Raw genomic sequence first — 62870 nt, forward strand, 5'->3', positions numbered from 1 at the left:
CTTAGGCTCAGGATCAAGCTGGGCTACAAACTTTAGGCCTGCGAACTCAGGAGACCCTCATCTCCAAAACAAAGAGGGGCAGGGCTGGAGTGGTTACGAGTGCTTGCTGCATTTTCGGACTTCCAGGGTTTGGCTCTTAGCACACACATGGCTTTTCAGACTTGTCTGTAACTCCAGTTTCAGGGGATCTGACATTTTTTTCTGACCTCCATGGATACTAGGTGGTCACATGGGACACAGACATATTTGAAAGCAAAACACTCATGTATGTATAGAATAAGATAAAGTTGAGGGAACCCTCCACCTCCTCCCCCCCCCAAAAAAAAACCCCAGCTTTTTGTGAAACAACAACAACAACAACAACAGGATCTAAAAGGCTTCTTGAGCATCTTTGTTTCCTTGTCTGTTCTTTGTATGGGTGTGTGCCTATGTGCCTCTGTGCATACTACTTTCATGCAGATGTCCTCAGCAGTCAGTCAGATCCTCTGGCAATGGAGTGACAGGTAGTTGAGAATCACCTACAGGATGTGGTGCTGGGAACCAACCTCTAGTCCTCTGCGAGAACAGCTCTTAATCTGTTAGCCACCGAGTGTCCTCTCTAGCCACTATCTACCCACCTACCCATCTACCTTTCTTTCTTCCTCTCGTTCATTCGTTCGTTTTTTAAGACAGGGTTTCTCTGTGGAGCTTTAGCTGTCCTGTCCTGGACTCTCTTTATAGACCAGGCTGGCCTTGAACTCACAGAGATCTGCCTGCCTCTGCCTCTGCCTCTCTGAGTGCTGGGATTACAGGCGTGCACCACCGCAGCGGTTAGGAAGTCTTCTCTGAAACATGACTTAGTAACCGAAGACTGGAGGAGGTAAAGGAGGTAACTGCCGTGTTGAGGAACCTTACAGGGAGCGAGTGTAGACAGCGCAGGAGGCAGGGTGCGTGCAGAGGTTGAGGTCCTGCCTGAAGCAAAAAGCGCCCCCTCCCCCACGCATTTGTATGCCTGTAGAAAGATTTTGGTTTCCATCCTTAGTGAAAAGGTCCCATTGGAGGGTCTCCAGGACGTAGCGCTGAGGCAGGAGAAAACTTAACATTCCAGCAGAGAGCAGTTTCTAGGTAGCGAGAGGGGGGAGCTAGCCGGGCGGGGGCGGCGCGCGCCTGTGATCCCAGCACTCAGGAGGCAGCGGCGGGCGGATCTCTGGGTTCGAGCCCAGCCTGATCTACACAGTAAGCTCCAGCGAAGCCCTGTCTGGAAGAATCAAAAGCAAACAAAAAGGGTTTTGCTGTCCCTCGTCACTCGGGCACTGCCTTCCTGGAGAGAGGAGCGGGGCGGCTTGCCTCTGCTGGTCAGTGGAGGGCCTGTGCGCGGACTCGGCTTCTCTACCCCGCACCGCCTCGGAGGTGTGTGGACTTCACTGACGGCGGGCCGGGAGGTCGCCGCGGGGCAGCCTGGTCTCGGGCGGCGGAGTTCAACGGCAACCGCGGCCTCTGAGGACATCCGGGCTCCCTCCGAGGATCCGCTGCATCCACTCGCGACGACCCCGCGGGCCCCGACCGGGCGCCCCCGGCAGCAGCCGCTCCCCGGCCCCGGGGCGGGGCTTCGGAGCCGGCCCCCGTCACGTGACGGGCCCATCATGGCGGCGGCCACGAGCCAGCCCGGCTCCCGGAAGCAGGCTGCGAGGGGCGGGCGCGCTGCTGGAACCCGAACGGAGCCGGAGCCAGTGCGGGGAGGGCGGCCCGGCGGCCTGGAGCCGGACGTGTCCGGAGCGTCCCCGCAGACCGGGGCAGCAGGTGAGACGGGGGCCGGGCGGGACGCGGGCGGGTGAGGGGACGCCGCGCTGGGGCTAGGGGGCGCAGGGGGTCACTCGTGACCCGGAGTCCAGGGAGCCTGCGGTGCACGCGCGTGACCGCGAAGCAATTGGAGAGGCCGGCGCGGGCGGAAGGGGATGCTCCAGAGAGCTGTGGAGGCGCCGAGCTCCGAAACTGGCTCGTCGGTGGGGAAGCCTGCGGAGGCTGTCGTTGGAGAAGGGGAGCAGCCCCTTTAGAACCCGCGGGGCCGGGATCACTGAAACAGTCCCCCTGGCTGGATCAGGCAAGGCTGGGGCGAGTGCTCTGGCCTCTCCCCCCCTCCCCCTGCCCTGCCCCACGGAGCCCTCGGAGACGGCCACTCCTCCCACCCACCCAACTGGTCCCTCCAGTCTCAGCTCCGGGGGAGAGAGGAATTGACAGTGGAGTTGGGTGGAGCTGCCTTCTGCTTAGACACCCAACCCCTCCTCGACTGTGCTACCCGGGTTATGGATGTGACTGTGAGCGCCGTTCTCTCCCCAGGTCGTCCGGGGGCCCACCATGCTGGTGACTGCCTATTTGTCTTTTGTGGGCCTCCTGGCCTCCTGCCTGGGCCTGGAGCTGTCGAGATGCAGAGCCAAGCCCCCTGGAAGGCCTTGCAGCAATCCCTCCTTCCTCCAGTTTCAACTAGACTTCTATCAAGTCTACTTTCTGGCACTGGCAGCGGACTGGCTCCAAGCCCCCTACCTCTATAAACTTTATCAGCATTACCACTTCCTGGAGGGTCAGATTGCCATTCTCTACGTTTGTGGCCTGGCCTCCACAGTCCTCTTTGGCCTCGTGGCCTCCTCCCTCGTGGACCGGCTGGGCCGTAAGAAGTCCTGTGTCCTCTTCTCCCTCACTTACTCTCTCTGTTGCATAACCAAGCTCTCTCAGGGCTACTTTGTGCTGCTGGCGGGCCGGGCGCTTGGTGGACTGTCCACGGCTCTCCTCTTCTCAGCCTTCGAGGCCTGGTACATCCACGAGCACGTGGAGCGGCATGACTTCCCCACCGAGTGGATCCCGGCCACCTTTGCCCGAGCTGCCTTCTGGAACCACGTGCTGGCAGTGGCAGCAGGCGTGGCAGCGGAGGCTGTGGCCAGTTGGATGGGGCTGGGACCTGTCGCACCCTTTGTGACCGCCATCCCTCTCCTGGCCCTGGCTGGGGCCTTGGCCCTTCGGAACTGGGGAGAGAATTATGACCGTCAGCGTGCCTTCTCCAAGACCTGTGCTGGAGGCCTGCGCTGCCTCCTGTCGGACCGCCGCGTGCTGCTGCTGGGCGTCATACAGGCCCTGTTTGAGAGTGTCATCTTCATCTTTGTCTTCCTCTGGACGCCCGTGCTGGACCCACACGGGGCCCCCCTGGGCATCGTCTTCTCCGGCTTCATGGCCGCCAGCCTGCTGGGCTCCTCCCTGTTCCGCATTGCTACCTCCAAGAGGTACCACCTTCAGCCCATGCACCTGCTGTGCCTGGCCGTTCTCATCGTCGTCTTCTCTCTCTTCATGCTGACTTTCTCAACCAGCCCAGGCCAAGAAAGTCCTGTGGAGTCCTTCATCGCCTTCCTGCTTATCGAGCTGGCCTGTGGCCTCTACTTTCCCAGCATGAGTTTCCTGCGAAGAAAAGTGATCCCCGAGACCGAGCAGGCCGGTGTCCTTAACTGGTTCCGAGTGCCCCTGCACTTACTGGCCTGTCTGGGGCTCCTGGTCCTCCACGACAGTGACCGAAAAACGGGCACTAGGAACATGTTCAGCATCTGCTCTGCCGTCATGGTGCTGGCCCTGCTGGCCGTGGTGGGGCTCTTCACTGTGGTGAGGCATGACGCCGAGTTGCGGGTGCCCTCACCCTCCGGGGAGCCCTATGCCCCTGAGCTTTGATTGTCCAGGACAAGGGGTCTGGGATGGACTCTTGAATCCCAGCTGCCCACCTGTGTGACACTTTGTGACTCTGTCCTGTGGCCCCGCTTGCCAGTGCTTTGTATTGGGAAGGACATGGGGGTATGGACTGGAAAAGTGCCAAAAGTTGACTGTGTTATTCCTTTCCCCTTGCCTTGTAAAAATAAACACTTTTAATGGATGGTTCATTTGATTTACTTATCTTCACCTAGACATACCTCAATTCCGGGTGGGGGACAACTGGAGATTTTTGAGGTAGAGGTGGTATTGCCAACAAATGCTTTCTGTTTCTAATGTCTTCAAGTCTGTCTCCAGGCCAACTGAGAGCTGTGAAATGCCTCTTGGCAGAACTGAGTAGAAAGATATGGAGACTCCGAAATCCTCCTTCCTCTTGACTGGGACAAGGGCCCTCCCCAGCTGTCGAGCGGAACCCTCAGTCTGCATGCCCAGGTGCTAAGGTTACAGGCATGTGCAGGACGCGTGTTGCATGTTCTGAGCCCTGACGCCTCGTGCTCGGGCTTCAGCAGCAGGTGTTTTCGGCCACTGAGCCAGCTCTCTGGCTCCAAAGGGGAAGATGGTCTTTGAGCATGTGGCCAGTGCCAATACACCAGGCCATGAACAAAGACTCCAGGGGTTTGGGCTGTTGCAGCGACTGCCCTATTAGGGCAAACTGAGGTCTTTCCGTAAGAATAAGAATGCTGTTCTCAACATGCATGCTTGCTTGCCTTCTGCCTTTTTGGCTACAAATGCCCTATTTGTCCAGGGTCATCTGGAGCCGATTAGGTCCTGTGTCCCTTTAGGAAGCATAAGCAAAAGCTGAGGGACTGGGACATCATGTCTGTACCTGATTCTTCTCCACCCAGCCTGGGTGAAGGCTGGCGAGTCATCAGGGCAGGAAATCGTACCAGTGGGAACACCAGTTTTGCGGGCCCCTCCCTGCCTTGCCTCTGATTGTATCTGTCTTTCCTCCTCCCAGCAGAACCTGGGCTTCTCAGGGGAATCAGAGCTTTGAGGGTGGGGATGGAGAGTGCCACCAGGGTGTGTCCTGGAATGTGCTGGACATGGGCTGGTGGGGACCCACCTGTTCTGAAAGGAGTTAACTGCCTTTCTTTAGGTCTCAGAAATCAGGAGGCTCCCAGTCCTGTGAGTCCCAGCCTGTATGGAGACTTTCTGCAGCAGGGGCCTGGGGAAATGGAGCATAGTCCCAAGCGCGCACTCAGCAGAGGAAGGCACTGTCTCCCCACCCCGGCTGTGGACGTTGAGGATAAGCACAAAAACAGGTATCCTTTCCTCCCACCAGCCCAGGCTAAAGAAAGGCTGTTGCAATGACTTCCCTTCCTCTTTCTGCCACGTTGAGCCAGGCTGAGATGTATTTTATAGCTGTCTGTAAGCATTCTGTCTTTTCCTGTCACACAATCTCTTGAGGGCAGGAGGAAACAGTCTCCTTCACTCGAGCTGCCCCATATGTACACACAAGTAGGTGCTTTGCCCATGGCTGTGCTAGTGCGTGTCTGGAGAAGAGACAGCCTACCCCGTCTACCTCCTCAAGAATCACCCAAGCAGAAGCCTATGAGAATCGATGGGAATCTGGAGACCAGTTAGTGATTTGGCTTTTTTGTTGTTAGTTTCTGGGTGTTGTGTTTTAGTTTGCTTTTGGGACAGGGTCTCTGCAGTCTTGGCTGCCCTGTAACTGACTTTATAGACCAGGCTGGCCACGAAGGCCCAGAGGCCTGCCTGCCTTGCCTCCTGAGTGCCAGAATTATACAAGTCAGTAGTAGGACTGCTGGGGCTATGACAGGGATGGGGCTCAGATTTTTAAAAGATAAGGAAGTAGGGGGAAGGAGACTTAGGAAGTTCCTTTAATTTTGTCTCAAAGGGTCAGATAAGAGTAGGGTGTGCTCTTTCCTGTGAGACTCAGTGGGAGGCTCTGGAAGCAGTGTAAGGGTGTCTCTCTCACTGTAAACATGTTTTTAAACTGAGTACCTACTATGTGCTGTGCATTGTATTGCTGTTTGTGTGTGTGTGTGTTTAAGCCTTAGAGGAAACCATGTAAAGGGAGCAACTCGGCTTAAAATCGTGAAGCAAGTGAGTGGTAAGCAGACTAACCCTGCCTCTCGTCGCCAGCCCACGGACCCTTCATGACACACAGTCTTACATGCTACCGGTTTCCATCCACTCACATTTTAGTCTCATTCTTGGTCCTCCATCCCAAGCTCCGCCCCTGGAGACAGACCAGGTCAGATGCTCTGCAGCCTGGTCCATCTAACAGTCCAGGTAACAGCTGAGAAGGTTCAGACGAGGTGATGGTTGCCCACGCTGGCACTGTGAACAAGGCCAACTGAGACTTTGTTTGCATGGGCATTCATGCCTATATTCCCAGCACTTGGGAGGCTGAGCTTAGGACCAAGGCCAGCCTTGGCTACATAGCAAGACCCTTACACACACACACACACACACACACACACACACACACACACACACACAAGCCTGAAATCCTAACACTTGAGGTGTGAGCAGGAGGGTCAGGAGTCACAGCCATCTTTAGGTGTGAAGCAAGCTTGGGCTACATGAAACCCTCTCTCTCTCAAAAAAAGAAAAGAAAAAAAAAAGGCTGGAGAGTGGTGGCATGTGTCTTTAATCCCAGCACTCAGGAGGCAGAGGCAGGAAGATCTCTGAGTTCAGGGCCAGCCTGTCTACAGAGTGAGTTACGCCACAGCTAGGGCTACACAGAGAAACCCTGTCAGGGGCAAGGGGGGGAGGAAGGAAGAAACATCATAGTATCCAGACCCATGTGCCTGGTTCATATCTGCTTCCTCCACTTTCCACCTCAGTTTTCTTATCTGTGAAATGGGAAGGACAGCATGGTTCCATCCTATAGGGCTCTTAGGAAGATTAAAGTCCTCAGAATAGTCCTTGGCCCACATTTTAAGTACTACATAAGTGTTTATCTTTTTCCAAGCCGGGGACTGAACCCAGAGTTTCACACCCCCTGACCCCCTGAGCAAGTGCTCTGCTGCTGAACCGCCTCCTCAGCTGCACCCCAACCTCAGTTCTTCTCATAAGACTGAGTTCATCAGACTTTAGGGATGAGAGTGAGTGGATGGGGCTGTAGGGGTGCAGAGCCTTCCAGTGTCCCAGTGGCTGGGGGATTCCCAGCAGTGTTTATTCTTGGTCCTAGCCCAGATGGAAGAGTCAGGCTATCCAAGTGAGCTCCGCTTTGGGTGTGTGTCTGATGAATTGCAGTGTATTCCACTTGAACTCCTGTCCTCTTCCTCAAGTGGGAAGGTCAGGATGGGGTGAGGCGTGTACAGACTTCCCTCAAGAGCGCCTGGTCATTTCCATCCTGATACACAGTGCTTTTCTGTGGCTTTTAAATGGTCCTGGGGAGAGAGCGTCCTGCAGAACCCAATGGACAGAGACAGAAGAGGTGTGGAAAGAGCCAGCACCCCGCTTGGAGGGCAGCCTTCCTGGGTAGCATATTCCACTCCCCACCGCTCTTCTCCTGGCCCAGTCTTAACTCCATCTCCCTCCCTCTCTCTCCCTCTCCTTTTCTCTCTCCCTCCCCTTCTTTCCATCTCCCACCCTCCCTTTTTTTCTCCTTCCTTCCCCCTCTCTCTCTCCTTCCTCTTTTGTCTGTTTGCTTTGTTGTTGTTTGGGACTGGGTCTCAAAGTCACATAGCTACACCTGTGTCTGCCTCCCAGGTGCTAGAGTTAAAAGCAAGCATCTGCCTTTAATCCCAGCACTCAGTAGGCTGAGGCAGGTGGATCTCTGAGTTCAAGGCTAGCCTGGTCTACAGAGTAAGTTCCAGGACAGCCAGGGCTACACAGAGGAACCCTGTTTTGAAAAGCCAAACAAAAAAAGTTGGTTATATTTTATTTATGTGTGTGTATGTGATATGTGTGTGACAGGGTGGGGTTGCCAAGGCATGCGTGGGCAGGTCAGAGGACAGTTCTCTCCTTCCATCATGGGGGTCATGGAAATCAAACTCAGTTTGTCAGTTTTGGCAGCATATACCTGTCTATCTGTGGAGCCATCTTACTGACCTGACCATAAACTCCTGATTATCCTGCTTCTGCCTTCCACGTACTGAGATCACAGGTGTGGACTACCACATTTAGCTTCCTGGGGTCTTTTTGTTTTTGTTTTTTGTTTATTGAGGCAGGGCTTCTCTGTGTAGCCCTGGCTACTCACTCTGTAGATCAGCCTGGCCTCGAACTCAGAGATCTGCCTGCCTCTGCCTCCAGAGTGCTGGGATTAAAGACACATGCCACCACTCTCCAGCCTTCCTTTTCTTTTCCAGAGTGCTTGTACCCCCACTACCTAGCTAATATGTGTTATTTGATCAGACACATTCTGAGTGAGTTGTGTTAGCCTATCTTATTGTTGTGTGACTATCATAGAGTTACCTACAAAAGTGAGATGGGCGTAATGTCACTAGTTGAGAACTCTCTGACTCCTGTCATATCTGTGGTCTGTCACTAAACAGAAAGTTAGACAGTGCCTGGCCAAAGTGTAAAACAGTCAGATTTCATTAATCCCCAACACCAGTCTCCTGGTCCACCAGATCACATTATTTAAAAAATAATAATAATAATTAAAGATGTATCTAAGAAACTGGAGAGCCAGCTCAGTGGTTAAGAACACTGGCTTCTCTTCCAGAGAACCAGGGTTCAATTCCCAGCACCCACATGGCAGCTCACAACTGTCTGTAATCCCAGTTCCAGGGTTAAAGACATATATGCAGGCAAAACACCAATGCACATGAATAATTTTTTTTAAATGTATTTATTTTTATGTACATTTGACATACATATATATTTATGTGAGGGAATCAGATCCACTGGAATTTGACTTACAGACCAGACAGTTGTGAGCCGCCATGTGGGTGCTGGGAATTGAACCACGGTCCTCTGGAAGAGCAGCCAGCGCTCTTAACCACTGAGTCATTTCTCCAGCCCTCCTAAATCATTTTTAAAAGATGCATTTAAAATTTTGTAATTATTTTTATGTGTATGAGTATTTGCTAGCATAATTGCCTAGTGCCCTACTCTGTCAAAAGAGGTCATCAGGTCTTCTGGAACTGGACCTGCTCATGGCTGTGAGCCACCATGTGGGTGCTAGGATCCTGAACTCAGAACTTCTGGAAGAGCAGCAAGTGCTCTTAACTGCTGAGCCATCTCTCCAGCCCCACTAATTATTATTATTTTATTATTACATCATTTTCTCCTTCCCCTATTTTTTTATTATTTTTTAAAGACAAGGTATTTCTATGTACCCCTAACTGACTAACTTACTATGTGGACCAGGCTAGCTTCAAACTCAGAAATCTGTTTGCCTCTGCCTCCCAAGTGCTGTGATTGTGTGTGCCACCACGCAGTGACAGTTATTCATTTTAATTAATCAATTAATTACTTGAGACAGGATCTCATTGTGTGGCTCTGACTGTCCTGGAACTTGCTTTGTAGACCAGGCTGGCCTTGAACTCTATCTGCTTCTGCCTCCTGAGTGCTGGACCCAGCAATCTTTTAAAAAGAAAAGCCGGATTATACTAGAGAGAGAGCTCAGTAGTCAAGAATACACTCTGCTCTTCCAGAGACCCAAGTTCAGTCCGCAGTACCCATCTACAGAGGCTCACAACCACCCAGCTTCAGGGAATCTAGCTTCTGCAGGCTCCTGGACACATGTACGCATACCAACACACAGACATGTAATTTAAAATAATAAAACTAAAATAAGTCTATCATACTATTCGTGGTTTTCTGCAGTGTGTGTGTGTGTGTGTGTGTGTGTGTGTGTGTGTATGTGTGTGTGGTGGTGCTGGGGATTGAACTCAGGGCTTTTCACATGCTAAGAAAGCGTTCTCCCGCTTTGCTGCCTTGATATGCTTTTAAAAGAATAGCTTGTTTTCCAACAGGACATTGTGGCGCATGCCTGTAATCCCAGCCCTCAGGGAGGCTGAGGCAGGTCGATCTCTATGAGTTCGAGGCCAGCCTGTCTAGGAATTGAGTTCAGAACAGCCAGGGCTACACAGAGAAACCCTGACTCGGTGGGGTAGGGGGGCCAAAAAACCCTCGCAGTGAGCATCTGTCCTGAGTGCTGGGTGTCTGTGCCCTTTCTTCAGAGGCGGAACAAATGAAGCTGGGAAGAGAATCCGGCTCCACTGCCCAGGCTTGGGTTCAAAGCTCTTTCCGCATCTGACTTAGGGCTGGTGAGATGGCTCAGAAGTTGAAGGCCAGTTACACCAAGCCTGGTGACCAATTGCCAGAAGCCACGTGGTCGTGTGAGAAGAGGCTCCTAGAAGCTGGGAGCTGACCCTGACCTCCCCGTGCACACCCACATTTTCCTGTGAGTACACACACAGTAGGTTACATGTGTATCAGGCACATTTTGTTGTGTTTTGAGCTAAGGTCTATGTGGGCCTGGCTGACCTGGAACTTGATATGGAGCTCAGGCAGGCGCTCAGTAACAGTGTCCCTTCCTCTCTGACTCCAGGGTGCTGGGCAGGGCTTCAGGTAGCACAGGCTGGCCTTGAACTTGATATGCAGCTGCATGCGACTTTGAATTCCATCGATCTTGTGGATCACATGTTACAGGCTTGCGCTGGGCCCAGCTTTCAGTGAGGGACAGACAGGTGAGCACCATGCTAAGGGGGAGGCAAGTTAGCACTGAGACAACTGTAGCCTCCTTTCTCCTGGATCCCTTCCCCTACCGGGACTATCCAGGAAATGTCTGTGCTCATTCCTGACTGGGTGACTCTGGTACTGATGATCAGGAGGTAGGGCCGTGTGTGTGCCTTGACCTCTGAGCTACGACCCCAGCTGCTTTTCACTTTGATCTTTATTATTTAAAATTATTTATTTTTATGTACATCTTGGTGTTTGGCGCACATATATGTCTGTGGGAGGGAGTCGGATCCTCTGGATTTTGAGTTACAGAACACAGTTGTGAGCTGCCACGTGGGTACTGGGAATTGAACCACTGTCCTCTGGAGTCAGGAATGGACATATAATCCCTTCTTTTTTTTTTTTTTGAGACAGGGTCTCCCTGTGTAGCCTTGGCTGTCCTAGACTCACTTTGTAGAACAGGCTGGCCTTGAAGTCACAGAGATCCGCCTGCCTCTGCCTCCCTGCATGCTGGGATTACAGGCGCATGCCACCGAGCCTGGCTTGTTTTTGATTTTTTGAGACAAGGTCTCACTGTAGCCCAGGCTGGCTTTGAACTCCAAGCAGTTTTCCTTTCTCTGCCTCCTTCCTGAGGAGTCCTTACCCTCTGGTGCTGGGTGATGTCTGGTCCCAGCCCTGGCCAGTGCATGTGAGAGACCTGGAGGACAGAAGCCTTGACAGGCCGACTGACAAAGAGATGGGCTACAGCAAGGTAATAAAGGCCTCAACTTTCCAAGATGTCTGTTTCTTCCTTAACCCCCCCCTGACTTGACACAAAAGCCTGGCATCTGTAGTGCGTGTATTCAATATCACCATTTCCACGCTGAAATTTTCTTGTGGGAGAGATGTAATTTTTCTCTTTATTCCCTCCTTTCCTCCTTCGCTCTCTTTCTTTTATTTTTTTTCCCTCCTTCTCCTTTTCTCCCCATCTTAAATTATCTTTGCCCCCCGAATCTTAGCCCTTAAGAGCTCCGTTAGGGGCTGGAGAGATGGCTCAGCAGTTAAGGGCACTGACTGCTCTTCCTAGAGGACCCAGATTCAAATCCCAGCACCCACATGGCAGCTCACAACTGTGTGTAACCCCAAGATCTGACACTCTCACGCAGACATATGTGCTGGCAAACACCAATGCATATAAAACAAAGGTAAAAAAAAAAATGGGCGCACGTTGGTGAAGAAGTGTCAGTTATACAGGTCACTGTTAGCTGAAGACCAGTTTTGAACTGAATTTTTTTGTTGGTGGAAATAAAAAGAGTCAAATGAGCCTGTGTGTTTCCGGTAGTGGCTGGAACACATCATTGAAGACCGGGAAAGCTCTCAATGAGGTTCAGCCCTTCCTTAATCATCCACCGAGCCAGCTGTGACCTTTCTCACACAGCCTGGGGTCCGCACTTGGGGAGGGAGGAGGATTGGAGGTTGCTGTGGCTCTCATTTCAGCGTCCCACTTCACCACAGAGGCATAGTTTTAAAGAATCCCAAAGACCAGGTGTGGTGGTGCGCACCTAATCCCAGCACGAGCAAGGCAGAGGCAGGCGGACTGTTAGAGGACATCCGGTCTATGGAGCAAGTTCTAGGTCGGCCAGGACGACGTAGTAAGACGCAGTTTCAAAAACAAAAACAAACACCCCCCAAACCTGTCAAACTACCCTTTTCCTCCCTAGAAACACAAACTATGAGGGTTGAAATTTAAAATGTATTCTAATTCTCTTGAAGTTTAAAATCCTGCCTGAAGCTGGGCGTGGTGGTGCACACCGTTCGCCCCTGCGCTCGGGAGGCAGAGGCAGGTGGGCTGTGAGTTCGAGGCCAGCCTGGTTTATAAAAATGAGTCCAGGACATTTTATAATGAGGGCTGCACAGAGGAACGCTGTCTCGAAAAGCCAAAACAAAAAACAAACCCCAAAACAAACAAAAAAAAATCCTGCCTGAGCTCAGAAGATAAAGGACCATCCCGACAGCGAAGTGACTGTAACTGAGTGCAATTTGAAGAATTCGGCCTTGACTTAACGAGAGCGGAAGAAAAATGAATCAGCTCAGAGGTTAAGGGCATCGCTCTTCCAGAGGTCCTGGGTTCAATTCCCAGCAACCACATGGTGGCTCACGGCCATCTATAGTGAGATCTGCTGCCCTCTTTTGGCCTGCAGGCACACAAGCAGGCAGAACGCTGTCATCATAAATAAATAAATCTTAAAAAAAAGAAGTAGCTGGCGCTCCGTAGCCCTTCCGGTGCAGAGCGGTACCCCGCCCCGCTAGCGTCCACGTGACAAGCAGTGCGGCATTTGAACTACAACTCCCAGAGGGCCACGCGGCCGGCCTGCGTCACGCGTTCTCGCTGATTGGCCGCTGGGGATTTTTGAAAGGAGGAGCTGGCGCGGAAAAGGAAGGTTCCCCGAGGTGTTTGGTGGAGCTTCGGAGCGAGCGGAGCCCTAGGTCTGCGGAGGACGGCGGCTGAGAGGCGCGGAGGGACTCGAGCGACCGTGCTCACGCCGGTAAGTGACGGTCCCCTTGCTGACCTGGGGACCCCGGGTGGCGAGGCGGGACAGCGAGGACCGGGGCGGCCTGCGGGGAGGGAGGGCTCTCGGGGGAGTCCCTGCCTGCCTCAGCCTCAGGGTCCGACCGCCTTCAGTCCCTCCTCTCCTCCAGGGTCATTCCGAATCTTGGACAGTCCATTTCTTTTTCTCTAGCCTTTTGCCATGAGGAACTTCAAAGGCGTCAACTTCGCGGCTCTGCTCTGCAGCAAGGAGGGGGCCCAGGACCTGTTGCCTGACTTGAAGGTGGGGTGCTTTCTGGCTCAGGACAACCTAGTTTTCTGAGATCACCCGTGGTTTCTCTTTCTTTTTCTTAATTTGGTTTGTTTGTTTCTTGTACTGGGGATTGAACCCAGGATCTCAGGCATACAGGAGACCCATATCTGTATATTTTCACTTTAAAAATTATTATTTTGCCAGGCGTGGCTTACACCTTTGATCCCAGCACTGGGGAGGCAGAGGCAGGTGGATCTCTGAGTTGGAGGCCAGCCTGGTCTACAGAATGAATCCAGGATAGCCAGGGTTCCATTACACAGAGGAATCCTGTCTCAAAAAACAAAACAATAATAACAATTTTTGATTTTTTTTCCTTACATTTATTTATTTTTATTTCATGGGTGTTTTGCCTGCATCTATCATCTGTGTGAGAGTGTCAGGTCCCCAGGAATTGGGGTTACATGGTGTGAGCCACCACATGGGTGCTGGGAACTGAACCCAGGTCCTCTGGAAGAACAGCCAATGCTGTGGTGGTGTGGGCCATCTCTCCAGCCCTTCTTAAAGTTTTTTGAGACAGGGTTTCCTTATATAACCCTGGCAGTACTGGAAGTCGTTCTGTACACCAGGCTGGCCTTGAGCTCAGAGAGATCCTCCTGACTCTTGCCTAAGTGCTGGGATTAAAGGCCCACACCACCACTGCCTGGCCTGTTTCCCGTTTTTTATTTTGAGATAGCGTCTCACTAAGTTTCTCCAGCTGGCCTTGAACTCACTCAAGCCCAAGAAGGTCTTGAACTTTCAGTCTTTTAGCCTTAACAGAGGCCTGAGCAACCATGCTTGTGTTTTGCCTTAGCTTGGAGAGAGATGTAGGAATCTGCGGAACTCTTTCTAGTTCTTTTGCTTTCTCTACCTCTTTCTGTACATCCTGCTTTAGCTCGCTCTTTCTCTTCCTAGGAGTTCCTGTCCAAATCTCGACCTGATCTTCCCAGCAACAGATCTGACGCTGAGAGAAGACAAGTCTGTGACGCTGTCCTGAGGGCTTGCAACCAGCAGCTGACTGCCAAGCTTGAGTGCCCTGGGCACCTGAGGAGTGTTCTGGACCTGGCAGAGCTGGCCTGTGAGGGTTATTTGCTGTCCACTCCGCAGCGCCCGCCTCTCTATCTGGAGCGCATTCTTTTCATCTTACTCCGGAATGGCTTGGCTCAGGGAAGCCCAGACACCGTGCTGTGCCTTGCCCAGCCTCTCCACGCCTGCTTGGTACAGAGCTGTCCAGAGGCCGCCCCTCAGGACTATGTACTCGTGACACGGGGCAGTTTCTCTCTGCTTTGGAAGGGGGCGGAGGCCGTGTCAGAGCGGCGAGCCGCTCTCCTGACCCGGCTGAAGGCCCTGAGTTTCTTGGTGCTCCTGGAGGATGATAGTGCTCCCTGTGAGGTGCCTCACTTTGCTTCACCAACAGCCTGCCGGGTGGTGGCTGCCTATCATATGTTTGATGCTGACGGACGTGGGCTAGATGAAGCCGACGCTGACTTCCTATATGACTTGCTCTCTAGGCATGTGATCAGAGTCTTAGTCGGTGGGGCTGGTAGCTCTCTGGGTTCTCTTTCTCCTCAGAGGGCCCTCTGCCTCTTGGAGCTCACCTTGGAACACTGCCGTCGGCTCTGCTGGAGCCACCACCTCCACAAGGCGACCAGAGCGGTGGAGAAGGCTCAAGGTCACCTGCAGAGCAGCAGCGTAGCTCCGGGCCTCCAACTGTGTCAGGTGGCAGTCGAGCTGCTGGACGCTGCCGAGAAATGCCCCGGGGCAGCGGCCCAGCTCCTGAAGAAGGCGGCAGCCATTCTGAACAACAGCATGGCAGCTCCGGTGCCCCCACTCCGGGCGTTGTATGACAGCTGTCAGTTTTTCCTCTCGGTCCTGGAGAGAGGCACCAAGAGGCACTGTGGGCTCCACGGCACCCTGAGCCTCTTTGCTTTCCTTGGGGGATACTGCTCCCTTGTCCGGCAGCTGCGAGATGTGAGTCAAGGACCTGGCATCGGGTGGGGGTGGAGCCCTGTAAGCCGCTGCCTGGGCTGGGCCTAGAGGGGCGCCCTGCTGTATTTGGAGAGGGCCTAGAGGGGCACCCTGCTGTATTTGGAGAGGGCACGGGCGCCTCCCTGGTCTGCGCCAGCCTTCAGGGACTGCAGGCCAGCTACCCCTTCCTTCCTCTTCCAGGTCTCTGACGCGCCCTCCAAGCAGCAGCAGTGTCTGCTCCAGGCATATTTCCAGGCTCTTCACCTCCTCACTGGGATGGTTTATGACTTTGCCCAAGGCTGCCAGGTACCATCTGGGAATCAAGAAATAGGAACAGTCTCGGGTCTGGGGTCTGAGGTTGCTTCTTAGAAGAGCTTTGGGCAAACTGTGTGGTGGTGCACGCCTTTAATCCTAGCACTTGGGAGGCAGGCCAGCCTGGTCTACAGAGTGAGTGCCAGGGCAGTCAGAGCTATGTAAAGAGACCACAGAGAGGGAACAGCTTTGGGGTTGCTTTGGTTTCGGGCGTGGGCAAGGTGGGGGTCCCAGAGGACCCCACATGACTCTTGTCACCCTCAAACCTTGTTCCTCAGGCAGCCGAGCTGGCCCAGTTAGTGGACGGTTGCAGATCTGCTGTTGTCTGGATGCTGGAGGCCTTAGAGGGCCTGACAGGCGGAGAGCTGGCTGAGTACCTGGGCATGACTGGTTAGTACTGGGGGGGGGGAGGTGTTCCGATGCATTGTTCTCGGGGAGGGCCATGCCTTGTCAGCCTGGCGGGGAGTGCTTCTGTATGCTTCCGGCCACTGAGTGCCAAAGGCTTGAGGAGGTGCTGACAGATAAGTACCTAAGGGTCAGTTACTCTGCTGTTGCTCGGGGGGCATGATGAGGGCAGAGGGTTCTTTTTTGTTATTTTCTTATATTTTGCATTTTGATTTGTTATTTGTTTTATGAAAATGTTTATGCCTAAAATGCAACATTATAGCCTTAATATTTGTTAGTTTTCCTTTTTAGACCAGGCTGGCCTTGAACTCACAGAGATCCACTGCCTCTGCCTCCCAAGTACTAGGATTAATGGCATGTGCCGCCGCTGCCCACCTCCCTGGCACATACATGCAGGCAAAACATTCATGCACAATCCAGGTGTAGCAGCGCACGCCTGTGATCCCAGGGCTCAGGGAGGTGGGCACTGTCTCAAAACAAAAGTGAGGCTCAGGCAGATAGTGCAGCCAGCACAGCCGGCGCTGCCAAGGCTGAGGACCTGCGTTTGATCCCTGGGATCAGCATGACGGAACGTTCCCTTCAGGTTGCACATGCAGCCTGTGAGCACGATGAATACAGGTTTTTAACAAGTGCTGAAATATGGGAGAGGAGTAGACTAGGATTAGAAAGGGAGGCCAGGGCGGCTGGAAGGAGCATGAAGAGCATCGGCTGATGGCTGAGAGGACCTGGGTTCAACTTCCAGCACCCTTGTGGTAGTTCACAGCTCAGTGTCTGTTCTGGGGACTCATGTCCTGACCCTTGTAGATACCACACAGGTAAAGTAAGGATGAATAAGTCAGCTGGATGTGATGGTGCACGCCTTAATCCCAGCACTCAGTTCAGGCAGGTGGATTTCTGAGTTCGAGGGCAGCCTGGGCTACAGAATGAGTTCTAGGACAACCAGGGCTACACAGAGAAACCCTGTTGTGAAACACCAAAAAAAAAAAAAAAAAAAGGAAGGGTGAGAAGTATAAGTACCATTTTGAATTAAGTGTTTCAGAGTCCAACGCATGGACGTATGACGTGAACAAAGACTTGGAAGATGTTAGCCATGATGGTGTCTAGGAAGGAACATGTTTGGCATGCAAGCAGCCAGTGCTGAATCTTGTAGGCTGGAGAGGGTCCAATAGGTTCAGGAACACGAAAGGGACTTCACTGTCATGGGGAAGGAAGAGGCATGAGAGGTCGGTGTGACTCAGGCTGGTTTAGTTTCCTCACAGTGGCCACAGCTGGCGTGGGGCCAGAGGAGAGTGTGCCTGCCCTCGTTCTCCCTATGGTCTGATTTGACAGTGTTCTCAGCCAGAGGCTGAGGAGCTGACCCCAGGGTGAGTGACTTCAGGACAGGGAGATGGCGCCACTCTGACTCAGTTGTCCTTTCTCTCCCTGCAGCCTCTTACTCGAGCAACCTGGCCTACAGCTTCTTTAGTCACAAGCTCTATAGTGAGGCTTGTGCCATCTCGGAGCCAGTCTGTCAGCACTTGGGCCTGGCAAAGTCAGGTGCTTGCCCTGAGGTGCCTCCTGAGAAGGTAGGAGGGAGAGCAAGGGCTGAAGAGGGGGGTGAGTTGGAGCAATGTGAAAGGGCCAGGCTTGATGCCTGCAGTGCAGGGGGCGGGCAACGGGCCTAGGGCAGTGCTCCCTCATGACCTTGCCTGCCCTGGTTGTTTCCTCCCCCTTTTCCTGATACAGTGTCTCACTGTGTCACTCCAGCTGTCCTGGAATTTGCTACATAGACCAGTCTGGCCTTGAACTCACAGAGATCCACCTGCCTCCACCTCACACCTGGCTTCTTTCTTTACAATGGCTGTTTTACCTGTGGCTTCCTGCCTGTTCCAGGCTAGCTCACATCAGGGACATCCTATTTTAATACTCACCTCACGTTAATAACATCCCATCCTTGCCCTCAGCTCAGGTGACTGCTTACGTTAGGGTCCCCCCACCCCCGGGGGGTCCTTTGCACAACCAGAGTGAAAACCAGTCTGGCAAATGACATGGGCAGTGCAGGTCCCTGAGTTATGCCTCCAATAAGGGATGAGTAGCTGAAGGGTGTGAATGGAGCCATGGTATCAGGTTGCTGTTTGACTTGCTTTGCCATCACTGTGGGAAACACTGAAGGCCAGAAGCCTGGGTCGTAGGGCTGCTCTGACAGCCTGGGCAGGAAATGGTGCCATAGAAAAAGTGGGTGGTGTAAGAAATCAAGGCCTGTTGGTGTTTAACCGGCTAGGAAGGAGGTAGAGAGAAGGAAAACAAGAGTGACACTGCATTTCAGTAACAACGAGACAGCCTGCTGAGGAGCGAGACATGGGAGCTTGTGGGTGTTGGCTGGAGGGTACCGGGAGGCAGAGTTCTCTGGCCCTGGAGAGGCAGGAGGCTTCGCGCCTTCCCCTTCCTGTACTGAGTGTGTGTGCCACCATGTTCCAGCTCTGTCCTGTCTTTGGTCAGCTGCATAGGTGCTTCCGGCTGCATGTGGAGAGTCTGAAGAAACTGGGTAGACAGGCCCAGGGCTGCGAGACGGTGACCTTATGGCTGGCAGCTCTGCAACCCTACAGCCTGGAACACATGGCCGAGCCAGTCACTTTCTGGGTTCGCGTCAAAATGGATGCAGCCAGGGCAGGAAACAAGGAGCTGCAGCTGAGGTGAGTTGGAGGGAGCCGGACACTCGTATCTGCCCATGGATAGGACGTGGCTCTAGTCTGACATGCTCTCTCTATAGTCCTAGCACTTGCTGTGTAGACCAGGCTAGCCTTGAACTTCCTTCCTAGTGCTGGAATTAAAGGCGGTGGCCACTGCTCAGCCCCCTCCATCCATACTCTTGAAAGGCAGTGGTTCCTCCATCCGTCAGCTACGGGATGACTGCCTGAGTCTGGGTGTGGTGCGCATAGTGGTAAGAGGCTGTTCTTTTGTTCATGGACAGATGTGACTGAATACGTGTATGTATTTCTCATGAAGACAGGTGATGCGTGACCTGTTAAAAGCGGGGAACTTTATGAGGGTTATTTAAGCATGTCTTTTTTGGAGAAGTATATGTAATACCTGAAGATGTAGAGAGATCCGTCATCGGACCCCTTGGAGTAAAGAGCCAACCACAGAACATAGAGAGGCAAGGGGTCAGGAATCAGCTTGGGAAAGGGAACTGGCTGGAGAAAGCCAGCGTGAGGAAGGAGGAGGGACGAGGTGTGGCTTGCTGAGTGAGTTGCTCAGAAGCCAGACTGCACAGGGCTGCAGGCTTAGATGTGATCCCTCGTGGAACCCCTGTGTCAGGAGCCTTTGACCTGATTGGAGCTTTAAAGGCACAGCAAACGCCAGGCCGAGGCTGGGTCTCGCCAGCAAGGGTCCTCACGCTGGTGCTCGTCTGCCTTCAGGACTCTGCGAGACAGCCTAAGTGCCTGGGCCCCGGAGATGCAGGTCTTGCTGCTGAGGGAGGAGCTGCAGGCCTACAAAGCGGTGCGGGCTGACACTGGACAGGAACGCTTCAACGTCATCTGCGACCTGCTGGAGCTCAGCCCTGAAGAGACAGCGGCTGGAGCCTGGGCACGGGCCACCCACTTGTTGGAGCTGGCCCAAGTGCTGTGCTTCCACAGCTTTGCCCAGCAGACCAACTGGTGAGGAGGGAAAGCTGGAAGCCTCTTCCCCTTCCTACCTCAGTACTGCTGTTTCCCACTGCTGCTGAAGGCTCCTGTCATTTGAAGGTCCTTGGAGCTGCAGTGTGACTGGCTGTCTGGGGGGCCTCTCCCAGGGTGCTGTGACTGTCCATGGGGGGCCACTGAAGTGCCTCTTCCACAGCTCTGCCTTGGATGCTGTCCAGGAGGCCCTGCAGCTTCTAGAGTCTGTGAAGCCCGCGGCACAGGAGCAGGACCGCCTTCAGGATGACAAAGCCCAGGCCCTGCTGTGGCTCCACATCTGCACCTTGGAGGCCAAAATGCAGGAAGTGCGTGCGTGGAGCTCAGCACAGCTGGGGTGTCCTGGGCTGCCCCCATGGAGCTGCTCCCAGTCCTGGTTTTTATTTCACTCTCCTCTTTTCCAACCAGGGTATTGAGCGGGATCGGAGAGCCCAGGCCCCGAGTGACTTGGAGGAGTTTGAAGTCAATGACCTGAACTATGAGGATAAACTCCAGGAAGATCGTTTTCTGTACAGTAACATCGCCTTTAATCTGGCCGCCGATGCTGGTGAGGGCGGGAAGCTCAGTGTGCCATAGGCTTCCTGGGGCTTCCTGAGGGGAACAAATACTGACAGTGCAAAAGAGGCTGGGCTCGTGCCTCTGTGGTGAGGAGGGAGGCTGGCACAAAGGCCTTCTCCGGTCTGGAGAAGTTCATTCTGGGTGGACAAGTGGAGAAAGTGCTCCCCTTCTGGTCTCCAGTGCAGTCTGAGTGCCTGGACCGAGCGCTGGCCCTGTGGAAGGAGGTGCTTGTGAAGGGGTCGGCCCCAGCCGTGCGGAGCCTGCAGCAGACGGCGGCCTCCCTGCAGATCCTGGTGGCCCTCTATCAGCTGGTGGCAAAGGTAATGGGGTGGCTCAAACTAGAAACCCGGGAAACCCAGCTCCCTCCCTTTGCCCGGTGCACTTGCTGAGAAGCCGTGCAACCTAAATATCAGGAGCTAGGTGTGGTGCCAGCACGGGGAGGCTGAGGCAGGAGAGTGGGAATTACAGGGCAGCACCATTTAGAACTCTGGCTGAGAAGAGAACGTGGCCAACAACGCAGAGTCCTGATTCAGTCCCCAGTGTCACAAGAGGGTGGGAAGCAGACATTTACCTAATGGCGTTATTAACATTCAGCACAGCAACACATGGAAAGATGTTCTGTGTAAGTGGGAAACTAAAATGTTAGCCTTAAGAAACACTAGGTGCGCTGGGCACGGTGGCCCACGCCTGTGATCCCAGCACTCGGGAGGCAGAGGCAGGCAGATTTCTGAGTTCAAGGCCAGTCCGGTCTATACAGAGTGAGTTTTAGGATAGCCAGAGCTACACAGAGAAACCCTGTCTTAAAAATAAAGAAGAAAAACAAGAATTAATGAATGCTTTCAAACCTTTACATTTGAAAAAACACATGGGTGTAATTTTACTCTCCCCCCCCCCCCATAGTAGGGATTCGAATCTACCGCTAAGCTATATGCCAATTGCATGCACGTGTGTGTGTGTGTGTGTGTGTGTGTGTGTGTGTGTATGCATGTGTGTAGACCAGAGGTACTTCCTTAATTACTTCTCTCCAACCTGAAGCTGATTCCTTGGGTAGGAAGGTCATGCTTAGATTTTACATAGGTAGTGAAGATCCAAGCTCAAGTTCTCAAGCACTTTATTGACTGAACCATCTTTCCATCCGGCCCTTCCCCACCCCCTTTCTGAGGTCTCACTATGGTCTTCCAGGGGTGTAGAGCTTGTCCTGTAGACCAGGATGACCTTGAACTCACAGATACCCTGTCTGCCTCTCCTGAGTGCTGGGATTAAAGGATGTGATGACGTGCCAGGCTCCTCCTTTGAATGTTTTTAACCTTTATTTTGTGTGTACATGTGCTTGGCTTGCATGTGTGTGTCTGCACCACGTGGGGCGATTACAGCAGTGATCAGGAGAGTGTTGGGTTCCCCTGGGACTGGACGGTGACGAGCTGTGAGGCAGGTGCTGGGACTGAACTTGTTTTCTAGAGAGCAGCTAGTGGTCTTGGCTGCTAAGCCACCTCTCCAGCCTTCCCTTTTTCATTTTTTGAGACAAGGCTTACGCTACAGTCCAGGCTTCATTAATCTCAGGATGTAGCCAAGCTGTCACCAAACTCACAACACTCCTGCCTCAACCTTTCAAGGGCTGGGGTCACAGGCGTGACTACCTTTATGGGTTCCTCCCCTTGAGACCTGGGTTAGGAGAGGTGGCTCAGCAGTTAAGAGCGGCGGCTGTTCTTCTGGAGGACCCGGGTCTGATTCCCAGCATGCACCTGTGGCTCACAAACACTAGATTCGTTGCTCTGATGCCCTCTTAGAGCCACTGTGGGCATTGTACATAAGTGGTTCCACATAGTATCCAGGCAAACACAAATACACAAAATCGTTTTTAAAAATCTCAAAAAGAGAAAGAGGGTCTCCTTAAGTTCTAGGAGAGAGTTCTCGGACTGCCAGGGCTACACCTCAGACCCTGAGTCCATTCCCACAACCACCTGGTGGCTCTCGGCCACCTGGAGTGAGATCTGGCGCCCTCTGCTGGCGAGCAGGCAGAGCACTGTAAGCATAATGATGAACTGTGGTTTGGAAGGCCCAGCCAGCACCAGGAGGCTGGAGGTCCACCGCATGAGCACTTCTGCGAACTTGGACAGGTTATCTAACCTCTGTGAACCTAGTTTCCTGCTCTGGTCTGTTGAGATACAATTACTGTGAAGACTAAAAGAGATGATGCCGGGAAGCAGTGCCTCACAGGCAGTAAGCACCTGTCAGTCAGTGGGGATTGGCATCTAGGCCTTTTAATTTATTTTTGTGTTGCTGGGAATCAAATTCAGGAGCTTTATGAATTCTAGGCAAAAAGTGGTCTACTAACTGAACTGCTTTCACTTTTAGTTTTCATTTTTCTACTTATTTATTTACTTATTTTGGAGACAGAGTCTTAACCGTGTGTCTCTGGCTTGCCTGGAAATCCCAATGTAGATCAAACTGACCTTAAACTCAGATCTACCGACCTGTCTCCTGTCATCATCATCATCATCATCATCATCATCATCATCATCATCATCATTATTATTATTATTATTATTATTATTATTTTGTTTTGAGACAGGGTTTCTCTGTAGCCCTTCCTGTCCTGGACTCACTTTGTAGACCAGGCTGGCTTTGAACTCACAGAGATCTGCCTGCCTCTCTCTCTCCCCGAGTGCTGGGATTACAGGCATGAGACACCTTGCCCAGCTTTTAAAATTAGTTTTGATAGGGTCTGGCTGTGTAGTCCAGACTGGCCTCCAACTCAGCTATTGGCTTGCCTTGGCTTCCTCAGTACTGGAATTATGGGTATGTAAATGGAAGGGCTGTGGTCACGGCATCTGAGAGGTAGAGCCTGGTGAGCCAGCCTCCTGAGTGCTGGCACTAAAGGTGTGCTCCAGCACCACCCAACACATGGCCAGTCTACATTACATAGCAGGTTTAAGACCAGTGTGGGTCACAGGAGACCCTGTCCCAAAACAAAGAACAAGGCCCAAAGTGCTTGTGGGTCTCTTGGGGTGGTTGATCGATGGTCTGGGTGTGTATGAACGCTGGGGTCTCAGGTTCCAGAAGCAGGGGAACCAGGGGAAACACAGGCTCCCTATAGGATTGGGGTAATGTGTCATTCTTGGTTGACCAGCCCCTGCAGGCTCTGGAGACTCTCCTGCTTCTCCAGATTGTGTGTGAGAGACTACAGGACCATGCAAAGGCAGTCAGCTCTTCCTGCCAGCTCACCCAGCAACTCCTGAGCCTCGGCTGTCCCGGCTATGCCCAGGTGAGTGCGGGCTTGCTGAGTCTGGGGCTGCAGGGGCCAAGTGACATTAAAGGCCTGTCTTCCCTTGAGAAGTTGGGTGTAAAGAGAGAGCTTTGTGCCGCTCTGGCTGTGGTACGTTAGAATGAGGCTTCCTGCCTGCCTGCTACAGGAGCTGATGTCACGGTTCTGCACACCAGCCTGTTTCCCACCTGGCGCTTTGACTTGGCTTCATTACTGTGTGTCACTGTCCTCCTTCCAACTGGCTTGCAGCTCCCCTCCACCTGTCTTCTTTCCTGGCTGGTGGTTGGAGGGCTTGAGGCGCACTAGAAACGAGCTTGGCCGCCACGCTGAAGCCCACTTCCTCTATTTGATTCTGTCTTCTGAGTCCCACCTGTTGGCACAGATGCCATCACCTCTTATCCTTCTAACAGACCCCATGACTCCTCTGATAACTAGAACGATGCTATTCCTGATTTTAATTCACTTTTAATGAGTGTATTGATAAGTGTGCCTGCTTGTCTGTGTGTGTTCCACGGAGGTCACAGGTGGCACTGGATTCCTTGGAACTGGAAATACAGGCAGTTACTAACTACTCCATGCGGGTGCTGGGAGCCAGACCTTAACCACGGAGCCATCTCTGTTGCCCCATTGTTGCCCATCTTTATATATGTATATGTATATTTCTATATATTTATGTATTTCACGCATGTGGGGCTCTGTCTGCATGTACACCTGTGTGTCAGAAGAGGGCAGCAGATCTCACTAGAGATGTCTGTGAGCCACCATGTGGATGCTGGGAATTGAACTCAGGACCTCTGGAAGAGCAGCCAGTGCTCTTAACCTCTGAGCCATCTCTCCAGCCCCCATCTTTTATATTCTGGTTCATACTTTTTCTTGCCACTTCTTCCCCTGGCTGTAAGCCAGTATGTTCCACTTGCTTTATGTTTCCTGTGTGTGCCCTTGTCTATAGTTGTGTTAGGCCCATCACCAAAGGTGTGCCTCTCCAGATATCCCTCCCTCCCTCTCTTCCTCCCTCTCTTCCTCCCTCCCTCTCCCCCTCCCCCCTCCCTCCCTCTTTTTTTGAGACAGGGCTTCTCTGTGTAGTCCTGGCTATCCTGGACTCACGCTATAGACCAGGCTGGTCTTGAACTCAGAGATCCGCCTGTCTCTGCCTCCCAGTGCTGGGAGGTGTGTGACACGCCTGTCTCTGCCTCCCAGTGCTGGGAGGTGTGTGACACCACGGCCGGGCTTTTCATTTCATTCCTAAAGGCAGCGATTTGACGACAGACTTCCAGGGGCATCTCAGGTTTCTGTGACTAGCCTCTGGCTTTTGTCTCTCCCAGGTGGTTGCTCTGTTGTTGTATTGTGAGGGTGTCGCTCTATTGTCCTTTTAGCCTTTCCCCCCCAGTGTTGTAGTTGACGGAACCAAGGATCAAATGAATAGCTTTTGTAGATTATAATATTTGCGATAATACAATATCTAATGCCTTGCTTGCAAGTGCTTCACTCCGTTTTGATTGAAGAGTCTAACCAGCATGCTGGTGGCGTCGTCTGTCGCCTCCCTCTTTTAGTCATACTTGGAAGCGGCAGAATCAAGCCTGAAGAGTCTCGACCAGACTACTGACGTGTGCCAGCTCCTTTCCCTGACCTGTGCTCTGCTTCGAAGTCAGCTCTGCTGGGCTTGCCAGAAGGTGAGTCCCACTGCCCACGTCACTGGAGACGGGGACTCAGCTGAACCCAGAGCCTGCCTGTATAGCTGGTCCAGTGAGTCAGCTTCCTCTAGGGGGTGGTTCACAACCTGTGGGTTGTGACCCCTTTTGGGGTTGAAGGACCCTTCTTTTATAGGAGTCACCTAAGACCACTGAAAACCACAGGTATTTTCATTACAGTTCATAACAGTAGCAAAATTACAGTTATGAAGTAGCAACAAAAACAGTTTTATTGCTGGGCATCACCACAACATAAGGAACTGTATTAAAGGGGCTCAGAATTAGGAAGGTTGAGGACCCACTTCTCGGAGCCACTGCCATTGCCTTTCAAGTGCTAGATTCTGGATGTGTGCACATCCGGAATGTGTGTGGACTCTGGCAATCAGGTGGATGTGTCCATGCAACGTCTTCATGCGTGAGCCACTCCCCAGCTTCCCCTTTTTTGTTTGATGGGTGGGTGTTTTGTGGTGCTGTGGACTTACAGGGCCTCTGCACTCCTTACAAGTACTCTGCCACTGAGCTGCATTCTCCCTCTCTTCTCACTTACTTCCTGAAGGCTGAGGACCTCAGGACATCTTTAGGGTTTTTATGATACTTGTCTGTGCTCTGAGATTCTTCTAGAGGCATGCAGAATGTTCAGGCCCCGGAAAAGCAGTATAAATTTCCTCACATGGTAGTAGAGTTATTAATTTCTTTCTGTTCTGCAGTGGCAGAATACATAAGGGGTTCAGAAACTGGGGAGACAGGCTGAGCTGGCCGCCATTTGCTGCAGTGCTCACACTGAGGCTGAAGGAAGTCAAATTTGAAGGCAGGCCCAGCTGATTATCCCAAAAAGAAAGAGGAAGTTTGGGGAGGCCCTGGAGCCACTCTAGGAAGTACCTCAGCTGTGCATCTCCTGTCCTCTTCCCATCAAGCTCTGCTTTATCTAGGAGTTTGTTTGTTTTCGGCTTGTTGTTTTTCCATTTCTAAAGGCAGAGATTTGCACTGCAGGCTTCTAGGGCCATCTCAAGCTTACCTGGCTTTTCTCTCTGGCTTTTCGTCTCTCAGGTGCCCGAGGGTGTTTCTCTGTTGCTTTCTGTCCTTGGGGATCCTGCCCTGCAGAAGTCATCCAAGGCTTGGTACTTGCTGCGCGTCCAGGCCCTGCAAGTCCTGGCTTTATACCTCAGCCTCTCAGCCAACGTCCTCCCAAGTGCCCTGCGCGAGCAGCTCTGGGATCAAGGTGAAAGAGGGGCTGGTGGCTTTCTTGGCTGATGGTCACGGTTGGTCTGCTGCCCAGCATAGAAGGCTGTCTGTCTAGAACAGACCTGCCTGTGGTCGTGACGGGTTTCATCTCATCTGCCATCTCTGTCGCTAACCAGTAGCTCCTTGGAATATTAAGGGAAAAGGAATTCTAAGGGCAGCCAGGGGACCTCAGAGGGAAAGAGTGCTGTGATTGGTTGGCCTTCAGTGTAGACGGGAATGAGTGCCTTGTGTTTGGAGGTGCTGTGCCTGCTGTTGCAGTGTCTTCCCTCCCCCATCTCAGGCTGGCAGACCCCAGAGACGGCCCTGCTGGATGCCCACAAGCTGCTGCGCAGCATCGTCATCTTGCTGATGGGCAGCGACGTGCTCTCTACCCAGAAGGCCGCCGTCGAGTCAACCTTCCTGGACTTCGGTGAGGCTGGCAGGGACTGCAGGGCGCTGTGGGACTGTTCACATGAGACAGGATGAGCTGTTTTGTCCCCATCATATCTAGCTGTGGCTCTGCATTGACGTCTTTCATTTGCTACAGGTGAAAATTTAGTGCAGAAGTGGCAGGTTCTAACAGAGGTGCTGAGCTGTTCCGAGAAGTTGGTCTGCCGCCTTGGCCGCCTGGGGAGCGTGAGCGAAGCCAAAGCCTTCTGTTTGGAGGCCCTGAAACTCACGACCAAGTTGCAGATACCTCGCCAGTAAGTGGCAGGATGCCAGTGCCAGCTCCTGCCATGTACTTTTGGGTGTGGATTCCCCAGTGGTTGCAGAAACCCTATGCTCTATCTAGGGAGCTTGGTCGGGGAAGACATCCCATGTCTAAATAGGAAATGCTGAGTTAGTCAAGGTTAGAGCTGAGATGCCTATAAGTCTGTAAAGGACAGCTCGTGGACCGCCCTTCCCTCAGCCTCTGTGCCTGTGGGAGCCGGGCAGGAATACAGCTGGCAGTCACCTGAAGGGTGATTTGGGATGAGACTTTCTACAGTAAGGGTGTTCTTTGGCGTGGAGTGACCTTTTCAGAGGGCGGCATATCAGATAGTTACGTCACTATGTATAGTAGTAGCACAGTTACTGTTCAGAAGTAGCAACGAGAAGGATTTTCTGGCTGGGGGTCACAATAGCATACTACTACTTCCTAAGGGCCACAGCCTTAGGAGCCTGTGGTTTTCACCAGAGACTCGGGACGGTGCTGACGGCTGGGCTGGGAGAGGAAAGGAGAGGCTCCAGGAAACAGCATTCTCCTGACTGGCTCTCATCTGTTCTCACCAGGTGTGCCCTCTTCCTTGTCCTGAAGGCTGAGCTGGAGCTGGCTCGAGGCGACAGTGACCTCTGTGAGTCAGACCTGCAGCAGGTTCTGTTCCTGCTAGAGTCCTCCACAGGTGAGTTGCTGCTTCCCTCCTCGCCTGGCAGGGACTGCATGTGACAGCCTGCCACACATGTGAAGGTTTGGCTGCCTCCACACGGGTGTTGGGTGACAGTGACCCCTGTCAGGCCAGACCGTTAGTGTCCTTCTCCAGAGCATCTTTTGTTGTTGTTTTTATTTTCTGAGACAGGGTTTCTCTGTGTAGCCCTGGCTGTCTTGGACTTCTTTGTAGACCAGGCTGGCCTCAACTTGGAGAGATCCACCTGCCTCTGCCTCCCCCCTTTGGCTTTTCTTATATGTTTGTTTGTTTGTTTGTTTGTTTGTTTGTTTGTTGTTGAGACAAGGTCTTCCTGTGTAGTCCTGCTAGCCTGAACTCACTGAGTAACCAGGCTGGCTTTTGACTCTGTCTCCTTGATGCTGAGACTAAAGGAGTATGCCAGCACACCCTGCTGCCTTTCTATTTAAGGGCTGGGTGTGGGTCCACGTGCCTTTAATTCCACCATTCCAGGATTGTATGAATTCCAGGCCAGCCAAGTCCAAATCAGACCCTGTCTCAAAAAACAACCAAACAAAAATAATTGTTTCAGGGCTCAAAAGATGGCTCAGTGGATAAAGATGCTTGCTGTCAAGGCCGGCAGCTTGAACCCATATGGTGGAAACTCAGAGATCCGCCTGCCTCCGCCTCCCCGAGTGCTGGATTCACAGGCATGCGCCCAGCTCAGCCTGGTAATATTTGATCTGCCCTCTCCCTAGAGTTTGCTGCAGCGACCCAGCGCCCAGACTCTGTGAAGAAGGTGTATATGCAGAAGGGGAAACAGAGGGCTCAAGTACCCCATTTTCCACTGCTGCCAGAGGAGGAACCCTTCCTGAGAGGCCCTGCCCTGGAGCTGGTGGCCACTGTGCCCAGGGAGCCCGGCCCCATCCAGCCCTCTGCAAACTCCTCCCCAGTCCTGAAGACCAAGCCGCCACCCAAGCCTGGCTTCCTGTCCCACTCCTCCTGCTGCGACTGCTCTCTATGTGCCAGCCCTGGCCTCTCAGCCATCTGTCTGCGCTGGGTGTTAGTCACTGCAGGACTGAGGCTGGCCACGGGCCATAAGGCCCAGGGTCTGGATCTGCTGCAGCTCGTGCTGAAGGGCTGCCCTGCAGCCACCAAGCGCTTCACACAGAGACTTCAGGCTTCTCTGAGACACACGGCACCCCCCTCTTCCACGCCAAGCCTCTTTGATGAGATCATGGCTCAAGTGTACACACACCTGGCGCTGGAGTACCTGAATCAGACCTCTGAAAAGAGCCTGGGGAAGGTCCTGACTTTGGGGCTGAAGTTCGTGGCAGCACGGATACAATGCTTGGAGTTCTGGCAAGCCAGCCTGCTCTTGGTTCAGGCCCTTGCGAAGCTGGCCAGCTTCAGCTGCTGTGGTACCCAGCTTTTTGCAAGCACTTGGGGCTGGCAGCCACCATTAATAAAAAGTCCCAAAGTCGTAGAGCCCTCTAAGATTCAGAGACAGAAATGCTCCAGACGAGGGCTCCGGCAGGCAGCCTCTGCCCCGCCACCCCTCCACAACCGTGCCCAGAGAGTTCTGGAGGAGGAAGGGCCACCTTGTACCCCGAAGCCCCCAGGCCGGGCTAGGCCAGCTGGCGCTCGGGTCCCTTTCACCATATTTGAAGAAGTCCATCCCACGAAGAGCAAGCCCGATGCTCCCTTGGCTCCCAGAGTACATAGGAGGGCTCAGACTCGCCTCAGGGTGAGGAGGGGCTGTGTTCTAGGTGGGAGTGGCCTCGGCATAGCCCTGCTAGTGAGTGTCCATCTGCCCGCAGGTACCTACGACATCCTTCGCTTGGCGGCTCCTTTCCCTGGGCATCTCCATCTTTGCTCTCTCTGTCTCCTTCCTAACCGAGTTGGCGAGAGAGGCAGGCACAGTGTGGGAAGTCTTCCCAGGCTGCCAGGGCAGCCACCTGCTGTTGGGAGGTGTTGCCTCGAGTCTCTTATCCCTCCCTGTCCTGGTCACAGGTGAGCTTCAGTGATGACAGCGACCTGGAAGACCTTGTTTTAGCCGAACCACAACCTGTGGAGCAAGTGAGAAGACGAGGGACCCGGGGCCGGGGCCAGATGAGGAAGGGTCCCGGCTTGAAGACAGACGCAGCAGTTGGCACAGGTAGTGGCCCTGGACGGTCAAGTGTCAGTGGGATCAGTGGGAGGAGTCGGCGGGCCAAGAAGGAGGTACCAGGACGTTGTGAAGAAGAGATTGCCAAGACATCTGTCGGTGTCCGGGCCAGCGTGGGGCCTGAGGCCATGAGAACCATCCCTGAAGAGAATCTGACGGACAGCCGGCTGGAAATGAGCTTTGAGATTCTCAGGGGTTCTGATGGGGAAGACGCCACCTCAGGTAGGGCTTCAAGGGGGAGCAGCAGGCATGTGTCTGGAGTCTGTGTCCCCGGCACAAACATACAACAGGAAAGCAGTGATAGTACCGGGGCCAACAGGAGAAGCCCTTCCCTGGCCCTGGGGGAGAGTTGTAGAAGAGGAGAAAGAGGCTGGGGCCGGGGCACTGGGAAACGGTCGTGCCCTCTCCCCGGGTGAGAAGGCTCCAGCTGCGGGCCCTGCTCTCCCCACAGGAGAACGGGAGGTGTTGAGACGGGACTCCAGCAAGGCAGAGCATTCTGTCCTGTACCCGGACAAGGAGCCCGCTAGTGACCCTAGACCTTGGCTGCGGCCCCTTTCAGTCCCTGTGCCCATTGGTGAGTACACTGACCCCTGAGGTTAGGTTTCCTAGAGACGGCTGAGCTGGGTCTCTTGATATCTGCCTTTTTGGGAGAGGCAAACTCTTGAAGAAATTTCCCTTGAAACTTAGTCTCATGTAGCCCAGGGTGGCTTCTAGGATCACATCCAGCTGTGTGTGTGTGTGTGTGTGTGTGTGTGTGTGTGTGTGTGTGTGTGTGTTCATGTGTGTGGGGCACACTCGTGGTGCACATGTGGAGGCTGCAGACTGACGCTAGTGTCCCCTTGCTCACTTTCTCCACCTTGGCTTTTGAGCCTGGAGCTCACTGATGAGCTGGAGTGGCTGCAGCCAGAGGGCCCCTTGTTTCCGCCTCCTCGGCGGGGAGACGGGCTGCTGAGCCTGGCTGAGGCTTGCACAGTGGACACCAACAGCTGAACCATCTCTTCAGACAGGGTCTCGCTGAATAGGCCCAGGATTTATTATGTAGGCCATGCTGTCTTCAAATTCAGAGACCTCCTGGCCGTTGCCTCCCGAGTACTGGGGTTAAAGGCCCAGCTTTTTACTTCTTTGGGAAAGTGACATTTGCATACATGTGGAGGTCAGAGGGAACTTTTACCTGCTGAGCCAGCTCTGTGAGAACCCTTGTTTTGTTTTTGAGATGCAGGCATATGTAGCTCAGGCAAGCCTTGAACTCCCAGTCTTCCTGCCTCAGTCTCCCATGTGCTGAGATTACCTACCATGTACCAACTACACCCCAGAGCCCAGCTTTAAAAACAGTTTTTGAGGCAAAGTCTAATAGCCTATGCTGGCCTGGACTTTGCTGTTTGTCGCAGGCTTGTCTGCCAACTAATGCTAGGAAGACACCCAAACATCAGCTTTTTAGTTTCCCCTCGTTCTGAGACAGGGTCACTGTGCCCAGCCGGTCTGGAGCTCAGTCTCTAAGCGCTGGCGTGACAGGCTAGGCAATCTGTGCGTCTCCCAGTCTGTCTGTAGTTCTGGCTTCCTAGAGTCTCTGCTCCTGGTTGAATTCTGCACTTTGCATAGAACTTTTGCTGCCTCCCATTGGGCTTCAGGGAGGGTAGGGTACGGGGCTGCCCGATAGGAGCCGCCAGCCCTCTTGGCACATGGCCGCTAAGCAGTGGCTGCTCTTCTCTGGGGTGAGGCGAGGGCTCCTCAGGGGTCCTGTTCATTACCAAGTGGGATGTTGGTCTTAGCAGCTGCCCTGACTGTCTTGTTCAGATCTCTCTACCCTGGAGTCCATCTCCGACTCCCTGAGCGTTGCTTTCCGCGCTGTCAGTCACTGCCCGCCCAGCGGCCTCTACGCCCACCTCTGCCGCTTCTTGGCCTTGTGTCTGGGCCAGCGGGATCCCTGTGCCACTGCGTTCCTCGTCGCTGAGTCTGTCTCCATCACGTGCCGTCACCAGCTGCTCACCCACCTGCACCGACAGCTCAGGTGCGCGCTCAGGTGGGGGACTGGGCAGACTCCTCAGGTTCCTGACCCGAGGAGACTCATTCCTGCTTGTGTTCCCACAGCAAGGCCCAGAAGCAGCAAGGAGCTCCTGAACTAGCAGAGCGCCTCCAGGAGCTGGACCTGAAGGAGAGGCCAGGGAGTGTCCCCCTGGCCCGCATCCAGCGCCTGTTTTCCTTCAGGACTTGGGGATCTGGCTGCTTCCCCCAGGCAGAGAAGGACGATTTCCAGGAGCACCTGGCTCAGCTCCCCAGTGGTACAGCATGTGCTTCTCCCAGGTTTCTCCTCTGTGTCTAGCTGAAGAGCTGGGTAGATGAGCCGAGAGTCGGTTAGCCATGCTGGGTTTCTTCTTTCTGATACACTGGCCTTTGCTGGCCTGAAACTCAAAATGCTCCTTCCGCGTCAGCCTTCTGGGTGCCGAGATTTAGCATGTGCCACCATGCCCTCTGTCATGCCTTTTATGCATTCTCACATCAGTCCAGATGTGAGAAATGAAACAGCAGCAGATGCTATGGAACCTTTGCTAACTGCTGTGAGGGGCACACAGATGCACCAGCCGCCTGTTCCCAGGGAGCTATAGGGGAAAGAGGGCTCACCGGGAACTCCGGCGGAGTTGGGGGCTCCGGAGAGGCAGGGCTGCAAGCGCCTGCAGAAAGGTAGTGTGATTCTGGATGTGTCTTCTGTGTGATTTAGGGGTCACTGTCTGCGTGTTGGCCCTGGCCACCCTCCAGCCTGGAACGCTGAGCAACACTCTCCTACTGACCCGACTGCAAAAGGACAACCCCCCAGTTACCGTCAAGATCCCCACTGCCCAAAATAAGGTGGGGTTCTTGTTCCAAGGACTGGTGTTGGCCATAGGCGGGCCTTGGTGCCCGAGCTAGATAAGCCAGATGTCCTCAACTCTTCATCTCCCGCAGTTCCCACTAAGCTCAGTGCTCAAAGAGTTTGATGCCATCCAGAAGGACCAGAAAGAAAACAGCAGCTGTACTGAGAAACGAGCATGGTGGACGGGGCGGCTGGCACTGGATCAGAGGATGGAGGTGTGTGCTCCCGGGTGGGGAGGCCGGCATGGAAGGGACCACAGGGGAGGGGCAGCCTCTTCCTAGTGGAGGTCCGATCAGTGTTGAGCTACTTCAGGCTCCTACCTGAAGAATTAGGACCTGCATGGCTGCTCATGCCAGTCTCCCAGTGCTGCCCAGGCTGGGCAAGAGGGTTGTCTCAGGTTCAAAGGTAGCCTGGCTACAGTCTCAAAAGTACAAAACAGATGGAAGTGAGCTCATTTGAGGGGGAATCTAATTTAATTTAATTTGGTTTTTAAGACAGGGTTTCTCTCTGTAGCCTTGGCTGTCCTGGACTGTAGACCAGGCTGCCCTCAAACTTACCGCACTCCAGCTGCCTCTGTCTCCATCCCCCTGAGTGCTGATATTAAAGGCATTTACCACTAGGCCTGATTTGAGGGGCAATTTAAAAAAAAAAAGAGCTCCAGACAGGCTGCTGTGCCATAACCACAGCCTGTAAATCCCAGCCCTGGAGAGGCAGGAAGATGGGAATTGATGTTATCCTCAGCTACATAGCAAGTTAGAGGCTAGCCTGGGTATGACCCCGCCCGCCTGCCCTCTTTCTCCCTCTCCCTCTGTATGAACAAGGCTGGAGTGTAGCTTAGTTGGCGGAATATTTGCTTAGCATGTAGGACCCCTGTGTTCAGTTTGAGCCCCAGAACAGCAAAAATTATGCGTGGTTGTGCAAGCTTGTAACCTAGCACTCAGGAGTAGCGGCCGGAGGACCAGAAGTTCACAATCTCTTTCTTTTTCGTTTTTCTGTTTTTGTTTTGTTGTTGTTGTTGTTTTGAGATAGGTTGTGTTGTGTGTGTGGCCCTGGCTGTCCTGAACTCACTCTGTAGACCAGGCTGGCCTCCTTCTGAGAGAGCTACCGCCTCCCAGGCACTAGGATTAAAGGCATGAGCCACAATGCCCAGCTTCATAATCACTTTTCCTGCATAGGAAGCTAGCCTGGGAAATATAAAATCCTATTTCAACAAAGTGTTGTAGTTACTTTTTATAAAACTGTTTCTCAGTTTCTCTCTTAACCCGGCTCTTACACAAATGATTGAGACTATTAAATTTTTTTGTTTACAAGCTTTACAGCATAATAACTGAGTAGTTATTACTCTATTCTTAACCCTGTAAGCTAATCTGGCTTCCTCTTTGCCAGAATCCCAGAGATATCTGCACTTTTTGTCACTCCTCCAGCTGAATCTCTATCCTCTCTCCTGGGCCTCTGCCCATGGCTCAGTCCCCTGCTTCCTCCCTGGCTGCCAGGACATCCAGCCCTGTTCTCTCCCCTGCTCGGTGACTGGCTATAAGTTGCTTCATTGTTATATCAGGGGACAATTGGGGGACAGTGTTTATACAGCACTGAGACCGGAGAGCTCAGAACAAAGATTGTAGCCAGTTATGTGGGTACGGAAATTAGCATTTGATTTACACCTTATGCCCACACTAAAGATCGGTGAGGCAAGCCTGCAGTCTAGGGGAAGGCTGAAACAGGAACAGCTCAAGGCCAGTCTGGGCTGCAGTGTGGGATTCTCTCAAAAGAAAAAACTAGGTGTGGTAGTGTACTTTTAATTCTAGCACTCAGGAGGCAAGTGGATCCCTGTGAGTTTGAGGCTGGCTGGTCTATGTAGTGAGTTCTAGGACAGCCAGTGCTACCTGGAGAAGCCATCTCAGAAAAGAAAAGAATGAAAGAGAAAGAGAACAACAAAAGGTTCACGGAAGGATTTAAGCCCACTGCCCACCTGTTCATGTTTGTCAGTGCCATGGTGAAGTCTCGATCTTTGCTGACTCAGAACACTAATACACAGGTCTTCTAAGACTGATGATTTGCTGTTCCTGCCCTAGGACCTCATCACCTCCCTGGAGGAGAGCGTGCTGGGCTGCTGGAGGGGCCTGCTGCTGCCCTGCAGTTCGGAGCCTGGCCCTGCTCAGGAGGCCTCCCGGCTACAAGAGCTGCTGCAGGACTGTGGCTGGGAGTACCCTGACTGCACGCTCCTCAAAGTGAGTCACGGAAATAAAGGGGAAGGTGGCACTCCTTTCCCAGCCTTAGCCACTAACCACTGTTCTCCCTAGGTCATTCTTAGCAGTGCCAGAACCCTCAGCAGCCAGGATGTTCAGGCCTTGGCCTATGGGCTGTGCCCAGCCCAGCCAGAGCGTGCCCGTGTGCTCCTGAGTGAGGCGGTAGAGCGGGTACAGAGCCAGGCGGCCCCGGGAAATCAGCACCTTGTATTGGTGTTAGACAAGGTACAGAGCTTCACCCCAGAGCAGTGTCCAGAGGGCAATGAGCACTAGTGAGCTCCCCTCTAGGTCCCTCAGGCGTTTTCACTTAGTGGCTGGGGATAGCAACCTTGGAAATGCTTTTCTCCCAGGACCTGCAGAAGCTGCCATGGGAGAGCATGCCCGTCCTCCGAGCACTGCCTGTCACCCGGCTGCCCTCCTTCCGCTTCCTACTCAGCTACTCCATCACTAAAGAGGTGGGGGCGGGGCCCGGGGATGCCTGGCAGCTGAGTAAAGCCTAAAGAAAGAAGGCTGAAACCCTGGAATGGTGGGAGTGGCCATTATGGGAAGGGGCTCAGAGTACGCTGGGGCTGGGGGCCTCCTGGACTGACCAAGACCCTGATTGCCAGTGCTTGCCCCGCAGGCTGGGGCTTCGTCGGTGCTGAGCCACGGTGTTGATCCACAGAATGCCTTCTATGTCCTAAACCCCCACAGCAACCTGTCAAGCACAGAGGAGAGGTTCCGAGCCAGTTTCAGCAGGTCAGGGATGAGGGTGGGGAAGGGGAGAGGCCATGCAGAGGCCACGTGTGTGTGTGCAGCTCTTTTCGTCAGCTGTTCCTCTGCCCTCTTTGCTACGTGGTGTCTGCCGAGGGCTGACTCCAGGCTTTCCCTTGCAGTGAGGCTGGCTGGAGAGGAGTGATTGGGGAAGTGCCAAGCCTTGAGCAGGTGCAGGCTGCCCTGACAGAGCGGGACTTATACGTGTGAGTGTTTGGGTGGGGAGGTGGGGGGGCACTCTGGAGGGGGGTGTCATTACCATTGCTGTGGCATTTGGAGCTCTGGAAACTGGTAAGTTGATGCCAGCCTCACTCCCCTCTGCCCTAGCTACGCAGGGCATGGAGCTGGTGCCCGCTTCCTTGATGGGCAGGCTGTCCTGCGCCTCAGCTGCCGCGCAGTGGCGCTGCTGTTTGGCTGCAGCAGCGCGGCCCTCGCTGTGCATGGGGACCTGGAGGGAGCTGGCATCGTGCTCAAGTACATCATGGCCGGCTGGTAAGGCCAAGGGCTTGTCCTGCTCTTAGGGCGGTAGAGGTCGTGCCCCCATCCTGAGGGTCCGAGCCCTGAGTGTCTCACGTGCACCTTTGCTCCTGTCCCGGGCCCTGCTAGAACATAAGCCAAGGGCGGTAGCCCCTTATTGCTTCAGGCCTTTGCTCATCTGCACCAATAGTGTGTCCCCGTGTTTTTGTTCCAGAGCCCTTACTTTACACTTCTTCATGCTTTCTTCCAAGCCCCTTGTTCCTAGGCAACCTCTGGGATGTGACTGACAGAGACATTGACCGGTACACAGAGGCTCTGCTGCAGGGCTGGCTCCGAGCAGGCCCAGGGGCCCCCCTTCTCTGCTACGTCAGCCAGGCCCGCCAGGCCCCCCGACTTAAGTTTCTCATTGGGGCCGCACCCATCGCGTACGGCCTGCCCGTCTCTCTGCAAGCACCTTGAAGCTGTCTTACCTGTGGTAGAAGCTGTGTGACTGTCTACCTCCAAACTTAGTTTTAACTATTTAGAATTTTAAAGTGATTTTTTTCCTGGTGTTTTGTATGAAATATTTTCTTTTAATATGACCTTAATAAAGATATACCAAGCCTCATTTTGTGAAAATCCAAAAGCATCTAAAGACCTGAAAGTTCCCGCCTCGTTCCTGCTGTGTGAATATTAAGCACATGGGAGGAGCTCCAGGAGTTGAGAATTTGGGGAGGAAAGACAAAACCACAGGACAGAGTTGGGTGTGGCTGGGCTTTGGGTGATAAACTGAACAGAGGACCATCAAGAAGCCCACCGCTGATCTCTGTGAGTTCAAGCCTAGTCTTTACTGTTGAGTTTCAGGCCATCCAGGGCCACCTAGCGAGACCCTGTTTCAAAAAAAGAAAAGCAAAATGCTCACTTTGGAGATAGGGGAAAGGTGCTGAGGCCGTTTTTTAAAGCCTCCATTGCCTTTGTGTCTTTCCTCAACGATTTTAGAAATGGTTGCTTATAATGGGACTTTCTTCAGACCGCCAGCTCCCAATAATGACAATAATAAAAGCTTCAGCTGGGGGTGGTGGCACACCAGTGATCCCAGCACTTGGAGGCAGAGGCAGGTGGATCTCTGAGTTCAAGGCCAGCCTGGTCTACAAAGTGAGTTTCAGGAGGGCCTATGTAGTGAGATCTTATCTTGAAAAAGCTTGGCCTTAACTTGTTTCTAAGGTTGTAGAACTTAACCCTTTTATACCTCCTCCCCCCTTTTTCTGACAGGGTCGTTTGGGGTGGTTGAAACATTTGAAAGACACTAGACAGCCTGGACAGTCGCTGACTTTTTTCTGGAGACAGGGTCTTTCTGAGTAGACCTGGCCGTCCTGGACTCACTGATTGTTCTTGATAGCACCTTTCAGTATTTTCTCAGAAGCACTTTTTATTTTATCATTTATTTTTAGATTGAAGGAATGTTTATGTGTTTCCATTGCTGCAACAAGTCACATCCTCAAATTCATGGCTGTATTAGGCACATTTAGCTTTAATTTATCTATTTGACCTGGCCCGATACCTTTGAGCTCTCTCACACTTTGTTTTGCTGGGGAAAGGGCTAAGGCTCCAACCCCCAGAAACTGTGTATTTACCTCCTGAAAAGGCCAACCAGAGGCCAAGATTTTGGTAAAGTTGCCATATCTGCTCCAGGGTCTACCGTACCTTCAATATGACTTATAAATACTTTTAGTTTTGGCCTGTGATCATCTATAGCAGTTTGACAAAATACTTGTTTTCTGGTTTCTCCTGAGTTTTACCTACTAAAATTGCTCTGACCTTGATATGTGTTAATTTTTTAAATTTATTTTTATGTGTATTGGTGTTTTGACTGCATGTGTATCTGTGAGGGTGTCAGATCCCCTGGGACTGGAGTTGTGAGCTGCCCTGTGGGTGCTGGGAATTGAGCCAGAGTCCTCTGGAAGAGCAGCCAGTGCTCTCAACCACTGAGCCATCTCTCCAGTCTGGATATCTGGTTGTTTGTCCCTTGTCGATCTGTATTCACTAATCCAATGCCAGCCTTCGCCACAACTTCTGCGTATTTCAGAAACGGCAGGCCTTCTTTCGGAATTACCTTGGTTCTGCCTGCAATTCATTTTGAAATGACTTTGGTCTTTCAGTGTTGCCACAGGCAAGACATTTGACAGTTTGACTAGTCTCAAAGCCTTTAGCGATTACATCTATTGAAGTTGCATCATAAACAGGGCATCCAGTCATCTATTGGTGCTGATCCTGCCTTTAAAAGCCTGCTCACACTGTGGCATTCAGCATTAACATCTTTGAAAGCCAAAGAGCCAATTAATGCTTGCCTAGCTTCTCAATCTGATACTTTACTTACAGCTGACGTCAACCTTTGTGGAAAAAAAAAATTAGTAAAACTTCTACATGGCTTATTCTTTTGTGTGTGTCTGTGCGAGTCTGTGTTGCATCAACTGGCGGCTTTTATTCACATATTCAAATCAGTATGTTTTTCCTGTGGAGAATGGCTTGCTCTCTAATCAGAATATGAAAAACTGAAGACTAACGCAAAATGCGACCATCTGCATTTCGGCTTGTTCTTTTTAATTTTATTTAATTCATTCCTTTAGGACTAACCAGCTTTTTCCACTTTTCTTCCCGCCTCAGATTCCTTCTCAGAGTTCCTGTCTCTGCTGGAAATCCTGCCTATCCTCTCCTGCCTTAGCAATTGGCTCTTCAGCTATTAAACCAGAGGGTGAAAAGGGGTGTTTACAAAATATGATGCAGCCATACGAATAACAATACCAAACTCCAGGGTACAGAGATTAGCATTTGAACAATACAAAGATAACCTTTACGTGGCGTACCAAAAGGCCGCACTAATTGCTCTTCGCACTAAGGCTGGTACACTTAGCGGTGCTGGCAGCAGATTCTGCGAGGTTTCAGGTTCCTGGGAAGCATGTTACCTTATATCCATGTATCATATCCTGCACACAGTTAGCTGGAGCTGGACAGCTCAGCAGGTAAGCGCTCCGGGCTGTTCTTCCAGAGGACCGCGGTTTGGTTGGCCTGCAAACACTGCGATACAAAAATATACGCAAAGGGCGAAGACCGTACGCTGTACTTGCTGGCTGGCAAAGTTGTCTCTTCGGTGTGTCCGCTTACCTGTCCTCCAGGCACTGTTTTCACATGCACCTTAGTGACTGTCAGAGCACAGGCCAGCTCCCGGCCAGGCACCAGGGTTGTCTCGCCAGCGTGACTTGCCAGGGTTTCCCTGCGGCCCAGCCCAGGGCGCAGCTTGTCCCGCTCCCCTCCGAGACGCGCGGCCATAGAGACGCCGGGCGCAGAGCGTAGCCGCGGCGGCACCACGGAGATGCCGCGGAGGCTGGCTAGAGCGGCGGCGGCGCGGCCGGCTTCCTCCCCGGCGCTCCTCCTTCCCAACATGGCGCAGTCGATCAACATCACGGAGCTGAACCTGCCGCAGCTGGAGATGCTCAAGAACCAGCTGGACCAGGTGAGGCGGTGCCCTCGCGGCGGGGGAGGCCCCGGTCCCGAGCCCGCTTCCTCGGGAGCCGCGCTGACCTTTCTTCCTGGCTCTGTAGGAGGTGGAGTTCCTGTCCACGTCCATCGCGCAGCTCAAGGTGGTGCAGACCAAGTATGTGGAAGCCAAGGACTGCCTGAGCGTGCTGAACAAGAGCAACGAGGGTATGGCTGGGCGGGTGAGGGCGCCCGGGGCAGCGGCGCGCGCCCGCCTCCGGCGCTGCGTCCCAACCCGGTTTCCCTTAGAGAAAGCTGTGCGTTATGAAGTGTGTAGCCACACGAGCCCCCTCATGTTGCCGCCTACCGAAAACCAAAATGTGCAAGAGTCCTCTCCCGCCACCTCAGTGTGGACGCTGAGCCCCGTTGGGAGGCCCCCTGAGACCTTCACGTGGGAGCGCCCAGCCTTGCCCAGCTGTCTGTCTTCATTGCTTTCACAGGAAAAGACTTACTGGTCCCCCTGACGAGCTCTGTATCCTTTCCAGCGGGAGATGCTGCTTGTCTTCCTCCTCAGCTTTCCCAAAGGGGAGAGCTTTGATTACGGTCACCCAGTGATGTTAAGTAACGTAAACCGCACCGTTCCCTTGGCCAGTCTTGGATCGGTGTCCACCCAATGTTTTCTATCAGAGTTCAGTGAAGGTTGACGTGTGGTGTCTCTCTTTGCTGTTTGGGATGTTAGTCTACTACGGAGAGAAAGCTGGCGTTCTGCTAACGAAATGGAAACATGGTAGGGTATTGGAATTGGGAAATTGCCCCTTTTCTCGGTTTCAGCGTAATTGCGGCTCATTTCTCAAGTGCTTTCACTGTGAACCCCGGTTGGTCTCATGCTGGCTAGTTTCCCCTAACCCTGGCTTCAGATGTACGTCCCTGGGAAGCTGCATGACGTGGGACATGTCCTCATTGATGTGGGCACTGGCTACTATGTGGAGAAGGTGAGGGGAGGCGGGGCATGTCCCCGGAGGGTGAAGGGAGCTGAAGGGAGGGGCGCAGTGAAGGCCGGCTCTCCTCCTCCCATTCACCTCCAACCTTGCAGACAGCTGAGGATGCCAAGGACTTCTTCAAAAGGAAGATAGACTTCCTTACCAAGCAGATGGAGAAAATCCAACCAGCCCTGCAGGAAAAGCACGCCATGAAACAAGGTAAGCTCTGCCCAGGGTGCCTCGTCATTATATCTACTCTTGTCTGTAAAGTTGTATTTGTCACTGTTTGTGTGGGAGAGAGAAACAGACAGACAGACAGGAGGAGAGAGAGAGAAGGGGAACAGGAATGCCACGGTACCTGTGTAGAGGTTGGAAGAAAATTTTCAGGAATTGGATTTTTCCTTGCATTCTGGGTTCTAGGGATTAAACTTTACCAGCCTTGTGTGGCAAGCACTTTCAGCTGTTAAAGCCATCTCACAGCCCCTTGGGAACCTCCTGACCCTTTCTACCTTCATGGTAAAGAAAAGTCATTGCATAGGGCATGATGGCACACATACAAACGCAAAGAACCTAGAACACGGGTTGTAACAGGAGCTATCCTCTCCAGGGCAAAACCATGTCTCTGCCGGAGGTAGCAGTGCGCACCTGTGAGCCCAGCACTGGGGAGGCAGAGGCAGAGACACACATCTCTGTGTGTCAGAAACAACAAAGAGATGTTTCTGTGTGTCTTTGGTGTCCTGATGTGTCATCTAGATTCTGAGAGTGACGTTTGTAAGGGTCTGAGTACTTGAGAAGAAAAATCTGTTAATGAGTTAGGATAAAAAGCCTGTAAACACAGGGATCTGCTGAGTAAGTGCCAGCAGTTACCACCTAAGCTACATAGAACAGTCCTCTAGGCAGTTTAAAAAGAAAATCTAAGTCCAGTTCAAACCAACTAAATCAGTCTGGAAAGGGCATTATGGGAACCTACTCAAGGAGGCAGTTTTGTTATTAAGCTCCTGATGTTAAAGCCAGGGGAGGGCTGATGGCTTTTTTTTTTATTTTTGTTTACAGACAGAGTCTCATTGAATACTATGAACTAGAGAATAGAATGTAGACTAGACTATACACTAAGAATCTATAGCCTATTCAGGCCTAGAAGTCAAGGCAATCCATGTGCCTCATCTGATTTTTAATTTTTATATTATTGTTGTTATTGTTTTTCAAGACAGCGTTTCTTGTAGCCTTGGCTGCGCTCACAGTGCTCCGCAGTGGTGCTGAGGATGGAATATGGACCTCCACTGTCGTATCGTGCCCTCACATGAGGTGTTTCTGGTTATGGCTAATGTTGTGCACGTTTTTTTATATTCCAGTGCTTAGCATACCGACTGACAACAGTGTAGATTCTAAATCTGTGCGTGTGCGCCCTCCACAGTTTAACTGGCAGTGTTCCTTGGGTTCTCCAGCACACTTCCTGACCAGGCTGTGACTCTTCCTTCTTTTCTCTTAGCTGTCATGGAAATGATGAGCCAGAAGATTCAGCAGCTCACAGCCCTGGGGGCAGCTCAGGCTACTGCCAAGGCCTGAGAGCGAGCCGCGGAAACAAAGCAGAGGAACCCTGTTTCAAGGGGCCTGGGACTTTTTGGGCAGTGGCTGCCTGGTGTCTGGGAAGAGAGGGTCTCGGGTGTGATGTCAATAAATGTGCCAGCTGGGCGAATGGTGGGCGTCTTTTGTTTAAACGTGGCGGTGGTGAGCTGGGGGTGGCCAGAGGGTGTACCCGGGTGAGGGTCCAGCTGGGGCTCTGCGGAGCACGCTCCTTTCCGGTTGCCGTGGGGACGGCTGGCAGGCGGAAGTGAGGATGCGGCCGACGCTTCCGTTTCCGGGGCGTGCTTCCCGGGGAGGGAGGCGCATGGGCCGTCGCTTCCTGCGCGCTGTCCTCCGGCTGTGGCCGCCGCGGTCTGCGCTGCAGGCCCCGCGCCGCATGCTCGGCCCCGAGTCCAGTCCGCCCCCGAAGAGACGCTGCGGCGGCATGGCGCCGGCCCGGATCGGCACGCACGGCGGCACCTTCCACTGCGACGAGGCGCTGGCCTGCGCGCTGCTCCGCCTGCTGCCGGAGTACCGGGTACGGCCGCGCGGGGCCCCCGCGGAGGGCGGGCCGCCCGCGCCCCTGCGGACGCGCAGCCCGCGGCAGCCCGCTCTCTGTGCCTGCAGGACGCGGAGATCGTGCGCACGCGGGACCCCGAGAAACTGGCCTCGTGTGACGTCGTGGTGGACGTGGGTGGCGAGTACAACCCCGAGCGACACCGCTACGACCACCACCAGAGGTGAGCGCGCAGACGGGGCTCGCGGCTCCTGGATCCCGGGCTCGGGTCCCGCCCGGGCCCCGCCGCTGCTCTCCGTTCTCCTGCCCTTGCCACGGGCTGCAGGAGCCTAATGGTTGACAGCCCACTCGCGTGGCCTTCGGCTGTATTTTGTGTGCGTGGGTGTCTGGCCTGCATTCGCGTCTGTGCGCCAAGTGCGTCGGCGCCCACGGAGTCCCCTGGAATCGCAGTTAGCGGGTTGTGAGACACCACGTGGTGTGGGTGACTCCGCCCCCTCCCCCGTGTCATTATCAACCTGACAGTCTAGATTCTGTTGTGACCTGGGAAGTGGGTCCTTGAGGGATTATCCAGGTCGGGCGTGCCCCTGCGCGTGTTTGTGGGTGTCCTGATTGACGTGAGACCGCCCTGCCCGCTGCGGGAGCCGCTGATCCCTGGGCAGCTTGAGTGGAGGAAGCAGGCCCAGCGCTGCGGGCGTGCGCCTGTTCCCACTCTGCTCTAAGTTCTGCCGCCTTCCCTCCCTGACAGGCTGTACCCTGCCAGGTGTTGTGAGCTGAAATAAACCTTCTTTCCCCTAAGCTGATTTTTGTCAGGTGTTTTGCCCCAGCTGCCTCTGTCCCCGGCACGATGGTGCCTTCACCTCAGACACCTGCTCACTCTTCTGTAAGAAATTAGCTTTTCACTTTCCCACCTCCCACAATTTCACAACTCCTTCCAATTTAGGAAAGTTTGTTCCCTACTATTGTGTTTTTTCCAGAAAGAGTTTATATGTAGCCCTGGCTGTCCTGAAATGTCCTCAGATTCACAGAGATCTGCCTGCCTCTGCCTCCCAAGTGCTGGGATTAAGGGTATGCCACCATGCCTGGTTTCTTTTTTATTTTTTAAGTTAATCGCATCTGTATAGAATATGGACAGTCTTTTCTTGTCCTCTTACCCAGGGTCTGCATCCTGTTAGGCATACGTAATCCAGAAGATGCAGGACCAGCAAGGCAGGGTTAAAGGTCGTCATTTGTTAGCTGTTTTGAGCCTGTCCTGGATCACGTAAGACCCACTCTCACCAAGTAGGAAAAGAACTGCAGCGAAGTATGATGTCCTGCACCTTCGCTCTCAGCCCTGGAGACAGAAGCAGGTAGATCTTTGAGTTTGAGGCCAGCCTGGTCTAAGAGTAAGTTCTGGGACAGCCAGGGCTACACAGAGGAAGCCTGTGTACAAAAACAAACATATACAAGAGAATGGGCATAGTTTATAGTCAGACACTTTACACAAGAACTTGAGCATCTAGAGGTTGGGTCCTCGGGGTCCTGGCACACTGGTCCAGTCATCCTGTTTTTTCATCAGGGTCCAAGTTGGCCTGGAATTTAAGATCATTGTGTCAGAGCCTCTCTAGTGGGGATAAAGTGCACATCACCACACCAGTGACCGTGAGCTCTTTGCTCTGTTGTTTGTCCACCTGTCCCTGATGAACTGGACAGAACAGGCTCTAAGGTCTTCATGTGAAAACAAGACCTGACACAGTACGCAGTGAGTCAGTCCTGGCAGGCGGGATGCAGGTGCTGTCGGCGGGGCCCGAGCTGGCGCTGGAGGAAAAGTGCCTTTCACCTCCCTGTCCTGGCAGCACTCCCCACCCTGCCAGGCCCCAAGTCTCCACACGCAAACCCTGGGCTCATGGTCACCGCAGCCCCTTCCTGTGCTCCTCAGGACTTTTGCAGAAACGATGAGCTCCCTGTGCCCTGGGAAGCCATGGCAGACCAAGCTGAGCAGTGCAGGACTTGTCTATCTGCACTTTGGCCGTAAGCTGCTGGCCCAGTTGCTGGGCGCTGGTGAAGAGGACAGCGTGGTGGACACCATCTATGACAAGGTAGGGGCCTGTGGACATCCGTCCCTGCCAGGCTTGCTCGTGATTTCCGAGGTTAAGACCACCCGGCGGGCAGCGGGACGACAGGCTTGGACGTGGCGCTGAAGCAGCAGCCACGAGTTGTGCATCTGGGTTGGCAGGCAGCAGCAGAATAGCACTGAGCCCGGCTTGGTCTCTTGGAACCTCAAAGAACCCCCTCCCCATGACACACTTTCTCCAACAAGGCCATACTCCTAATCCTTCTAAAGTAGTGCCACTACTCCCGGAGGACTAAGCCTTCAAATACAGAAGCCTCTGGGGCCATTAGCATTCAAACCCATCAGGCATCTTTGTTCCTTCAGCCTGTATCCTGAGTTGGGGGCGAGGACTGGGCATCAGTGTCTAGGAAGGGGCTCTTAGTATTTTTTATTTTGAGATAGGTTCTGCCAGTGGTGCTCAGGCTGGTCTTGAACTTATGACAGTATGCTTGCTTCCCCATCTTAAGTGCTGGGAATATAAGTGTACAATACCACACCATTCTAGAGAAGGGCTTTAGAAGCAGCATTTTCCAGTCTTTCTCTGACACACATCAAAGAACAATGACTCCAGGTGTGGTGATGCCCACTTTACCCAACACTGGAGAGGCTTAGACAGGAGGATCTTGAATTCCAGGCTAACTCGGACCCTTCCTCAAAAACGGAATTATTGGGTATCTCTGGGTACATAGCCGAGGCTGCTCACACTCAGGAGACACTGGGCTCAGATCCTGCCTCTGGATGACTCAGGCTGACACGGGAGCTGGTAAGCTCTGCCAGAAAGGAACATGTTACAGACAGGCAAGTCTGAGGCTCAGGCCAAACAGTACCAAGGTCAGCGCTCCTCAGGGTGTTCCCATGGGAATCCCATCCTGCCTCAGCTCACACAGCAGCCCGAGATGCCGGGCAGCTTAGGCTTGCTTCTCCGGTGTCTCCAGACTGTGGGTTAAGAACTTCGGGAGTGGCAAGGCTTTAGAGCCCTGGGATCAGCTTTCGTTTTCAGTGCTAGAGCTGCCGCGCCTAGAGGAGTCCTTCAGGGCTCCCTGAGGTCAGCGCCTTTTGTGCCTATCACACCTGAGCGGCATGGTGCCTGCTTCCTAGGGCCGTTTCTCATCAGTATGTCACTGGCTCTGCCCTAGAATTTGAGGCCTTGTACTGTTTCTTCAGGCAGACGTCGTAATTTATGGTATATCATGACTCCATCTGCGCCTCGCTCTGCTCTTGCTATCAGGCAGCCACTTTCCCGCCTAACTGGGGGGCTAGGCCACCCCCTACCTCACTGATTGCAGTGCGGCCTACTCAGCCGCCTCCTGGCCCAGGGATCCATCCCCGCAGGGTTCTAGGAACTGAAATCCTTGTCCGAAAGGCAGTAGCCAGCTGGAGGTTAAGAGCAGGGGCTGCTCCCACCGAGGGCTATAGTGAAGGAGTGTGTACTTCCGTCCTGTGAAACCTAAGCCACCTTCAGGTGTCAAGTGCCTCTCCCCTGTTGCTGCTTTAGATGTACGAGAACTTCGTGGAGGAGGTGGACGCAGTGGACAACGGGATCCCTCAGTGGGAAGACGGGGAGCCCCGCTATGCCCTCACCACTACCCTGAGTGCCCGGGTTGCTCGGCTCAATCCCACCTGGAACCAGCCCAACCAAGACACTGAGGTAAGAGCCCAGGAAGCCCTAGTCAGAACTGCAGAGGACAAAGCGCAAGAAAGGTTGGTCTGTCCAAGTCCTGTGAAGTAAAATTTAGGCCAGTGCCCAAACGTCTGTGGTTTCCCCGTCCTTCCCAGGCAGGGTTCAGGCGCGCGATGGATCTGGTGCAGGAGGAGTTTCTGCAGAGACTACATTTCTACCAGCATAGCTGGCTGCCAGCTAGGGCCGTGGTAGAGGAGGCCCTGGCCCAGCGATTCAAGGTAGGCCCGGGAGGTGGCTCGCCGCCAGGGCTGGCCTGCACTCTGTCCCCCCACCCTCTTGCTCCTACCCGAACCCTATAGCCACATCCTCTCCCTTTCAGGTGGACACCAGTGGGGAGATAGTGGAGCTCACTAAAGGTGGGTGCCCTTGGAAGGAGCACCTATATCACCTAGAATCTCAGCTGTCCCCCCCAGGGGCCATCTCCTTTGTTGTCTACACTGACCAGGCTGGACAGTGGCGAGTCCAGTGTGTACCCAAGGAGCCTCATTCGTTCCAGAGCCGGTGAGTCCTGTTGTAGGGCACTGTGGTTCGGGTGGTTTCTCCTTCTGAAACTCAGATACCTAGGCCACACAGCGAGGCTCTTCTCTGACAGCTCATACCTTAACCCTTTATACTAATCTACGTTTTACCACATGGCTGGTTACCTGAGCTCAGGCACCAGGCACCCATCTTCCTCACATCATGCTGGCTGCAGCGCCCCACCTGTCTATCCCTGAATCTTCTCTGCCTGCCAGAAGGCCCACCTATTTCCTGCCTCAGCCATAGGACACAGGTTTCTTGGCAGGTGTTGCATCCATACAGGAGTCCCCACAGAACTACCCTACCCTCAGGTCTGTTTAGCATTGTTGGAAGCTGCCACCTGTGTGTGACATGTGCCGTCCTCCTATGAGCCCCTCATGCCTCCATTTGTTCTTACGTAGGTTGCCCCTGCCAGAGCCGTGGCGGGGACTGCGGGATGAGGCCCTGGACCAAGTCAGTGGGATCCCTGGTTGTATCTTCGTCCATGCCAGTGGCTTCATTGGTGGACACCACACCCGAGAGGGTGCCCTGAACATGGCCCGTGCCACTCTTGCCCAGCGCCCAGCACCTGTGCCTCTTGCAAATGCTGCAGTACAATAAAACATGCTCCTCTGACTCAGTTCCTGACCACCAACCTGGGACGCTTCAGACTTGTAAGCGCAGCCTGTCAGGTGCAGAACCCTGGTGCTACCCATCTCCCTACCGGTGTCCTGGCACTCCAGCATGCAACTATCTACAACTCCAGTTCCAGGGCATCCAACACCCCTCTGACCTCCGTGGGGTAGACACACTCGTGGCACACATTCAGCCAACACATAAAGCAGTAAATCCTGAAAAAAACCCTCCCAGGACTAACTTGACCAAATGCACAGCAGCTGGAAAGTGACAGCGGAACCGTAATCGGGTCCTGCTCTGTTTACCCCAGCAGCAGGCTAGGAGAAAATGCAGCCCGCAAACGAATAGAATACACGGCTTTATTTACAGGTGGGAGTGAGGGGAGTGGGGCTGGGCAGGTGGGAGGCCTGGGAGGGGGTCCCAAGGGGCAGAGGTCGGTGATGTCTCAGTAAAGAGTGGCACTTCATGAACAGAGCCTCCGCCTCCAGCTGGGGGCTCCTGGGCCCGGCCAAGAGGAGGACTAAATCTCGGAAACTGAGCATTAACAAAGTACAGAGGGGTGTGGGTGATCCGGCCTGAGGACCAGCACTGCAGAGAACGAGAAAGACCCAAAGTGGCAACCTTGTAGACGCCATGACCCTTGGGCCTTCAGCCAGCCTGAGGACAGCTTCACACCGACACGTGCACACAGCCTCGCCCTGCCTACTCACCACACTGAGCAAGGCCCCCTTGTTGAAGGAAGGATGGAAAGTGATGAGCTGAGCCTGGGCTCCGGGTTCCCCCTGAATAATGCCACTATGGCAAAAAGAGGAAGAGGTAAGAAGCCAGCGAAGGCAGGGAGTTTGTGCAGGTGTGAGATGCTGTGGAGCTCAGAGCCAGAGCTCTGCTCTGCACTTACCAGGGAAGTAACTCAAACACGGGGCTGTTCCGAGTTCGGAAAAGGAGGATAACAGGGTTCCCATCCTGTACCCGTGGGTTTCCTGTAAGAAATGGTCAGCTAGCACAGGAACACTGGGCCCAGAAGGCAAGGCAATGAACAGGCGCCCTGATGCTACCAAAATCTATTAGGCTGTGGCTCAAGAAAGGCCCTCTCTAGTTGGGTGTAATGGCCTTTAAAGGCAGAGGTGGGCAGGCTTGTGAGTTCCAGGACAGCCACATCTCAGATCTTTTCTCAGAGACATTTTCTTTATTCCTACCTTTCATGAGCACAGCCAGACGCTCTCCACTGGGGTCCCAAACCATGGAGTGGGCCTCCCCTCCGAGCCTGTGATAGAAGGACGGGGCAGTCAGTGTCTGTCCCACTCATCACTCCTGCCACGGCCACTCCAACTCACCTCTCCTCTCCATCTGGGGTCTGTATTGTTGTCTCAGAAAGATCGGCCACGATTGTTGCTGATGCTGCACCTCCAACATGGCCCTCCTCTGTTCCTGTCGGGGCAGTCTCCTGGCTTCTGTACCCCATCCCTCAGTGCAGCCCACAGGGCGCTGTCCCGCCCGCCCCAGCCTGTGGTCTGAAGTCTTAACTCACCACTTCGACCTGGGAAAGACAGGGAGTAAATCAGCGCCTCCCCCAGGACTGTGAACAGCAGTCGCTCTCCATCCGGACTCCAGCAGCCAGTCTAGGGGCAAAGGAAACGACAGGAAGGCCTGCAGGAGGGCTACGTCAGGAGGGAGAGCAGAGAGGGGAGCCATGCACGGGGCACCCAGGCCCGTCAGAGTTCCCTCCTCAGCCCTTCTTACCTGACAGCGCCCCGAGAGAGTTGGCCACCTCTCACAAGTCCACATCTGGGCCTCCCAGACTCTGAGCCAGAGACAACAACACAGGCTCAGGCTCCAAGTTCACAGTCACAAGGTCGAGTCCAGAAGCCAAGCGCCTTTGTCTCAGTTCTTGGCCTCCCCAGCTTTCACCCACTCACCGGAAAACAGCTGATGGCGTAGTAGCCAGGACTTTGCTGCCATCTGGGGACCACACCAAGTTGGTGACCCCTCCTCCTCGGAACCAAGGAAGGGGCACACAGATTTCTGTTGAGACATCCCATACCTGAGAGAGGGAAGTGATAGAAGGACGGGGCAGTCAGTGTCTGTCCTCCAAACACTACCAACCAGCTCACGGTGGGCTACCCTCTTCCACACAAAGGCCCAGAGAAGGGGAAGCAGCAAGACAGAGTGCTCAGCGTGAGGACATGGGTTCATGAGTACACAAGAGTTGGCAGTTTCAACCTGAGGAGTCCAGATGAAACTCCTCCATCATATAAAACAGACAAAGAAGGCTCAGCACTGAGGGTGGGCCCAACTCACCAGAATAGCAGCATCCACCGGTGAGGCAGAGAGTAGCCGTCCCCCATTGGGGGCCCAAGCCAAGCTGGTGACTGGTGCGTGCCCAGGGTGAGACAGCACCTGGGCGCAGCCAGAGGAGGGTCTGCAGGAATAAACAAAAGGGGCAGAGGGGAAGATGGCGAACAAGCGTGTCAAGGGGGTAAAGAAAGGGAGAGCGGCGAAGAGCGCTTGCTGTTTTCCCAGAGGGTGGTCTGGCTCCCAGCACTCACTGCACCTGGCTCGCAACCGCCTGTGACTCCAGGGTCTCAATGCCCTCTTCTCTCTGCTAGCACCCAGACAACACAGAAGTAAAATGCAAAGCCCCATCATGATTCCATTTCCTTGCTTTGCTGGACGCCCTAATTCATGGCCTCTCATGTCAACCCACACTGGCAAAAACGAAGGCTTCTGGTGGAGGTTAAAGGAAGTCTATGGAGAACCTGGGTTTGCGGGGCAGGAGCCAGGGTAAGGCAGAAGATGCTCCCGCCAGGTAGGCCTCAACGGGGCTGTGCTGAGAGTGAAGTCCACACCGACCGGGCTGGAGCCACCTCACATGACCTCAAACACCCACCTCTGCTCCTCTTCTCACCCAGCGCCCTAACTGCCTTTGCCAGAGCATCCTCCATGCGCCCACAGCCTTCTACTTGCCACAAAGAGCCGCATGGGCCCCTTCCATCCCCGGGTGCACATCCCCTAACAGTACCTGCTGTGTGCTCTTCAGTGCTGCGTCAGAGCCGGCGCCCTGCCTCTTCCCTCTCCACTTTAACTCTTGAAGCCCTTGTCACTGACACGTGACTCAACTGTACAGTGAATGACAACTGTCCTTTCAAGTCAGCTCAGAGCTCAACTTACCTAGGAGCTCCCTGTCCCCGTAGCCTGTTCACCAGCCCTCTTTAAACACACACTGGGACTGCTTATGTGGCACTGTGCCCAGCCTTGACTTCCACTACTGTAAATACTGCTATAAAAGTTCAATCTTCAGAACCCACGGAGCAAGGATAGCACAACTCCCAAATTTTGTTTTCTAGGCTTGAAGTGGAGGCACACACCTTTAATCCCAGCACTCAGGAGGCACAGGCAGATGAGTCTCTGAGTTCAAGGCCACTGTGGTCTACAGAGTGCGTTCCAGGACAGCCAGGGCTACACAGAGAAACCCTGTCTCTAAACCAAAACTGAACCAAAGTTGTTCTCTGACCATCGGATGAAAGGAGGCACACACACATAATACATTTTGAAACATTTTTTTTAATTTGAAAAGGGCAACCCAGGGCCAGAGAGATGGCTCAGCAGTTAGAATATGTACCTTTTTCCCAAAGGCCCCAAGTTTGACCGCAGCAAGTGCTTCAGGCGGCTCACTGTCTATAACTCCAGCAGACAGGAGTCACTGGATCCACTGCCTCCAGCCTCAGGGGCAGGTGCTTCTGTGCACACACAGGCACGCGCGCGCACACGCACACACGCACACGATTGAAAGAAGTCTTTCACTGTTTTATGTGTGTGGCTGTTTTGCATGCCTGCATGTCAGTGCTCAGATGCTTGCGGTGCCAAGAATGGCCAGAAGAGGGCATCAGGTCCCCAAACTTCTTATCCCCGTGGAGAATAGCCATCTCCACATTTCTAAAATAACATTTTAAAGGGTAGCCTGTTTTTTGTTTTGTTTTTTGTAGCATCCTTGCTGCAAGAATTGTTTATCTACTTCTCAATCAAACTTTTCTGGCTTCTCCTTTAAAAAAAAAAAATCCAATTTTCTAGGAAAGGGCCTGGACAGATGGCTAAGTGGTTAAGGGCACTGGCCGCTCTTCCAGATCCAGGTCCACTTCCCAGCAACCACACGGTGGCTCACAACTGTCTGTAACTACAGCCCCAGGAGCACCGTCCTCTCTGGCCTCGTTAGGCACGCATGCACATGGTATTCAGACATACAAAATTTAAAAAATAAACCTCACTTTGTAAAAAGTTCTCAGGAGAAGCTGGGTGTGTGGTATACTCCTAAGATCTTTTCACTTGGGAAGCAGGTGGATCTCTGTGAGTTCAAGGCCAGCCTGGTCTACAAAGCAAGTCCGGGACAGCCAAGGCTACACAGAGAAACCCTGTCTTAGAAAAAAAAATCATTAGAAAAGAAAAGAGTTCAAGGCCAGCCAACCCTACCTATACTGAAGTTTGAGGTCAGTGTTGCCTAATTAAACCCTGTTTCCACACATGACTCAGTGCTACCACAGCTCCAAAGCTCTGTGCCTTTCTATACAACTAAATGATTACAACAAAAAGCAACTCAAGAGAGAATAGTAACAAAAAGAAGACAGGGCATCAACAGAAACACTTGTTAGATCCACGTAATTTCTAATCTTAGCTAACAGAAATGGACAGCAGGGCAGTGGTGGCTCCCACAATTAATCCCAGCACTCAGGAACAGGGCCATTTGGATGGCCGAGTTCCAGGCCAGCTTGTCTGCAGAGTGAGTTCCAGGACAGCCAGGGCTACACAGAGAAAGCCTGTCTCAAGAAGAATTAAAAAGCAACGGAGGGCACCAGCTTTGCTCTCCGAGAAGCTGACGGGGTGGCACAGGATGCTGACACAGCCACTGAATTGAGGGTATACCGAAACACACCAGGCATGGTGGTCCACCCTTCAATCCCAGCACAGAGGAGGCAGGTCAAGGCAGGTCAGGCTCTGTGAGCGCAAGACTAGCCTGGTCCACAAAGCACGTTCTAGGCCAATCAGGACTACATAGAGAGATCATGTCAAAAAAAAAAGTATACTGAAACTTAGTAATTTTATAACTTCTCTATAAAGACTAAGCTAAAATAGGGCTGGCAGGGGAGGAAGAGAGAAAGAAAAATGGAGGAGGGGCACAGACAGATGGCACTAAAACCTTAAGACCTGAGGTCAACCAATCCCAGGGAACCACGGAGGACAGAGGGACCAACTCCTCAGAGTGTCGTATGGCCTCACACTGGAGCTATGGCACGTGTTCCCACAGACACTGAATGAATGTATTTGTCCTTTTTTTAAAGACAGTTTCTTTGTGTAACAGTTCTGGCTGTCCTGAAACTCCCTTTGTAGACCAGGCTGGCCTTGAACTCACAGAGATCACCTGCCTCTGCCTCCCAATGCTGGGACTAACGGTGTGTGCCACCATGAGCAAAAACAATTTACTGTTGCAAACCTCCCTTTCCTCCACTACCACCAACCACTCCCGCCCCTCTCTGAGCTGTTCTCAGGTGTCATTCTGTAGCCCAGGGCAGCCGCGGCCTTCTGGGCTGAGGCGGCCCTGTCGCCTCCGACCCCGAGGGGCTGCGGCTGCAGGGGATGCGCAATGCTACCCTTGGCTCTTCCACACCTTACGCTGGCCAAAACGTTTTCTTGGCTCTTGTTTTTATTATTTATTTATTTTTGGGAGGGCAGTGTTTCCAGACGGGATCCCTCCGGTGTGTAGCCATGGTGTCCTGTCCCGCACTCAGGAATCAAGTGCACCACCAGCACTTGAGGACTGTTCCAGTTTTAGTTTCTGCTCGGGTCTGTGCCCGCTCCTTGTCGTACTTGGCACCCTAACAGCTTGCCACCACAGATATGTCCTGCCATGCTCCCAGAGACGTCTAAGTCCCTCTGTCCAGACAGAGCATCCTAGGACCCCGCCTGACCTTAGGTCTGCCCCTCCAACAGCCCTGGGGAAGTGCTGTGAGGAGGTAACTTGCAGGCCCCCATGGGCCCCTGGCATGACCCTCACCAAGGTCAGGCCAGGCTGCCAGGACTCACCTTGTGGATAAGGAGGTGGGGTCCAGGGTCCAGATGAGAATACAGCTCTGGCATGCCACAGCCAAGATGGAGGCACTGAGGGGCTTCCAGGCCAGGGCTGCGACATTCCGCTGCAGACGATGCTTCAGGGAAGGAACGATGGTGCTAAGGTAAAAAGGTAGGAACTGAGTCAAAGCAGGGACACTGAGCTCAGAAAACCCGAGTCCAATCAGAAGATTAAACAAGAGGCTGGAGAGATGGCTCAGTGGTTAACAGCACTGGCTGCTCTTCCAAAGGGTGTGGGTTCAGTTCCCAGCACATACATGCGAGTTCTTACAGCTCCCAACTGTTTGTAACTCCAATTCCAAGGATTATGTTGCCCTCTTCTGGCCTCCACAGGTACTGCATGCAGCCATACATGCAGACAAAACACTCAAACATAAACAAGACAATTTTTAAAAATTTTAAAGGCGGCAAACAGGCTGCAAGTGATGGTGCACGCCTTTAATCCCAGCCCTCAGGAGGCAGGTGCAGGAAGATCTCTGAATCTGAGACCAGCCTGGTCTACCAACTGCCAGGGCTACACAGAGAAACCCTGTCTCAAAAAAAAAGAAAAAGAAAGAAAGAAAGAAACTGGAGATGGCTCAGGAGTTAAGAGCACCGACTGCTCCTCTAGAGGAGCCAGGTTCAAGTCCTAACACCTATATGGCAGCTCACAAATGCCCGTAACTCCCCCGCATGCACATGGTGTACATATATGTTCATGCAGGCAAAACACCCAGACGCGATAAACAAGGGAGAAGGCAGCCCCGGTAGGGGCTGGTCGAGAGCACAGATATTTTAAGACAGAGCAGAAGGTAAAGGCCAGGTGCACACCGGGCGTCCTGGTGCACGTCTTTAATCCCAGCGGTCGGGAGGCAGAGACAGGTGCAGCCGAGTTTGCGGCCAGCAGAGACTGTCTCAGAAAACCCCTCAGCGGTAGGAAGGCCACGTGGCCTGAACCTGCCCTCCGCCCGCCCACGCACCTGCTGGCGTTGTACACGCGGATGGAGTCGTCCAGCAGAGCCACTGCAAACTTGTTGGTGTGCGGATGCCACGCAAAGACGCGGAGGCAGCAGCTAGCCCTGCAGGGAAGCACAAGGCCCACCACGGCCCGCGGCTCAGCCTCTCCCACTCGGGAAAGGGCCTTCAGGCTTGCTTTATCGTTCGGGGGTGGGGGGTGGGGGGCGGGGGTAGCAACATGGGAGGAAAGGGCGGCCTTCATCTCGAAGCTTGAATTCCATCCAGGAAGCCAAGGGCTGACACAGTCAGGCTGTGGCTACTGCCTCGTTTTTTCTTTCTTTCTGGAGGGTGTGGTGGGGTAATTAGGTTCGAGGGCTTTTTGTTTTGTTTTTGAAAGTGTCTTACTATGTATGTTTAGCTGTCCATAAATCACCATATTGACCAGGCTGGCCTCTACCTCAGAGATCCGCCTGTCTCTGCCTCCCCCAGTGCTGGGATCACAGGTGGGCACCACCGTACCGGGCTCAGTCTGACTTCTTACAGCACCCAGGACCAGTAAGCTGGGCCTTCCCACATCACCATTAACAAGGGCACACCCGCACAGACCTGCCCACAGGTTTCCCCTTTCCAAATGACACTAGTCTGTGTCAAGCTGACATAAAATCCGCAGAAGGAGGTGGGAGGGGGGACAGCATGGAGAGTGGAGGCTCAGCCTTGACGGCTCTCTCCTCAGAGCACCCTTCCCAGCTCAGAACTTGCCCCTCGGTCACCAGAGCTTATGCACTCACCAGTTAGTTACTTGGGAAAATTCAGAGATCAGATCTTCACTCCTGAGCTGAAAGAACAGCAGAAGACAGGAAAGGAGCTTACCTATTCAGCACCCCCACCTTCTGGGTCCAGCCACAAAGGAAAGGGGGGGGGTCAAACTTACAGACAGGTGTGGGAACAGGGAGCCGTGCAGGGAGGAGGCGCATCGGCAGACGGCCAGGGCCCAGCTGCAGGCTGTCTTCACCCATTCAAACACTGTGGTGTCAAAGAGACTGGGTACAGCGCTCACCGCGCTGGCACTGGTCATACCCTTAGATGAAGAGTGTCAAAACTCTTCAGCCCTGGGCCAGCAATGAATGGGTTTGGATACCAGAACCCACTCTGGGTGAGTAACGGAAAATGTGGAGAAGGGCAGGCTAACAAGAAGAGGGGCCACAGAGAATACTTACCTTCTTCCTCTGAATTTGCAATTTCATTCAGGACTCCAAAAAGGCCCATATCCCGCCTCACGGGGAGAAAAAGATAAAGAATTACTCTATCCTGTCGTAAGCCCTAACAGGTTTCATTTATTCAACAAACATACATTAAAGAGGGTTGGGGTGTGTTGGGCTCAGTAGGTAGAGTACCTGCCTAGCGTGAATAAAGCCCTGGGTTCAAGCCCTACCAGCACATAAAATCAGATGTGGTAGCACAGGTGTGTGACCCCAACACTGAGAAGGTATCTGGGAGGATTACAAGTTCAAGACCCTGAGCAACAGAGGGAGAATGAGGCCAGCTTGGGCTATATGAGGCATTACCTCATTATTTTAATAGAGAAAAAAAGGAAGCCAGATAGTGGTGGCTCACACCTCTAATCCTAGCACTTGGGAGGCAGAGGTTGGAGGGTCTCTATTTCAGGCCAGCCTGGTCTAGTTCCAGGTCAACCAGAGCTGTTATGCAGAGAAACCTTGTCTCAAAAACCCAGAAAATTTTAAAAAGAAACAACTTAAGGGCTTCTCAGAAAAAAACAAACAAAAAACTGAAGTAGCCTGAATTTGTGGGAGACGGGAGAGACGAATTCAAGAAACATAGGAAGCAAATACACATATCTGTGGAACAGTTAAGGTATGAGTGAGCCCAAGAGTAACATTCTGAGAAACATGTGGCGGTGATTCCATCAGCAAATACGTCTATAGAGTGTGAGGCCCTGGGCCTGCTGTTTCCACAGTCCACTTGCCACAACCCTATTGCCCAGTGTCTTTTTGGTTTGGTTGTTTCTGAGAGAGTCTCATGGAGTCCCTGCTGGGCTCAGCCTTGCTACGTAGTCAGGAATGACCACAAGCTTTGACCCTCCTGCCTGGTGTTGAGATTACCAGCACCACTCCCCATTTCCTGTGGTGCTAGTGACTGAGCTCAAGGCTTCCTGCATGCCAGGCAAGCACTCAACTGAGCTCCCTCCCAAGTCATGCATGACAACTTTAATAAAAGAGGATTGGCAACAACTCACAAAGTAACAAATGGACACAACTGATGAACCCAGCAACCCAGGGACCCTGCTGACATAATGGTGACAGCAGACATACCAAGGGATTAGTATGTGCCAGAAATGCCTCTAAGTGCTCCTACATCTATTCAGTCACCACACTGTAAAAGGGCTGTTTGAGGACACAGTCATTAAGTAACGTTTCCAAGGCTACACAGCTGAAAATGATAGTCAGAAACGAGGTAACACTGCTTCAACTCCTAATCCAGGTGGACCAATACAACCTTTTCCTAACTGTCCTGAGCTTCAGATAAAAGCCCAGGATGAGTAGTGCATGGCCTAAGATGGGTGCTGGGAGCGGGTCTGTAAAGCCGAGCCAAGCCTGAGGGATAAACGAAGCGTCAGGTAAAGCCTTCACTTCTCAATAGGGGCGGATCATCTGATATGGTCTGGGGTAATATGAAGACACAGATATTAATATTAAGCAGCCTTCTCAAGAGCAGCCCAAAGCAGAGGCGTAGTGACGCCATTCGTCCAGGCTCTGGAGACCTCGGCCTGGGCAACGCTTTGCCATGCCTCACCATACATTGATGCACCTCTTCCAGACTTGCTCCCGGTGCTGGATGAAGGCAGTCCTTGTACCATGGTCCAGCCTCCCAGGGGCTTTCAGGGGATCCTTGGTCAGGTGTAGCACAGGAAGATTGATCCACTATACCTCAGAAATGGGCAAGGGAGACAGTCAGTGTCCTCCCCAGATTTCACCAGCACTCCCAGCCATCTCCAAACTTTGGCTGGACTAGACAGAACGGACACGGCCCCATTTCCCATATCCGCAAATGTAACACTTGTGGGGCAGAAAAAAACAACTTTTGGCCCTTATCTGCAAACCCCAATCGTTTTTCACAGGGCTGACATTGGGAAAGACCTGACGGAGAGCATCCTCCATCTTCTCTCTACCTCTTCTGGAGCCTCCTCGCATGCCCCGGCATCCCTTCCAAGCCAACACCAGCCCTAAAGCACAGTTCGTTCTCTCTACTCTCGCGTGGGCAAGCCGTCTCCAACCTCCGAGCCCCGCCGCGCCGCCCCTGCTGAGCCCCACTTTGCGCGGAGCCTCGCTGCACCCCCACCCGGACCACCTGGCCCCGGAAGTCGGGAGGCGGGCTCTCGTAGCTGTCGCCGGTCACCAGCTCGTTGTTGTGCTCGTACAGGGTGACCTGGCCCCTCGGCGGCGGCGGGGGAAACAAGCCCAGGGAGCACATCGCGCCCGTCCGGAGCCGTAAGGAGCGGACAGGCTGCCCCGACGCTCCGTTCCCGGGCTAGATTCGTACGCGGACGGGAGGCCGCGAGGGACAAACGGCTGCGCGAAGCTCAGCGGAAGTGCAGTGGGGCGGACTTCCGGAACTTCCCGGCGCGCCCCCTTGCGGACGCAGCGGGCACGGCGCTGACGCGTCCAAGGGCCAGCCTGTGCTCAAGCGGCCCGCGGTTTGGTTTTGGTTTGTTTCCCGGAGGACTACTGTTTTTTCCAACTCCGAATCCCCAGCAACGGCTCCCACTCACTTACTTAGTGCGGAAAAAGCCAAAAATAAGCCAGGTTTAGGAAAGTACCTAATTAAACTGCCCAGCGGCCGTGAATAGCCCTCAGGAAAATACAGACTGTCATCCTGTCACTGCAAGGACTTTAGCAGACAGTGCTGAGCCTGCTGAACCCAGAGCCACAGACGGGGGAAGGAGTCCTCAAAGAGAAAGACGACACTGGAAAAACAGCATTTCCTGCGCCCATTACTATAAGCGCTTTCATTAATCCTTACAAAAACCCCTGACATGCACCGTTGACCTGCGCAGCGAGGGACACAGGTTGAACCTGAGAATGCACAAACCACACCCTGGCAGGGTAGGTTGGCCCGAGTCTGTTAATGCCTGCAGGATGTGGCGATGGGGAGAAGGGGGAACAAGGTCAGTGTGGGCTACGCACCTGGAAATCTCAGTGACTCCTGCCTGTAATCCCAGCACAGGGCAGGTGGACGTGGAGGAGCCAGAGTTCAAGGTCCATTTCATAGTTCTCTTCCAGCTTGAAATGCATACCATTTTGCCTTTGTTTTGTTTGGGCTTTGCTTCCTCGCTCTGAGGCAGGGCTTTGCTATGTTGATCTGACTGGACTGGAACTTCCTATATGGAGCTGCCTAGTCTCAAACTCAGATCTGCCCACCTCTATCTCCCAAGTGCTTAGATTAAAGATGTACCACTATGCCCTCCTGAGACCCTGTGGGGTGGGGGAAAGGGAGGGAGGGAGAGAGAGATCTAGAGAAGAATGGGAGGTGAGATAATTGGTTACTCTTGTCAACTTGATTCTGATCAATGGTTCTAATCAGTCTGAATATTGGGAGGGAAGTGGTGAGCCTGTGAGCCTCACAGGAATAGCACCCTCAGAGGGTGCACCTGGGCCTGGCTCCTCCCCGTGATACCCTCCCTCTGCTTCCTGGCCACTAGGAATACGCAACCGTTTCCACCTGCTCCTGCTACCCCATCCTACTCTACCTTATGAATATGTTTCCACCTGCTCCTGCTACCCCATCTGACTCTACCTTATGAATATGTTTCCACCTGCTCCTGCCGTGGCACCTACCTCATCTGAAGCCCAAAAAATGATTCACCTAACCTTTAAACCTCTGAAGCCAAGTCTGACTTTCCTCCTTTAAAGTATTTTTTATCAGCCAGGTATAGGGGTGCATGACTTTAATCCCAGCACTCAGGGAGGCAGAGGGAGGGAGATGGATGTGAGTTCAAGGCTAGTCTGGCCTACAAAATGACTACTCAGAGAAACTGTCTTGAAAAACAAAAGATTTTGCTGAGGGGCATGGCGCTGCTGTATGCGTGCCTAGGGCGCCAACACTGTTGTTTTTAATGTGTATTCCTGTTTTTCCCGTCCGGGGCGATGTGGGCCACACGCAGGGAGTGTCCACAGAGGCCAGTGGAGGGCCTGGAGTTGCCGGTTGTGAACCCATCCTGTAGACGCTGGAAAAGGAACCAGGCTCCTCTGCGGGAGCAGTAAGTCTCTTAGCTGTTCCTCCAGCCCCAAAGAACTTTTTTTTGAAGACAGGGTTTCTCTGTGTAGCCCTGGCCTCAAACTCTCGGAGATCCGCCTGTCTCAACCCCCTGAGTGCTGAGAGAAAAATTCAAAGCTGGAGGCTGGAGAGACGGCTCAGAGGTCAAGAGCACTGTCTGTTCTTCCAGAGGACCTGAGTTCAGTTCCACATGGTGGCTTACAACCATCTATAGTGAGATCTGGTGCTCTCTGCTGGCCACAGGCACACAGGCAGGCAGAACACTATAAATAATAATAAACAAGTTAAAGCTGTGTTCAGCTCAGGCCCCACAGCCCGTCCTTCTAGCCTCCCTGAAGAGTGGTGAGGGCAATAACAGAATTCTGTTTCTGGTGCCCTGTGCTTCTGTGTCTGTCTTGCCTTTCTATATAAACGGTCCTTCCAGAGATGTTGCCAGGTCCGAGGATAAAGATATTCAGAGGGTACCTGAAGTACACTTTCTGAGGAAAGCTTTGCCGCTGTTTTTGATCTATTCACTGGGACAGCAACTCACACAGCTCTGCCTTCCTCTCTCTGAGTGCTGGGATCAGAGTCATGTGCTACCATGCTGGACTTGCCTCTAACCTTGTACTCCTCAAATGTTAAGGGATGTGGGAGTCACCTGAGATTTTCTGTTTTTTTTAATTTTTAATAAATTTGCTGGTGGAGCTGAAGTGGCTCAGCAGTTAAGAGCATTTGGGGCTCTTCTAGAGGACTGGCATTCTGTTCCAGAATTTCCATCAGGCAGCTCACAGCCTCCTGGAACTCTACTCCAAAGGATTCAACACGAAAAATAAAACTAAATGAATCTTTAAAAACTTTGCTGGGCATGATAGCACATGCCCTTAATTCTAACACTCAAGAGGCAGAGGCAGGGGGATTGCTGTGACTTTGAGGTCAGCTTCATGTACATATCCAGTTTCAGAACACCCAGGGCGACATAGATCATTTCTCAAAAAAAAAAAAAAAAAAAAAAAGAAAAAAATTTTTTTTTTTTCTTTTGGGGGGGGGGGGGGGGGGGGGGGGAAGTTGATTGATTGCATGCAGAAGAGGGAGTAGGATCCCTGAAAGTGGAGTTGCAGCCTTGGTATTGGCTCTGGGGGGTCAAAACAGTCCTCTGCAAGAGTAGTAAGAACTCTTAACCACTGCGCTATTTCTCAGTGAATTAAAAAAAAAAAAAAAAAGTTGCAAGCAGCAGTGGCGCAGACCTGTAATCCCAGCACTCCAGGAGGCAGAGGCGGGCAGATTGCTATGAGTTTGAGATCGGCCTGGTCTACAAAGGGAATTCCAGGACAGCCAAGGCTATGCAGAGAAACCCTGTCAAAAAAGAATAAAAAACTGTTTTTTTGAAGATTCTAGGCTCTCAAAATTATAGTTCCAGAGACTCCTCAGATATAACTCTGCTACCAATGTTGACGTGTAGCCCAGGCCGACAGACCTTAAACTCTGAAGAGCCAGTGTTAGAAGCGTGCAGCTTTAAGCAACCAAGCTCTAACGTTCTCCTGTTAGCCTGGCTAACTCGATGAGTCAAGTCTCTGTCTGCGAAGTCACCTAACGAGCACCTGGCTAGGAGAGCCCCCCAAGATACTGCTGCCAACAGTATCCAGCGCCTCCGGGTGAAGGCGGCCCTCACGCCCGTCCGTCACCCTCGGGTTGTTATCTGCTGGGCGTCTGTTCAGCCTTTAGTGTGTCCTCGTTCGAGCACGGCCCTCGTCTTCCACGCTGCTAACTGAACATTTTTTAAAACTGTTTTTACAATTTGCGGGTTCTAGGGAGGCCAAAGTCCAGGCCTAGCGCGCTGCCCCACTAGAGGGCGCGTCTGCCCGGGCAGTGCAGCGCCCACCGCCCCGGGGCAGCCACCCCGGCGTAGTCACCGCCGCTCCTCCTGCGACCCGAGCGGGAAGCCCCGGGCAGGCCAAGCCGCGGCCGGGCCCTTCTCAGCGGCCCCCACGGTTTGGGGGCATCGCGGGAGCCCGAGCTCGCCCTCCGGAGCCGGGCGCCCGGGCCGGTAACCAGGCGCACATGGCCCGCCCGGCCCTGTTTGTCCTGGCGTCGCGCCGCCGCTATTTGAGGCGGTTTTTATCTCCAGAAACCAGCAAAACCCCAAGCCGAGTCTGCAAGATGAAAGGGGCCGAGGGGCCTGGGAGGGGAGGACCGCGAGGCTGCGGCGGGCGGGCGCTGGCACCGGCCAGGCGGAGCCTGCGAGGCGACAGCCGCCCCTGGGGGGTCCTGTGCGCCCCGGCGCCCCCGGTCTCCGCCGGCAGCCCCCGCCGCTCCACAATCTTCGCCGCTCCGCTTTCCTCCGGCGCCGCACCCTGCCGGAGGGCCGGGCACCTCGCACCTGGGCACGGGTCGGCCCCGCGCCTCCGCGCCCGCAACGAGGTGGGCCGGGCCGGGCGCCCTCCGCACCGCCTCGGCCCGGCGGGGGAGCCTGGGGGCGCCGGCCGCACAAAGCCCTATTGTGGCCGGGGCCGGCCGCCACAGAGTGGCTTTTGTTCTTCCACTGACTCCGAGGCAGGCACGGCTGGTTGCAGGCCCCGGGCAGGGGGTGGGTGCGCGCCAGGCGGGTCAGCCAGCCCGGAGGTCAGCCGCGCCGCGCTCGTCCACACCGCCAACGCACGCCTCGGTGCGTGCAAGCGTCGCTGGCACCGACGAGAAAGAGCCCTGCAGAAAGCGCTCGCCTTCCGACCCTGCGGATAGCCCTAGGCGCCTCAAAGTTCAGCTTGGTGTTGCCTTCCTGCTGGAACTTTCGGAGCGCAGCAGCTCCGGATTAAACACCTCCCGCAGGAAGCCCGCGCTTCACCAAGGAAATGTCCCGTGGCCCAGCCATCTCCCTCCTCCACCCCTTTCTCACCAGACACAACGTCAAATCGAACTTTTATTTATTAAATTAAAAAAAAAGAAAGACTCCACAAGGGGATGATCCTTTCAACGATGTTTCCCTCTTCCCAGAATCCACTGCTTTACCCTCTATCTTGGGGCCTAGAAGGAGCAGAGGACAGAAGAAGATCCAAAAGTCT

At 53.4% G+C, this 62870-nt stretch overlaps 6 protein-coding genes across 9 annotated transcripts in view; 4 read left to right on the plus strand and 2 right to left on the minus strand.

The window, feature by feature from the left end:
• The first annotated feature begins 1617 nt into the window (after positions 1–1617).
• On the plus strand, positions 1618–3886 carry Mfsd5 (major facilitator superfamily domain containing 5). The gene is made up of 2 exons (XM_055618359.1): positions 1618–1779; positions 2317–3886. Exon 2 carries the CDS (start codon positions 2335–2337, stop codon positions 3685–3687), a length of 1353 nt encoding a protein of 450 aa, XP_055474334.1. The 5' UTR covers positions 1618–1779; positions 2317–2334; the 3' UTR covers positions 3688–3886.
• Positions 3887–13058: 9172 nt separating this feature from the next.
• On the plus strand, positions 13059–36656 carry Espl1 (extra spindle pole bodies like 1, separase). 2 transcript variants are annotated; one of them, XM_055618223.1, is made up of 30 exons: positions 13059–13139; positions 14061–15116; positions 15315–15419; positions 15704–15815; positions 17259–17395; positions 18309–18502; positions 19229–19468; positions 19650–19794; positions 19895–20033; positions 20225–20364; positions 23175–23309; positions 24860–24979; positions 26045–26216; positions 26520–26648; positions 26766–26922; positions 27491–27600; positions 28338–29326; positions 29593–29973; positions 30164–30320; positions 31541–31754; positions 31835–32025; positions 32463–32590; positions 32687–32809; positions 34667–34822; positions 34895–35065; positions 35191–35295; positions 35463–35578; positions 35716–35799; positions 35921–36085; positions 36322–36656. In XM_055618223.1, exons 1-30 carry the CDS (start codon positions 13059–13061, stop codon positions 36527–36529), a joined length of 6360 nt encoding a protein of 2119 aa, XP_055474198.1. In that variant the 3' UTR covers positions 36530–36656. The 2 variants fall into 2 exon arrangements, with proteins under 2 accessions (XP_055474198.1, XP_055474199.1); XM_055618224.1 differs by having other exon boundaries at positions 29593–29968; positions 30198–30320.
• A 2780-nt stretch (positions 36657–39436) lies between these two features.
• Positions 39437–42199, plus strand: Pfdn5 (prefoldin subunit 5). The gene is made up of 6 exons (XM_055618270.1): positions 39437–39560; positions 39649–39751; positions 40024–40055; positions 40441–40515; positions 40617–40722; positions 41993–42199. The coding sequence occupies exons 1-6, from the start codon at positions 39489–39491 to the stop codon at positions 42067–42069; spliced, it is 465 nt and encodes a 154-aa protein (XP_055474245.1). The 5' UTR covers positions 39437–39488; the 3' UTR covers positions 42070–42199.
• A 126-nt stretch (positions 42200–42325) lies between these two features.
• Myg1 (MYG1 exonuclease) lies at positions 42326–47491 on the plus strand. The gene is made up of 7 exons (XM_055618269.1): positions 42326–42604; positions 42694–42806; positions 44499–44658; positions 46168–46320; positions 46449–46571; positions 46673–46854; positions 47274–47491. The coding sequence occupies exons 1-7, from the start codon at positions 42341–42343 to the stop codon at positions 47470–47472; spliced, it is 1194 nt and encodes a 397-aa protein (XP_055474244.1). The 5' UTR covers positions 42326–42340; the 3' UTR covers positions 47473–47491.
• Positions 47492–47832: 341 nt separating this feature from the next.
• Aaas (aladin WD repeat nucleoporin) lies at positions 47833–58787 on the minus strand. Of its 3 annotated transcripts, none has more exons than XM_055618241.1 (16): positions 58743–58787; positions 57352–57479; positions 55758–55813; positions 55472–55563; positions 55329–55375; positions 54564–54662; positions 53560–53703; positions 49786–49906; positions 49404–49528; positions 49228–49288; positions 49016–49106; positions 48822–48915; positions 48684–48751; positions 48386–48467; positions 48198–48282; positions 47833–48075 (listed from the first exon to the last, which is right to left on the minus strand). In XM_055618241.1, exons 3-16 carry the CDS (start codon positions 55804–55806, stop codon positions 47851–47853), a joined length of 1383 nt encoding a protein of 460 aa, XP_055474216.1. In that variant the 5' UTR covers positions 55807–55813; positions 57352–57479; positions 58743–58787; the 3' UTR covers positions 47833–47850. The 3 variants fall into 3 exon arrangements, with proteins under 3 accessions (XP_055474216.1, XP_055474215.1, XP_055474214.1); XM_055618240.1 differs by lacking the exon at positions 58743–58787 and adding an exon at positions 57907–58147 and having other exon boundaries at positions 48822–48909; XM_055618239.1 differs by lacking the exon at positions 58743–58787 and adding an exon at positions 57907–58147.
• A 4026-nt stretch (positions 58788–62813) lies between these two features.
• Sp7 (Sp7 transcription factor) overlaps positions 62814–62870 on the minus strand; it is a 2361-nt gene continuing 2304 nt past the window's right edge. The window contains exon 2 of the mRNA XM_055618289.1: positions 62814–62832. Coding sequence (XP_055474264.1) covers positions 62814–62832 — 19 coding nt within the window. The remainder of the gene's footprint in view (positions 62833–62870) is intronic.

The sequence above is a fragment of the Psammomys obesus genome, unplaced genomic scaffold (genome assembly GCF_907164565.1).
Source record: "Psammomys obesus unplaced genomic scaffold, mPsaObe1.curated_primary_1811, whole genome shotgun sequence".
Taxonomy (NCBI): Eukaryota; Metazoa; Chordata; class Mammalia; order Rodentia; family Muridae; genus Psammomys; species Psammomys obesus.

Bases quoted from the DNA above. Each gene is read 5' to 3' on its own strand.
- Mfsd5 (XM_055618359.1), top strand. From the start codon at position 2,335: ATGCTGGTGACTGCCTATTTGTCTTTTGTGGGCCTCCTGGCCTCCTGC.
- Espl1 (XM_055618223.1), top strand. From the start codon at position 13,059: ATGAGGAACTTCAAAGGCGTCAACTTCGCGGCTCTGCTCTGCAGCAAG. The intron at 26,649-26,765 runs GTGAGGCTGGCA...CATTTGCTACAG, and splicing joins GTCAACCTTCCTGGACTTCG to GTGAAAATTTAGTGCAGAAG. The intron at 30,321-31,540 runs GTGAGTACACTG...TGTCTTGTTCAG, and splicing joins TTCAGTCCCTGTGCCCATTG to ATCTCTCTACCCTGGAGTCC.
- Pfdn5 (XM_055618270.1), top strand. From the start codon at position 39,489: ATGGCGCAGTCGATCAACATCACGGAGCTGAACCTGCCGCAGCTGGAG. The intron at 39,561-39,648 runs GTGAGGCGGTGC...CTGGCTCTGTAG, and splicing joins TCAAGAACCAGCTGGACCAG to GAGGTGGAGTTCCTGTCCAC. The intron at 39,752-40,023 runs GTATGGCTGGGC...TTGCTTTCACAG, and splicing joins GCTGAACAAGAGCAACGAGG to GAAAAGACTTACTGGTCCCC.
- Myg1 (XM_055618269.1), top strand. From the start codon at position 42,341: ATGCGGCCGACGCTTCCGTTTCCGGGGCGTGCTTCCCGGGGAGGGAGG. The intron at 42,807-44,498 runs GTGAGCGCGCAG...TGTGCTCCTCAG, and splicing joins CGCTACGACCACCACCAGAG to GACTTTTGCAGAAACGATGA. The intron at 46,572-46,672 runs GTAGGCCCGGGA...TCTCCCTTTCAG, and splicing joins CCCTGGCCCAGCGATTCAAG to GTGGACACCAGTGGGGAGAT.
- Aaas (XM_055618239.1), bottom strand. From the start codon at position 58,029: ATGTGCTCCCTGGGCTTGTTTCCCCCGCCGCCGCCGAGGGGCCAGGTC. The intron at 53,704-54,563 runs GTGCGTGGGCGG...TTTTTACCTTAG, and splicing joins CGCGTGTACAACGCCAGCAG to CACCATCGTTCCTTCCCTGA. The intron at 48,076-48,197 runs GTGAGTAGGCAG...CGTTCTCTGCAG, and splicing joins AGGGGGCCTTGCTCAGTGTG to TGCTGGTCCTCAGGCCGGAT.